At 51.6% G+C, this 71106-nt stretch overlaps 2 protein-coding genes across 2 annotated transcripts in view; both read right to left on the reverse strand.

Annotated features, from left to right (window-relative positions):
• Positions 1–523: 523 nt before the first annotated feature.
• GLP1R (glucagon like peptide 1 receptor) lies at positions 524–34584 on the reverse strand. The gene is made up of 13 exons (XM_036118914.2): positions 34507–34584; positions 26707–26803; positions 25840–25947; positions 16409–16527; positions 15929–16035; positions 12308–12461; positions 11624–11783; positions 7158–7218; positions 6627–6696; positions 6416–6504; positions 5945–6083; positions 5041–5082; positions 524–795 (listed from the first exon to the last, which is right to left on the reverse strand). The coding sequence occupies exons 1-13, from the start codon at positions 34582–34584 to the stop codon at positions 628–630; spliced, it is 1392 nt and encodes a 463-aa protein (XP_035974807.1). The 3' UTR covers positions 524–627.
• A 19422-nt stretch (positions 34585–54006) lies between these two features.
• The window catches only part of DNAH8 (dynein axonemal heavy chain 8), a 431463-nt gene continuing 414363 nt past the window's right edge, over positions 54007–71106 (reverse strand). The window contains exons 92-93 of the mRNA XM_078055380.1: positions 57118–57239; positions 54007–54317 (exon numbers count right to left, since the gene is read on the reverse strand). Of these exons, the coding sequence (XP_077911506.1) occupies positions 54030–54317; positions 57118–57239 (410 nt within the window). The 3' untranslated portion in view covers positions 54007–54029. The remainder of the gene's footprint in view (positions 54318–57117; positions 57240–71106) is intronic.

Here is a 71106-nt window from a genome sequence, read left to right on the forward strand (position 1 = left end):
CAGCGTTCATGCTCAACACCACCCACAGCCATTTCTAGAAATAGCTGCCACTGGTGGCCCAAACAAAGCCCCCACAGAGAAGCGGGGTGGTGAGATGAGGGGGCAAGATGAACAAGCATTGCAGACATGGGAAGAGCGTCCCTTCATGAGGAGGCGGTGGGGGTGGTGACCCAACCGGAGGCAAACAGAGTTGGCTCGCATTCCCTCAGCTCTGTTTGGCTGAGGTTATATGAGCCTCTTTCAGAAGCACCTCCTCTTGCACGCCCCGATCTCGCTAATAAGCCATTGACCTTGAGTGTGAGTCTGGGGCTGATTTGCTGCTCTGTCTTGGGGTACCCCAGGGGCCTGGTGGCTTCACGGGAAGAAACCCTGCTCAGTTTAGCAGCAATCGGTTTTTCTCTCCTCCTGCCACAGTGATCAAATTAGCAAGCTGTTTCTCCTCAGAGGAAATGTGGCCACGGGTCCCAGGAGGCACTGCCCGTTTGCCTGTCTGATGGGTTTGGGAAAGGAAAGCAGGGATGGATGCGAGTGTGCGTCCCTCCCTCCCCCAGCCCCGGCAGGGGCTCTCTGACCTGGGCCGGCCGGCCAGCCAGCAGCGAGACCACAGGGAGGGCAGGTGCTGGGCGCTTAGCTGCAGGAAGCCTGGCAGGTGGCTGCGTAGACGCTGCTGCCCACCGTGCCCCCGCTGTTCAGGCTGCTGGTGGGGCACTTGAGGGGTTTCATGCTGCTGTCCCTCTGGATGTGCAAGTGCTTGAGCCGCCAGCGTTCCCAGCTCCTCCGAAATTCCATCTGGACCTTCCATGGGAAAAGGAGGGAAACAAAAGCCGTCATGCAAACCAACTGCCCACAAAATGGCCCCGTTATTACATTAGTAGGGAAGGAGGGGGGGAAATCCACTGCATTATATTAAGAGACACAAGTCAAGGCCTTCGGGCGCCTAAATTAATATCCCAATAAAATTGTTTATCGTTGTCTCCTATTTTCCGCCTCTCCTCAGGAGAGAGATGATGTTGATGACCTAATTGGTCTCTTCCATCTCTAAACTCCGTGACTCAGCTAAGGCCCCTCCGCAATCCATCACGCTATTATTTAACGGAAGAGAATGAGAGCAAGAGCAATGCGGGAGACAGGAACCAGGACGGAGGAGACGAGGAGGAGGGAGAGCCTAACTTTGAGCAGCGTGGAGCCAAGGTGGCCCGAGTCTGCCTGCCAGGACGGCCCTAGTCTCCCGGGCAGCGGCACCAGGGGCACCCAGGCGTGGGTGCGGGAGGGACACGGAGCAGACCGGCCCATGGCCGCCGACAGGGGGGCACCGGGACACCAGAGGCTGACGGGGGCCTCTGCTTGTACAGCAGCATGGAGACCAATCTCATCTCACAGCCCTTAACTGCGGAGGCTGGGGAGAAAGATGGTAAACTGAGGCACATCTGTGGGAAGCCACCTCAGGGACTGAGGTGGTTTCCTGGACACCAGCAGGAAGAGGGACGGGACCGGGACTTCTCAGAGCGCTGACACATGCGGCCCTTTCGGCCTCCATCACCCTCAGAACTTTTCCTGAACCTCTGCGATGGTCCCCGTCAAGACAACTGTCCTGAAAAGCCACCATTTATTGGGCACTTGCTACATGCCCAGCGCTTCCCACAGATTATTTTAGTTAACTTTCGCAGCAACCCTGTGAAGTAGCTCCCGTTGTTCTTGCGCACTGCGAGGTGGAGAAACTGAGGTGCAGAGTATTTCCGTATTTCCCTCCATCTCAGCCGGGATCCAAACCTAGATCGGGGCTGACCTCAAAGCTGGTCTCCTAAGCCCTGGCCTCCTGGCTCCCAGGACTCTTTAGGTCATGCTGGTTCAGGCGCGTCTCCTCCCCACTCAGCCCGGTGAGGGCCAGGACCACCTCGTCCTCATCTGGGATCCCCGGACCTAGCACAGTGTCCCGCAGAGAGCAGGCCCTCCACATGTGCTTTGTAAATGGGCTGAGGGAAGGAGCGAGTGACAAAACGAGCATCTGACACGGGGCTCCTTCTGCTACTGAGTTATTACAGTGAAACAGCGGAGATGACACCATGGTCCCAGACACCTGTCCCAGCACTTAGGGCGGTGCGCTTCCTCACACGCTAGGTTTACCCGACTCCCTGCCTCTGAGGGCCTGTCTGGCCAGGCCCCTGGCTCTGGGATTTGTGAGGAATGGGTAAAGCTCACTCACTTCTGTTTACACTCGGGGGGAGAAGCAAAGTGACTGCCCCACGTCGCACGACTGGGTAGCGGCAGATCTGGGACCGGCACTCAGGCTCCTGGGTCAGAGCCATGGTGAGAGGACGCGAGCCACAGCAGAACCACCCCCAGGCCTCCCCTCCCCTAGGCCCGCTCTCTGGGCAGCTGAGGCAGGACCCATGTCCAGGCCATCTTTTCTCTTCGGGTCACAAGTACCTGGCATTGCCATGGCAACCTTGGGTCTGGAGAACAGCTTTTGCGGACAGGGATCTCAGCCCAGGAGCCACGTGTGTTTTTGTGGCCCAGTGAAGGTGACACGTCTGTCCTGGTGCCTGGAGGAGCCAGGCCCTGAGGTGTCTCTGGGGAACTGGGCGGTACACTGGCCTCCTGGACCCCACAGCATGAGCCTGGGAGAGCCCAAGGGGAGAGGCCAGTTGGGGATCTGGTGACTCAGGGGTCATTAGTTGCCCAGGGGCATGTGTGCCCGCCCCTCCCTACTGACAAAGCTGGGCTAGCCTTGGGGGGTGGGTGAAGTGGGGAGGTGATGGGTGACGGGCTTTGAGGAAGACAGTCGGAAGGAGACTCTCCACAAAAGTGGTGGGGAAGCCTCGCACGCATGTGTGTTGGGGGCAACATATGCTGCGGGCGTGGTTTTGGGGAAGAGGAGGGAGAAGTGGGAAACGGGAACCGCGAGGGACCGAGAAGGTGAGAAGGGGCAGAAGTGCACAGAGGGGAGCCTCACTCTCTCCAGCCCACACAGGAACACCTGCCACCCTGCCCCTGGGAAATAAAGCAGCAGAGCTTAGGGCCAGGTAGCACCTCACCCCTCCAGCTGAGAACCATTCCTGAGGGGAATGCCCCCCCTGCAGAGCTCGTTTCTCAACATTTTCTTCAGGTTTTTAGGAAGTTCTTTGTGAAGGCTCGGATGTGGGGAAGAAGTAGGCTGGCACATCGTGCTGCCTCCCGTGGATCAAGGGTTTGTAGGACAAGGCCCTGTGAGTGTGCTCTACACCGGCCTCCTCTCTTTCCCCGGCCCACCCCACACGGAGCCTGGTTGGGCCTCTGAGACTGGCACATAGGAAGGGCCAGAACGCATCTATGGGCCACTCACTGCCTCCCTTTCCCAGCCCCTGCAGCCCTGAGTCATCACTGGAGACCCCTCCCCGTCCACCAGCTTCACCACCTTCTAGCTGCTGAACTGGGGCTATTCATTTCATTTCGCCAAGGCTTAATTTTCTCACCTGTAGAATGATGACAACACCTGCTACATAGATTGCATTTAATAAAACATGTGAGCCCCTCATACATAGTAAACACTCAGGAAGTGTTTCCCGCCCTTTTAGAGCTCCATGTGCTCTGAGCATCATTAACTCCACTTTGCAGAAGAGGAAATAGGTATCAGACTGTGGGCATGTGACTTGCCCAAAGCCACACAGCTCATTAAGCGATGGGGCCTGGATGGGAGCAGAGGCCTGACGCCAAAGCCCACGTCCCACATCTTTCCCACGGCATCGCATTGCTCTTTGAGCCATGTCATGGCTCCCTGAAATACCAAGGTCCCCACCCACTGCTGCCCTCACGTCCCCCACACCCAGAGCACAAGTAAAACTAGTGTATGAATGCAGACTCTTGAGATCTCTGAACTCTGGGATACCAGACTCGTGACAGAAGCCACACCAAGAGCACCAGCCCTTCGGGGAACCGTGTCCACGGGTCATCTGAGCCCCAGCCTCACGGATATAAACTCTCACCTGGGCCTGAATAGAGTTAAGAGAGTCATCAGTTTGCCCTGCAGACTCTGGAATGGGAGATTTCCCGCCCTCTCTTCCCTGCCGGGGTTAACCCTCTTGTGGCTACTTCCCCAGATGACCCCAGCGCCTCATCTAGTACTATTATGTTTCCCCTCTGGAAGGAGGGGGCGGTGGCACTGTGGTATTTGTGGCATCCAGTTTGACGGAGTGGGGCTGCTCCTGACCTGCGCCAGATCAAGCTGGGTACCCAGGCGGAAGGGGCTTTCCCCAGGCACCATAGACCCAAGGTACCCCCTCCTGCTGGGGGCTGATGGTCTCAGGGAAGGGAGGGCTGTGGTCCAGGAGGGTCTGCAGGAGAGGGTGTGGGGGTCAGCAACAGCCCCCTTCTTCCACCCCAGCGAGCAGAAAGCCCCCGGAGGAACACACGCTTTGCCCCGGTGCGCGGGGCTCTCCCCTGCACACAGAGAGTGGGTACTTTCCTCTCTCTGTTAGAATGCATTCCAGTCCCAGCTCTGCCACTTCCAGGCCGAACCTGGGGCAAGCTTCCTATTCTCTCTGATCTCCAGTGATCTCATGTGTGAAAAATGGGAATAATAAAACCATAATTTTAGCAGGGATTTTTTTTTTTTTTTTTTTTTTGTGGGAGAGGGAGGAAGTAGTGACAATTAAATAAGATAGTGATTATTAAAGCCCCAGTACGTGACTTGGGTACGTCTGCTGCTGAATCATCTTTTAACCACCACCTGTTCACTCGGGACCCCCTTCACACAAGGCTGGGTCTTCCCCAAGTTCACATCCATTAGGGTATGCCTGTGTGTGTGTGTGTGTGTGTGTGTGTGTGTGTGTGTGTGTGTGTGTGAGAGAGAGACAGAGAGAGAGAGAGAGAGCCATGAGAGAGAGAGAGCCATGCACAGAATACAACTCATGGACAAGATGTCTCCTCAGCTTTAGTGCCTAGTGGGATGGGTATGGGGTTTCAGCTGAAAAGATGGATGGGAGTCCCCATTGACAACTCTAGAACAGCCCATAAGCATAGTAGCAGCCCATAAGTGTCCCCACTGTCCCCCTTAGGCCTTACCTCATTGTTGACAAAGCAGTACAAGATGGCGACCATCAGCCCCTGGAAACAAGAGTCATGTCAGCAGGGAGGAAGCGGGAGGGAGGTGCCCTGCAGGGAGACCCTGAACTCCTTGGGCTCCAGCCCCAACATCCACCTCCTCAGACTGGGCAGCCCAGGCAGGCCCAGAGCCGGAGTGGTGGGTTCCTTCTCCTTTTCTTTCTGGAGAAAGAAGACCCCTTGCTTAGATACTGAAGAAGCTCTTCTACCGCCCTCTCCTTGAGGAGGTCTGACCCTAGAAAGTCCTCTGATCATGGGCCATCTTCCCCATCATGGCTCCGTCTGCTCACTCAGCACACTCAGTGCTCCAGAACTGTGATCTATGTGTGTATGTGTGCGCACATACGTGAAGTGCACATGCATGGGCCTCTGTGCGTGTGGCCCTCCCACAGGCCTCCTGAGGGGCTGGGACCAGGCTCTCATACATCTACACCCTCGGCATCATCTAATACTAGTGGAGAGGATGAATTCTTGGCTTTGGAAACCATGTGACCCGGCACATCTTGTTTTCACATCTCTGAGCTTCAGTTTCTTCCTCTGTAAAATCGGGTGATCCCACACAGCTCCTGGGATGCTGTGAGGATAAATGCACAATGTGTGCAAAGCCCCTGGCAGGGTGTCTGCCACCGAGCAGCAGCCCAGTAGATGGCTGCTGTGAAGCCAGGCTACCTCTGGGAAGGCTTTCTGTCCCACGCGGGGGGTGCTGGACGCTGATTCTAGCCCTAGCTGTGCTCCAGCCATGGAACCCTGGGCACAGCCCTCTTTCTCCCCAGGCCCCAGGGTGCCCATCTGCATGGTACAGGCTGGTCTCTGCCCACTCCCACTCTGCGACTTGGCAAGTGAGGACCCCCGACCATGAGGTCACCTGGAAGGAGGTGAAGGAGAGCTCTGTGAACAGCTTGATTAAGCGCAGCGTCCCCCGGGCATGTTCATCCATCACAAAGGCAAAGACAACCTCGTGGGTCCCCAGCAGGGGGATGAGCGTCAGTGTGGACTTGGCAAGCCTGAGGGTGAGGTGAAGACATTGTTCTGGATCTCTCCCAATGGACTCTTTCCCCTTTCTGTGCCCCAACCCCACATCTAGGGGTGACAGACACTCTCCCACCCCAAATACGCTGGGCTGGGCTGCCTGGCAAGGGGGAAGTAGAGGTCAAGACCCCCACAAGCCCAGGAGCTGCCCCAGGTCCAGGGCTAAGGACAAGGCTTGGGGTCCCAGGGTGGGCCAGGTGGGAGAAGAAGGTCATGCAGGGCTCCAAGCTCAGCACCCCAGGATCTCTCTGTCTCTTCCGGAAGCAAGGGCTGAGGGTGTCCAACAGAGCCAGCTCAGGCACATCACCTGCACTTGATGTCCGTCTTGCACATGAGATTGGCTTTGAGTTTGGACACCACAATGCAGATGACCCGGATAAAGATGAGGAAGTTCACCTGTGGGGCAGAGGGGAGAGGGTGGCTAGAGGCCCTCTCGAAACACCCACAGTCTCCAGGCCTTCCCGCAGCAACTCTGGGCCCACCAGAACAGCCAGCCCTGCCCCCACACTATCACTCACCCCAATGGCAAAGAGAATGGGCAGCCGGATAATGAGCCAGTAATTCATGTTGGAGTTCCTGGTCCAGCAGCTGAAGAGGAAGGGAGACACACAAAGCCCCCAGCTCACGGTGCAGGCCCAGGGGCACACAAACACGGCCACCATGAGCTATCCAACAACCAGTCCCACAGACTCATGCAGAGTCCTTCAAGCCACACACACACACCCAGAGTCCTAAATACATGGTCACACAGAGAGATACACACGGCCCCTTCAGGAACCTACGAACAGTCATGTGTGTGCCTAGCATCACACACAAAATAGCAGAAACATTTCACGGTTATTACAGAAAAACCACTACAGACCCCATGGACCCAGCACTGTCATCACACAGTCCTGGGGAGGAGTAGGGAAGGGGGACTAGAGAACTAAATTGGTAAATTAAGCTCCTGGTCCCTTGGTTTATCCTCCCAATGGGTAGTAGCGACGCACCCCAGGCGTCAAGGAATCCCATGAGGTCTGAGGATGGGGACCCAGGAGCAGGACACTCACCCCTCATCCTCATAGAGGTACTTGACAATGCCCCAGGGGATAACAAACAGCAGGGGAACACCTGAGAGGAGAGAGGGAAAGAGAGAGAGGGGCGAGGGCTGGCAGGCCCGAGCGTGCACCAGGCACACCCAGGGGCCTCTCCTTCCCCAGGCCCCTCCCCTTGCCTTGACCACAAACCACTTCCTGGCACATGTGGAGCTAGGCTGGTCTGGGAGCGGGAGAGCGCGGCAGCACCAACACCGACCCCCCGCTCCGCTCCCGGGCTCTTCCTCCGAGAGAGGATCCTACCACGTTCCGGCTGTATCTGTCCTCCCCAGTCCCCCCCTCCCAGGCACACTGTCGGAGCTCACCCCCAAGTCCTGGCTGAGGCATGAGGACGAGGACACCCAGGTAACAGAGGGACCAGGCCATGGAGTGGGGAGAACATGCTGGAGGAGGTGGGGACAGGCCAACCCTCTGCTGCCCTTCTCCCCCTGCCACGGCCCACATGCCCATCTCAATCAACTCCTTCAGGCACCAGAAGCCCCTCCAGCCACCTGTGCCCAACCCGCACACACTGCAGGTGGCTGGGCAGAAGCCTGGAGGGGAGGTAGGGGCCCTGACTTTGATGCCAACAGCCCAGCTAACTGCACAGCGGCCCACGGTCCCAACAGCTCCAACGTTAACACTCGACACTCGGCTGAGACTCAACAGGTGTGGCGGGCGGCCTCTAGGAAGGCCCCCAGCGGCCCCCACCTCCCGGCTTTCACACCGTGCTGTAGCCTATGCTGTGTCAGGATCGGTCTGCGTCCTGACAACGTACACAGAAGTGACGGCATGTCACTTCTGAGATTAGGTTATCAAAGACTGTCTTAAAAGGTTATACAAGGCTTGCCTTGGGCTCTCTCTCTCAACCTGATCGCTTGCTCTGGGGGACACCATTTGTCAGGTCATGAGGGCACTCAGACAGCCCGTGGAGGCCCCTGTGGTGAGGAAGGGAGGCCTCCAGCCAACAGGCAGCAAGACCCGCGCTTCCTAACAGCCTTGCGAGTGAGTCTGCGAGGGATTCTCCAACCCCAGGGAAGACTTGTGTTGACAACAACCCGGGGCGAAGGCTTGACTACATCCCTGTTAGAGACTTTGAGCCAGAGGCATGCAGCTCAATGGAACCCAGATTCACGCCCACAGAAACTATGATAAGAATGGCTGCTTTCAGCAGCTAAGTTGTGGGGTCTTCTGTTCCGCAGCAGTAGAGAACTCATTCTACTGGTTTCCAGCTCCTTCAGGGGAGAGCCTCATTCATCTTCAGAGCTTCAGTGCTTGGCTCGCCCCGAGGGCTCAATACGTTTGCCGACTTCAAATGAACTGCCCATCCTCACGACAGATGGAGATGAACCAGGAGCTCAGGAGGGCACAGGTAGGACTAGAAGGCAGGGCTGCCCTCCCGCGCCCATGCCAACCATCTTCAGTGGCTTTCTGCACCAACTCCCCACACCTGTCCCTACGGGTGCCTCTCCCAGGGTGGGAGATAGGTAAGAGTGTGCGTATTAAGATGTATGGACACAGATGTGAGTGTGTGGTAGGGGGGTCCGTGCATATGCATGTGTGGCTTTAGGGGGGTCTCCCCCCAGAGCACGTTTCCAGGGTGGAGCCCACTTCATAGCCTTTCCTGTCACCATGCTCCATGTCCTCAAGAGCAGCTCCTGAGTAGCTGGTATGCCTAGAACTACGGTGCAGACAGGGCACAGAGGAAGAAGAGCAGCTGACCAGCATTCTTGATCAGATGTCTTTCTCCTTGGCCACTTATTTTCACACAAGCCAGACCTCTGAGCATCCATGATGCTTTAGTAACAGGCCTTCATGAGACTGCACAAGGGACGGGTGGTTTCCAAAGTCCTCAGGACATAGCACAGAGCTTGCCACATAGAAGATACTCCAAGAGGATGGAAGGAAGGAATGAGTGGATCAATATATCAATGAGAGAAGGGAAACTCTCAGGCAAGAACCTGCCAATTCCCTGAGCCATGCACACCCATGGAAACCTCCTTCTTGGGCATCCCCAGCCACCTGCTGTCCTTTCTCCCTGAGACTCCACTCCAGGACTGGGGAGCTCACTCATGTTATCAATAAGACCCTGCGAACTTCATTCATTCATCAGCCTCTCCTTAACAAAGCCCTTTTAAAAATGCAGGCCCTAGGGCTCTGCCACATGCAAACGTGACATACTCCCTGCTGGCTGCTTAGAAAGTCAACAAGACAGGCTGGAGAAAAAAAAAAAAGCCCAAATTAAGTCACACAGAACTGGCCCTGAGAAGTAATGATTCCCTTGTCCATCACTTGCCCCCCTGCCCCCCGCTGGGCAGCCTCTTTGTGGTGGGTTATGGGGGCACCCTGCTGCTGGCAGATGGCTGCGGAAGCTGACGTGTCTTTTGGGGACTCCCCAACTGTGTCAGAGTTTTAATTTTGATTCTTCTGCTCGCATGTGAAGCTAAAAGTTGTTTCCAAGTATCCCAGCGTGGGCTAGGTCTCCTTGCCCCACAGCTAAGCTCTTTGCGGATCTGGCTCTCTGTCCTCTGTCCTTGCCCCTCTGTCTCTCTCTGTATCTCCCCATCCCAATTCCTCAAGATAAGGGTGTTCTCAGGGGAAGGAAGGTCCCCCAGGTCCTACGCCTGTGCCCCCTCCGACCCTGAGCCCTGAGCCACGGCATGGGGTGGTGGGAAAGGATGAGCACCCCTCCCCCATTTCACATTCAGAAACCTCTCGGATGCCATGTGTCCCCACCAACCCTCCACCAACCACCCCCGCTCCTCTGCACACATCACACTGTCCCTCTGATTGTTCCTGCCCTCGGGTAGCCATGGAGACAGGCACTAACAGTGCTGATGCTGTTTCCCAGAATGGACAGACACGGTCCCCCACCCTAAGGACAGGCTTCCCAGAGCTCCTCTCAAAGAGCTAACCCCACCCACCCTCAGTTAGCGGCAGGGCTCTCCAGCTGCCCCCTGCCTGGGTGACTGCCCTAGCCTGGGAGGGGAGGAAGGCAGAGCAGGGAGGGGTGGGGCCTGTGGGAGGAGGAGGGAAGGGTGGAAGCAGGGAGTGGGACACAGAGGCCAGGCCACCTGCCCACCTGCGCAGAGGCCTGAGCTTGCTCAGCTGGGCCTTCAGGGGACTCCAGAGGCAGCACAGGACAGAGAACTTTCCATGAGGGGCAGCAGGGGCCCAGGGCCTGGGAGTCAGGAGGCCTGTTTCCAGTGCTTGCTCTGCCTATCAGGGCCTGCCCTCTCTGGGCCTTGGTGCCTTCAAGATAGTGATGGCCCCCTTTAGAGGCCCCCTTCTACAGTGGGGCCGTAGAGAGCCAAGTGAACGAGGGATAGCAGCAGAAAGGAATGCAGGGGAAGAACAGGGGCAGGGAGGCTGAGAGGGCCAGACAACCTGTGCAGGCTTCCTGAGGAGGTGGGCTGGATGGAGGACAGCCTTGCAAAGGCTCAGGGGCAGGAACCAGTATGGGAGGGGGACGTCATGTGGCCTTGACTGAGGCGGTAAGTCCCCAGAGGTCGGGGCGGTCGTGGTCAGAGCCTGAGGCTGGCGAGGGAAGGAACGACAGTAGGGAATGAAGGAATGAATGGCAAGCCCGATGTGGAGGGCAGGGTCCTGTGGTGGGGACAGGGACACGGGCAGTTTAGGAAGGGCCAGAGGGCAGGGTTCTCTGGCTCTGTCCCAGGGGGGCTCCGGTGGGCCCCTCCAGAGTAAGCACCGTTGCATCTGTTTTCCCTGTCGTGGGGTGGGGGCTGGGGGACTGCCGGTGGTGGGGGTCTCAGCCCCTGTTCTCATCAGAATCCCACGCGGCGAGAGGCAGAAGCACAACCAGAAATGTTCCAGCAAAAAAAAAGACACAATGGATCTCCACAAACTTTTTTGGCTAGAACATTTCCAGCTGGGCTCCAGGCACATCCGCAGTCCACCCTCTCCTCAGCGGGCTTCTGGCTGACCAGCCCTGCCCTGCCAGGCTCCTCTGAACCTCCTCTTCATCATTGGGTGACAGAGCCACAGCCCCTCAGCGCTCACCTCCCGACCCCCTACCCTGAGGCCCAGGACTCTCCATTTCCCTCAGGGCCTGGGTATCAAGGACTGGGTGCGGGGTTCCCTCCCTAGAGGTCTCAGAAGTAGAGGTGCTTGAGGACAGTTCCGTGGCCGCCAATGGTGCGTGTGGTGTATCTGGCCAGACAGGGTGGAGGCCTCTGCTTCCATTAAGTGGTTAGGGCTGTGCAGGGAGGGGAGTGTAACCACAGCCCCCTGCAGACAGTCCTGTGCCCAGGAGAGAGTTAGCCAGTGGGCCGGGCCCGTTGGCCCAGCAGCGTGTTCTGAGTCCCAAGCTGGCTTCCTGGGGTAGCCTGAAGGCAGTAGTTCTGAGAGAGGTCAGGGTCTCCCACCTCCCATGCCACAGGTTGGGGCGGAGGGGCGCGTGAGCCGAACGCAGTGGGCCTTACCCCAGCCTATGCTCAGATAGAGCCTGAAGATGCGCTGCTCGGAGAAGACAGAGAAGGCCAACAGCGTGCACAGGTACACGCCCTCCACCAGGAGCCAGTAGTAATTGGCTGCCACGCAGTACTGCATGAGCAGGAACACCAGGCGGCAGCCCAGAGAATCCTGGGGGCAGAGGAAGGGTCCCCAGGGGACAACAGCTCTGCCCCTGCCTCTCTTGACCCCCCTCCCCATCCTACCCCAGCTGCTACCCTACCACCTTGAATGAAGGAGGAGAGAGCTAACGCCTTCTTGCCAGGGCCCGTGCCAAGACCTTGGCCTGCTCTAGCTCACTGAATCACTCTCGTGGGTGGGAGAAGCTAACATGATCCCCATTACAGGTGAGAAAACTGAGGCCCAGAGAACTTAAGTGACTTGCCCCAAACTCTACAGCTAGTAAGTAGCAGAGCTGGGAGTCAAGCCTGGCTCTGTTTCCAAAGTCCACTCCTTAGGGGCAGGGAGAGCATCCACCTCCTTAGCCTGGGGGCTCCCCAGGGTGGACTGCTTCTCCCATCGGACTGGGGGCTCCCTGAGGACCAGGCGGAGCCCCTCTTGCCTTTTCTTTGTGCCAGGCCTGGGTGGGTGGGGGGAGGCTGGCCTTCACTGACTACGCATCCCTCTCCAGGCCCCTTCCTGAACACGTCACACACCTGGTAGGAGAGGAGCCCGTCCCACTGGTGCTGCTGGGGGGCCGTGCTGTACATCCACTTGAGGACCGCGTCCCTGATGAAGACGGACAATGCTCGCAGGATGAAGGACGCAAACAGGTTCAGGTGGATGTAGTTCCGGGTACAGTACAGGTGTCTGTGGGAGAAAGCAAGGCTCCTTCCTGGCAAGATGGCCAACGGGTCTGCTCCACAAGCCTCAGTTCTCAAGCTGATGGACCCCTCAGGCATGTTTCTGCCTCTGGGACTGTGTCTTTTCTTCCTCTGAAAATGCCCTTCTTCCTCGCAACCCCCCAAATTCCCTGGGTCCAGTGTGTAAGTCCTTTCAGGTATGTGGTCACAGACACCGTCCGTCCACACTATCCTTCCCTCTAGGGCATCGGCTTTTCTGCAGAGTCATGTGTAAGCCAAGTGATTTATGTGTGAAGACCACTTTCCCCAGTGGAGACTTAGCTTTACTTCCTGAGGGAAGGACCTGCCTCTCACACGCCTTGAGGATGCCTTATGGAGGCAGACGAGCGCGAAGCACATGGGAGGAATTCAGAAAGTATTAGACACAATTTCAATGTCCTTTCAGGTAAAAATGCATGGCTAACTGCAAAGACAAGGGCATTTCCAATAAGGCTATCTACCCACACCGGGAGCAAACATCATTCTTAACTGAGGAATTTTATAAGCATTGCCTTCAAAATCAGGAAAATAAGGATTGCCTAGCCTTACAAAGCTATTCATCTATTCAACATCGTAGTATAGATCCTGGCCGCTGGAAGAGTGCAAGGGAAAAAATGCATAAGAATTGGAAATAAAGGGGGCGCCTGGGTGGCTCAGTTGGTTAGGCAACTGCCTTCGGCTCAGGTCATGATCCTGGAGTCCCTGGATCGAGTCCCACATCAGGCTCCCTGCTCGGCAGGGAGTCTGCTTCTCCCTCTGACCCTCCCCCCTCTCATGTGCTCTCTCTCTCTCATTCTCTCTGTCTCAAATGAATAAATAAAATCTTTAAAAAAAAAAGAATTGGAAATAAAGGAACAAAATTGTCATTATTCGTAGAGGGGAGAGTATCTTCATAGAGAATCCAAGATAATCTACACACAAATTATTAGAATTGACAGGAGAGTTCATCTAGCAAGATTACTGATGTGCCCTTATATACAGCAGCAATAAACAATTAAAAAGTAAATTCTAAAAATTCACTTATAATTTTTTAATCGGCTACATAGAAAAAAGTCTAACAGAAGATGGGCAAGATCTCTATGGAGAATATAATGAAACTCACTTAAAATTGCTAGAGAAGACTTAAAATCCCACATTCATGGATAGAAAGACTCACTATTTTGAAAGTGGCAATTCTTGCCACCGTAATTGATAAATTCAATATAGCTATACTAAAAATTCCAACAGGGTTGATTTTTGTTTTCCTGGAACTCTCAAAACATGTAAAGAACCAAGGGCTAAGAATACTCCAGACACTCCTAAAGAACCACAAATAAGGGCCTTTACTATAAGAGAACTGAGGTTTTCAATGAATTTACAGTAGTTAAGGCCCCATGGTATTGACAATCGGACAGATAAATAGACCAACGGGCAAGAATACAGATGACAGAAACCAACCCAGGCAAAGACAACTCTTGCTGCATGGCAGATTAAGCACCCTAAACCCAAGGGGGAAAGGATGAGCTATCATAAATGGTACTGAAGCAATTAACTCGACGTATATATGGAAACAATAAAATTAAATCTCTTAATTTCACCATCGACAAAAATTAATTTCAGGTGGATTAAAGAACCAGAAGGAATGCGCAAAACTTATGACCCCAGCATAAATTAAGATTTCTTAAACAAGACCATAAAGGAATTTGGTCTTTGGGGAAAAAAAAATTGATAGTTCTTTTTAATCAATTGGCAAAATCAATCTTTATCAATTAATAACATTTACTGATAAATTTTAGCAGTAAAAATGAATACACTGATATGTTTTCTTTCATTAAAATTAAGGACTTCCATGTATAAAAGGCACCATTAAGTGAGTGAAAAAATAAATCACAGATTAAGAGAGGATATACCCTGGATTAGGACCAAGAATAGGTAATCAAAGGCCAAAATAATAAAGAAGAAGCCAAATAAGCCAATAAAAAAGTAAGCAAAGGATGGGAATAAGTGATTCACAAAATGAAACATACACAAATGCTTAATCTCTCTAGGAATCCGGGCTATGCAAATTAAAATCACGAGATACTTCACACACTTCAGATTAGCAACAATTAGGTGAAAATAGTAAATATTGGTGAGGATGTTAAGCAAAGGGAACTCTCATCTATTACTGGTAAGAGGGCAAACTGGTATGACCACTTTGGAGAGCAACTCCACCTAATAAATTAACAAAAGCACGTGGTGTTCAGAGCAGGCAATTCTACTCAGAGGTATGTGCCCCTGGAGAAATGCACAAGGGGTCATAAGTAAGAATGTTACTCGTAGTCAGGTTTGTAATTCAGAGAAGAAAAAAAAAGGGAAACCTCAAGTACCCATTGAAGTGACAACAAATAAATTGTAACATGTTATACGACAGAGTCTGGAGTGACAGTTAAAATAAATGAAACAGAACTACCTGTATCAACATAAATGAATCTCACAAAAACATGCCACGCCAAAAATAACATTGCGAAAGGAGATGTATAACATGCCATTAAAAATATGCAAAACCCGCAGCTACATATTTTTATAGATACTGCAAATGTGGCAGAAGTATAGAGATGCATGGGGATTATAAGTAGCCCCTTTGGGGGTTCCCTCTGGTTGGAGGGTGGCGGGCAGTGGCAGGGAGGGCCCCCCAGGGCAGCGTGACCGTGCTGGGTAATGATGCATGAGTGCTCAGTATCAGCCACTGTATTTTCAGGTCTCTGAAATACTTCATAATACAAGGGGGGAATATTCACTGAGTGAATGCATTTATTAAGCACTGACTGTGTGCCCAGCACTCATTGTGCCAGGTGCCATGGGGGCAGCAGGAGGAATGAAGCCTGTCCTGTTTCTGCTGGCTGGTAGCCTGAGGTCCCTGCGCTCAGAATCCCTCCTGACCTTGAACCCAGCTGTCCCTCCCACACCCCCTCCCCACACCCACACCCACCAAGTGTGGAGGGAGTGGAAAGAACATGGGCCTCTGGAAGGAATGTCTCGAGGTTAGATGTAGGAAGACCTTTTCCGTGGGGCTGATAAGCTCCAAAGAGGGCAGCATCTTTAAATCCTTGAGATCTTATCTAAAATCATAAGGAATTCCTACTTAAGCTTCGCATGCTCGCTAGAGAGGACGTCCCCTAATCCTACACCCACTACTGCGGTTTGGGGATGTGTGCCTTGGGTATTTCTTGTGTGGTGTTTGTCTTTCTTTTCTGCAGTATTCTAGGCATGCTTTTACAGAGTAGAGACTAGACCAAGTATACAGTGTCTCATCCTGTGTTTTCAGCCTTGTATGTGGGGAGGGAACAGGCTCTTCAGAGATCTCTTAAGAGAAGAACCTGTTGCACCGTCACTTTAGTTTGGTGCTCCCTCATCTACTGGGGACAGAGCGGGGAGCTGGGATGAAGCAGCCCCTCCAGGACCCCCACTTCTTACCTGAAGCTCAGGAGGATGGCCGAGGCGATGACCAGAGCGGAGAAGGACAGTGTGTAGCCCACCGTGTAGATGATGGAAAAGGACAGGAGCTGTTCCTCTGGGGAGCTCTGTGTGCACACGAGGGATACCGTGCACGTGAGGCAGCCCACGCCCTCCTCTCCCACATCCTTCCTTCCCCCTTCCCAGGGGACGGGGACAGGGACAGAGGCGGGGCCCCGAGTCAGGCTGCACCGGGGACCCCAGAACTAAGAAAGAAAATTACCTAGGGCCATGGTCCTTGGATGTCTAGGGCCTTGTCCCGAGGCCAGTGGGGCGAACACACATCACCTCTACCCGGCAAGCATGGTGTGCAAAGCTCCCAGGGGCAGGGGCGTAGACAAGATGGCCACAGACCAGCCCACCAGATGCCCAGGGTCCCTGTGCCACTGATGCTGGGACCCTGCTACCCCTCGCCGCCTCAGAGCCCCATCTCCAACTCACTCTCTCCCCTCGCTTGGACTCCTCGCACTCTGACAGGTTCCTCCAGGGCGAGCTGGAGTTGTCCTGGCGCCGCCACAGGCCCTCAGCCGTGCAGAATCGATACGCGCGGCCCTGCAGCACTGGGCGGAGAGACGCGGGGGCTGCGCCTGGGCCGACGCCACAGGCCCCGCATTCCTCCCCGTCCCTGCTCCCCCAGGACTGACCTTCAGGAGTTAGCAACACCTCTTACACACACACACACACTCACACACTCAGGCCCTCCTCTCCTGCCATGTGCCCATGTGGCCCAGGACGGGAAAGGCAGTCACTAAGGGCCGCCCAGCCCCACCTTCAGCCTTTCCTCTTGGCCACCCTGGGATGCAGTCTGATGAAGCCATGTTTTTGAGATGAGACAACTCTAGCCCATTTCCATGGCCTGCTTCTAGCCTCAAATCACACTGCTGACAGGTCTGGCGCTCACCACCTGACAATTCCACAGACACCCACTGTGACTTCTGATTTTCAGGACTCAGGCCCTGCCTCCCTCCAACACGCCACAGATAGGACAGACCCTGGAACAGGTGGGTACAGAGCTCCTGAGAGGAAGGAAGAGACAGCCCTGCCCTCAGGGACACCAGTCTGAGGGGGGAGACACAGCCCTGCCCTCAGGGAGCCCCAGTCTGAGTTGGGGGAGACACAGCCCTGCCCTCAGGGAGCCCCAGTCTGAAGGGAGACACAGCCCTGCCTCAGGGAGCCCCAGTCTGAGGGGGAGACACAGCCCTGCCCTCAGGGAGCCCCAGTCTGAGGGGGAGACCCAGCCCTGCCCTCAGGGAGCCCCAGTCTGAGGGGGACACAGCCCTGTCCTCAGGGAGCCCCAGTCTGAAGGGAGACACAGCCCTGCCTCAGGGAGCCCCAGTCTGAGGCGGAGACACAGCCCTGCCCTCAGGGAGCCCCAGTCTGAGGGGGAGACCCAGCCCTGCCCTCAGGGAGCCCCAGTCTGAGGGGGAGACACAGCCCTGTCCTCAGGGAGCCCCAGTCTGAGGGGAGACACAGCCCTGTCCTCAGGGAGCCCCAGTCTGAGGGGAGACACAGCCCTGTCCTCAGGGAGCCCCAGTCTGAGGGGGAGACACAGCCCTGCCCTCAGGGAGCCCCAGTCTGAGGGGGAGACACGGCCCTACCCTCAGGGACCCCAGTCTGAGGGGGAGACACAGCCCTGCCCTCAGGGAGCCCCAGTCTGAGGGGAGACACAGCCCTGCCCTCAGGGAGCCCCAGTCTGAGGGGAGACACAGTCCTGCCTCAGGGAGCCCCAGTCTGAGGGGGAGACACAGCCCTGCCCTCAGGGAGCCCCAGTCTGAGGGGGAGACACGGCCCTGTCCTCAGGGAGCCCCAGTCTGAGGGGGGACACGGCCCTGCCCTCAGGGAACCCCAGTCTGAGGGGGGACACAGCCCTGTACTCAGGGAGCCCCAGTCTGAGGGGGAGACACGGTCCTGCCCTCAGGGAGCTCCAGTCTGAGAGGGAGACACAGCCCTGCCCTCAGGGAGCCCCAGTCTGAGGGGGAGACACAGCCCTGCCCTCAGGGAGCCCCAGTCTGAGGGGAGACACAGCCCTGCCCTCAGGGAGCCCCAGTCTGAGGGAAGAGACATAGCCCTGCCCTCAGGGAGCCCCAGTCTGAGGGAGGAGACATAGCCCTGCCTTTAGGAAGTCCTAATCTGATGGAAATGACATAGTCTTATCCGCAAAGACGGCCTAATCTAAAGAGAATACAATGTCGATGATAGAGGCACAGCCCTTGGAGACCCTCCATTCAAAGGGGGAAGACCCAGCTCCTCCCTTCAATGGGGATGTTGGGGATAGGCTGCCCTTGGAGACCTCCTGGTCTGAGAGGAGCGAGAGATCCAGCCCCTGTCCTCAGAGAGCTCCCAGTCTGAAGGAGGAAGTACAGTTCCAGGCTTCAGGGAATGAAGAGTCTCAGAAAAAACAGCCCTCAGAAAGTAATAGCATAAATGCAAACTAAGAGAGATCAAACACAGGCCTAACAGAGCTGGGGGTAGGACGTTCTCTATGCCCATTTACATCAAGTCTGCCACGCCCCACTATCCCCCTACCCAGGGAGGTGGGTGGCCTGGGCCCCCGGTTCACTGTGAGGTCATGAGAGGGAATGAGGGGCTTACTTGTGTCTGGGAGGAAATGCCTCATTACCTCTCTGGAGGAGAATGTAAGTCTGACCCCAGGACCAGGAAACCAGGGTCAAAACAGGGTTAGGTTAGCCCAGGGAGATCAAACAGGGAAACGAGCCAGGATGAAATTTAAAAGATTTAAAAATTCTAAAGGACTAAAAGATTTTAAGGACCAGCTCTGGGATGAAGGTGCAGTGGGAGGGAGGGAGAGAGAATGGAGAAGCGTCGGAGGCCCTCGTCAGAAGTTTCCAGGTGGAGGGGTAGCAGTAAGAACTGTGTGTGGGAAGAGACTCATTCGAATGTGTGCATGATGGGAGCATGATGGGAGCATGATGGGAGCCCGGCAACCCCGAAAGGGCCCAGCAGGGACGCAAGCATCTAGACCGGAGGTCTGCCTTACAGTTCACAAACCACAGGTCTGCGCACTGTGGGCATGTATCAGACACCTGCAGGGCCCGTCAGTCAGACCCTCGTCCTTCCTTATCGCTGACGCCCCGTCACCCAGTGCAGCCTCCCTGTCCACTCTTCTCCTTTCTCCCACTCTTTCATAAACAAGCCCTGAACCAAGGCCCTCTTCGAGAGACAGAGGTATCTGGCAATACGGGAGGGTAAATCACCTTGCAGCATCATTGCTTCTAGAAAAACCTGCATTCTAAGAGACTTTACCTGGAAGAGAAACAAAAACCTGAAAATCTAATGGCGGGACTTCCAGCAGTGAGAAGAGCCGAGTCCCAATGCCCCTCAAGTGTGTTTCTGAACAAAATCAGGCCAAAACAAAGGCAGAGAAGGGGAGGCATGTGTTCTGGTTTCAGCAACTGGAAGGGCTCCTCTCAGGCCCCCAATGCCATTCTCATCTGCTGCATGGATGCCTGGAATTCTTCACCAGGGGCTGAGTCTTCTGAAATGAGGCCAAGCCAGTCTTCAGTGGCGGGATAACCTCAGAGCAGTGATGGGGATCTGAGCTGACCCCATAGGGAGTGAGACTGATGTCAGAGCCCTCACTGACAGCCCATTCTGATGACAGCAAGGGCGGAGAGAGGAGGCCGAGGGTCCAGGGGAAGGGAGAGGACATGGCAATGGGGCACAAACCACCTAATTGTCCATTTACCTAGGCCTTAGCCCACAGCAGGGTGACCCTGATAATACCCTAATAATAGCACAGCTAACACAGGTGTACCCACAATTGCTGTTCCCTCCCCACGTGCACCTTATACAACCTCTCCGCAAGCTACACATCGACAATATCAGTTTCTTAACACCTGCCGCGTGCCTGACACCTTTGAACATCACAACCACGTTACAAGGAAGGCACAGTTAATCCCATTTTATGGATGAAGAAACTGAGCCTCTGAGTGGCCAGGTGACTTGCCCAAGTTCATCCAGCCAGGAAGTAGCAGAATCAGGGTCCGGACCCCCAGCTCTTTGCCTTCAGAGGTCAAAAGTTAGCAGCCAGACTCACTGCTAACTGTCAACAGTGGCCATGCGCCATTTCTCCTCTGCCCTTCTTCTGGGCTTGGGTTTGCTAACACTCCCAGCGTCCTCCCAGCAGACCCTCTGGTCAGTGTGGATTCCCGGCAGCGTGACCCCATAGGGGCCATTCTTGGGCCCTCCGTGCAGGGCCAGCTGGGAAGATGGGGAGGGGTACATGCCCAGATGTGTTACCGGCACCGTGTCAAGGGATCACCGCGTCCCTGAGAAGCTCAGGGAGCCCATGAGAGTGTCTGTCAATTATCCTTCATTAGCGGCCAGTATTAAAAGCCAGGGCTCATTCTTGGCTAGGCCTATGGTCCCCAGATGCCCATCGTGGCTAGAGGTGGGGTGGGTCCGGGCCCAGCCCTGCTTATCAGCTCAGCTTTATCTGGCCCAGGAGCCACTGGTAAATCACAGCCAGGGGCTTGGCTCTGGTCTTGTCAACACCAGGAGGCCGCCGGCCGCATGCCAGGAGGCCCAGGGATATTTCATTAAGTCAGACCCTGGTGCTGGAAATAAAACCCCCAATTAAACACTTCCCCTCCCGGAAACTGCAGCGGCGTCTGTAATCAAGCTAACAGCCGCCCTTCCACGTGGATGCAGGCTCTCAGGGCTGCGGAGAGCTGCTCATGAATCCATTAGCTCCTGCACCCTGGCAACAGCAGCAGGCCAGCGAGGACTACTGGGCCGCAGCTGGAAGGCCGGGAAGCTAAGATTTGGGGAGGGGCGTCCCAGGCCCTCCGCGCCGTGATGGTATGAGGGTCAAAGGCAGGGCTGGAACTGAAGGCATCGGCTTGGGGTGGGGGGCAGGGGTAGGGCGTCAATCATGGTGCAGGAGAAGGGCTCAGGTTCTGAACTACCCAGACCCGAGTTCAAATCCTGGTTCTGCCCTCCACCAGCCATGGGACCTCGGGAAGACCGCACTGGGTCTCAGTTTCCTCATCTGTAAAATGGGAACCATAATGGCGTCCCAGGTCTGTGGTGTGAGGATTAGGAGGTAAAGCATGGGAAGTGCCTGGTGCGTAGGAGGCCTTCAAGACATGGTCACATTGAAAGCCCTGCTGCCCCAATCCCAATTTCTCCAGAAGGCACTCCCTCAGTGAGGCTGGGGCTGGAGGAGGGCACCACCTCAGCCACAACTCCTCTGGGGCCAAACTCCGCGCCGGTCTCCCTGGGGCAACGCCGGCCTGCCCGCCTACCGAGAAAACTCCTGGGCTTGACAAGACTCAAGGGAGGCACCTGTCAGAGTTTCTGAGAATTGTGAGTTATAGGCCATTTTAAAAGCATTTTATGACTTTCCTGTAATGAGAACTAAACTAACAGGTACAGATCAGGAGGAGGTGCAGCTAATGAGACTGGAATGATTTGTAACGAGCAGATCAGCTGTTTGTGGGTAAACGAGGCTGCTGGATGGCCCTCAGGTGGCAACGGGCTCTCAGCAGCCACTCAAGCCTTCTGGTTCACAAAGTCTTATTAACGTCAAGCATCTCCTTTGAACACGTTCCTTCCTTGACTCATCTGCTTCTGCCCTCTGGGGTCCCAAATTCTGAGTTAGAGGGCTCAGAAGTCAAGGGTTTGGCTGGTGTCCCATCCCTGGGATGTCGTGAGGCTCTGAGGCCCGAGGCCCGGCCCCATCTCCAGGGTGATGCCTGGCTGTCCTCCCCTCATGGAGGCCCTCTTCCCCCTCTTCTCCATCTCCCTGTTCTTTCAGACCTGGCGCTGATGTCCCCTCCCTCTGGAAGACTTCCTGATGCCACACCCCAGGCAAAAGAGGGGGCTCTGACCTCCCTCAGCACCACTTCCTGGGCCGCTGAGCTGACCTCTTCAGCCCCGTGGTGAGGGGTCACCCCCTTCTCCTCAACGCACACACAAGCACACTCCTGAGGTCTCACTGGCACCCCTATCTCCTGACACAGACCTAACCCGAGTGTCTGGTCATTGTTTTAAATTTAATTCTTTCTCTGGTCACACATTCCTCTGCCTTGCCCTGCAGCCCAGAAGACTGAACCCTGTGGACAGCATCATTTGGGCTCCCTGCCCTCTATGGGTTTGGCCAGTGGGAGGAGCAAGTAAAAGGTAGGAGGGCCCCTCTGTGGCCACAGCCCTGCTGCGTAGCCTCTCTATCACCATGACCTCTAGCTGTCATGGGGGCCCCAGAGCGCCATGCCTGCTCCACTCAGGTCTAGGAATGCTAAAGCCTCCCCCTTTTACAGTCCTTGGTTGTTTTACACACCTTAGTGGCCCCTTAACCCTGCCCCGCCTCAGTAAGTGGCCCCTCCATTAAATTCTCTTCAGATTCCCAGCTGAGTGTGTTTCCCGCCAGGACCCTGCCTACGACACCCCGTTCCTTCTCCCCACCCCTAACTCACACTGTGAAGTTTCTCCATAGGCCATTCCCTTGATCAGCCCAAGAAAGCTCCAGCACTGCCCTCTTCCTGCTTCCACATGCCCTGGTGGGGGTCAGGGAAGCCCCTGGGGCCAGCCGCTGCTAAGGGGACCAGCAGGACAAGCAAGAGACAGCAATTACGCTGTGAGAGCCCATGGTGGGTGGCTCTGCAGGGCCCTAACTCAGGGAGAGGAGAGAGAAAGGCAGAGTCAGTGATCCTGAGTGTCAGAAAGGAGAGTGAATTAGCTTGGTGGGTCGGGTTGGGGGCGGGGGGGAGGGAAGTGGAGCCCAGCAGGGGGCCTGTGCGCTGGCCAGTATCCTCATGGAGAAAGCAATAAAACTGTGTTCACTCATAGACGGGCACCACCAGGACCTATTTCCTGCTCAAATAAAATTAAAGGTGATGGATGGAGCCGCAAGGGGCAGGCAGAGCTGGGGGCAGCTTAGTGCTGAGTGATTGGCCCTGTCCGGGGCCTGGCTCCCTGGGGTCTAGAGGCCCAGCCCAGGCTGGCCAAGCAGCCAGTCCCAAAACTCCGGGAGGCAGGGAAAGCCTGTGGATTTGGGGTGGGGCAGATAAGTAGGGTGGCTGGAAAAAATCAAAAGCAACCATTTTTCAAGAACCTGCGATCCTCCTAATACCCTTATCACCTGGCTTTATCCCATTGCCTAGGTAAGCAAGCTGAAGCACAGAGACCCTGGCATCTGCTGAGGCTCACAAAGCTGCTCAGAGCACCGCAAGCAGAACCATTAGATTGTGGGACTCAACTTTTTCATTTGTGGGGAGAGAGCAGGCAGCTCCCTGCCCTCCCCTGGAGTGTGCCCAGCCAGCAGACCCAGGCCACTCCCCTGTCTTCATGCCCAGAGCCACACAACACAGGAACATACACGTATGCATGCCCACGTGCATGCATGCACACTCAAGGGAGCCTCGTGTAGCAACTTCACACACTCCGAACCAGACTCCGGAACGGATTCCTGGGTCTCCTACTCCCTAGCTTATGAGCTTGGAAAAGACACTTGGCATCTCTGTGCCTCAGTTTGCCCCTCTGTAAAATGAGAGCATAATCAGAGTCCTTGCTCATGGGGTTATTGTGAGGAGTAAATGAATGTAGGGATGTAAAGTGCTTACAACAGGCCACAGAAGTGCTGTGGGAGGGGCCACCGATCCGCTCTGCATCTCACTAGGTGGGTGCCTCTCTCCAAGCCCAGGCTCTCCCTGAGCACCTTGGGGGGAGGTGGGTATACTGGGAAGACTGAGAAGGAAAGAGCCTCCTTAGCACCCCTGCTTGGGCTTCATCTGACCTCAGTCCTTCGTTTTGAGGGGAAGTCCACATCAGACCTTGCCAGGGGCCCTGATGTTCCACTAAAGGACCACCTCTTCCAGGAAGACTGTTTCCCACATTGTGACCTCGTTCTCCCACTTGCGTCTGGGCCGGCTTCTCCTTGAAGGCCCCTTCAAGGCACAGGGGTTAAAAGCACAGTCCGGGTTCAAATGCTGGCTCTACCATTCACCACATCATCTGAAGCACGTGGTTCACTCTTCCTGGGGCCTCAGGTGCCTCATCTGTACGAGCATAACCATGGGTAGTTTTACAGAGTCAACGAATCCCCTGCTTTTAGGGTAAGACTTGGCACATAGTAGGTAGTCGGTAAATATTAGCTATTATTATGATGATGATGAGGGTGTCTTTTCTCCTTTACTGAGACTATGAGCTCCTTGAGGCAAGGATGTTTGTCTCGTGTTAAACTCTCTGGTGCCCGGGACAGATGGGTAGCAGTGGGGGTACATCGACTACCCCTCCGGTCAGAGCCCCGCCTACAGCCTCCTTAGGTCCCTGCGTTCCAATGACATACCTTTCCCAGTGCAGGGTGTCCTTTGCAGGCAGGAGTGAGCTAGGGAGGGAAGCCCACTGTGGAGAGACAACCCCACCAAGGCCCTGATCTCTCATCCCATCTGTATTCATCTGAGCAGTGAACCTCTGAGGAGTCAGGAGGCGGCTGGGTACCACGATGAGGTAGGGGGCACCTACAAACACACATACACACACACACACATACATACATACACACACATACGCACATACATACACACACACCCACATACATACACACACATACACACACATACATACATACACACACACACATACACACACACACCCACATACATACACACACACATACCCACATACATACACACACACATACACACACACATACACACATACATACACACACATACCCACATACATACACACACATATACCCACATACATACACACACACATACACACACATACCCACATACATACACACACACCCACATACACACACCCACCCACAGACATACATACATACACACATACCCACATACATACACACACATACACACACACATACCCACATACATACACACACACCCACATACATACACACACACATACCCACATACACACACATACCCACAGACATACACACACACCCACATACATACACACACACCCACATACATACACACACACATACCCACAGACATACACACACACATACACACACACCCACATACATACATACACACACACATACCCACATACACACACACCCACATACATACACATACATACATACACACACATACCCACATGCATACACACACACCCACATACATACACACGCACACATACCCACATACATACACACCCACACCCACATACATACACACACCCATACACACACACACCCACATACATACACACACACATACCCACATACACACACACACACACATACACACGCATACCCACATACATACACACACACATACATACACACACACCCACATACACACACACACATACACACACACACTCATACCCACATACATACACTCATACCCACATACATACACACACACATACACACACACACACACATACACACATACATACACACACACACCCACATACATACACACACACATACACACACACACTCATACCCACATACATACACTCATACCCACATACATACACACACACATACACACACACACATACCCACATACATACACACACACACATACCCAGAGACATCATTGCTCTGGGTAACCCCCCAACCCTAGGATCTGTTCCCACTTGGCTCCTTTCCTGACCACTGGATGGAGGGGGCTTACATGTCTCTCTTAAGCCAAACCCCATGCTCTAGCCCTCCCCTCCCATGCCAGCACAGGCCCTAGCCTAGGTTATACCTGATGTTCCCCACAGCCCCCTCCCGTGGAAAGACCGGCGGACAGACACCCATTAGGAGGCCTAAAGACCTTCTGGGGCGGGGAGGGCTGAGTCTGGGCAGAAGGGCAGCCGCGCTCCCACGCTACCCCCCCCCAGCCTCCTGGACACAGGGGGAAGGAGAGAGGACTCACCACTGCTGGCCCAGGGCAGGTACCAGGGGCAGCTGACATTCACGAAGGAGCCCGGCAGCCCGTCTGGCCAGCAGGCGTACTCATCGAAGGTCCGATTGCAAAACAGGCCTGGGTGCGGGAGGAGGAGTCTCTGAGTCCCCGCCTGGCCTGGTAGCGGCACTTCCCCTCCACTCCCACCATGGAGGCTGGCAGGGCCAAAACCTGTGCCCTGCTAAGCTCGGCTGAGCACTTACCATATGCCAAGCACTCTTCCCACCCAGCAGGTACCATGCGAGGGGACTCAGGCCCTTAGCAGCAGTGGAACTTTGAGCAAGTTACTTAATGTCTATTTTCTCATCTGTAAAAACAGGGCCTTTTGGGGACAAACAGTGTATGTTACGTGGATACCTGTGCATGGTATGTAAGTGCTCAATAAACAATCCCTATAGGCCTATTCTTAAAGTATCCGTCTCAGATGAGGGGGAAACGGAGCTCATGAGGCTGGAATAACCTCCCTGTGGTCACTGCGCTATGATCGCAGGGTCAGGATTTGAACCTAGGCCTATCTGGATCCAGTCCTCTGCCCTTTAGCGCACCCCATAAAGACCTCTGAAACAATTATTCCTATAAATATGTTGGTTGGGCCTCCAGCCCTCCCTCCCCACCCCTGCACAGGCCAGGAAGTGGGAAGGAAGGCAAAGAATGGAAAGGCCAGGTCCCCACTCCTGAGAGGCTCAAGGAGGAATAAGACGGCTCCCCAAGGCCTAGGGCAGATGTGGCATCCCAGAGAGGCAAACGATGCCCAACCATGCCTTGCGGGGTAGGGGGGTGAGGAGGGGCTTCAAAGTCTCCTGGGAACCGGTTGGTTGAGGGCCCACCTGGCCTCACCTGTGGCTGGGGGTGGAGCCTCGGTCAGGAAGCGCTGACACTGGTGTCGGTATTCTCGCCATTTCTGCACTGTCTCCGACAGGGACACAGGGGCACCCTGTGGGGGGAGGGGAGAAACGGAAGCCCCTTGGGTCCAGCCAACCTCTCTTTTACCCCCTGCCCCCACACACTTGGTTTCTTCATCTCCAGGGGACCTTAGAACCCCAAACCCCCCAGGCATTGGCTATGTCTGAGAGGGGGGCAGGGCAAGTCACTACCACAGGGGGGCTCCAGGTGGGTGTTTTTACATCTTTATCGCTCCCGATAGACAGGTGCATAGCTTGACGTGTAGGAAGTGGCCAGCAAATGTCTACTGAAATGATGCTTTTGGGAAGTGAGTGGGTGAAGGGGGAGAGGAGGGTGTCTCATTCATGGTCTCCTCTGACCTCACCTAGAAGGCAGAGTTCCTGAGGGCCCAAGACTTCATGATTGCCACGGACCCCTTTCCCAGTGCTCAGTCAACCTGCCCGCAAGGTTCCTGCACTTTCAACCATTCTAGAAGAGGACATGCAGGCCCAGAGTGGGAGAGGGACTCAGTTGAAGTCACATAGCACCCCAAGGAGCAGAGCCAAGGCTAGGACTCTGAGTCCCCCAGATCAAGGACCGTGATGAAGTATTGGAGGGCATGTGGTGTGGTGGGATTTAATGCTATGGAGACTGGTAATGCTACATCATTAGCATCTCTCCTGAAACACGCAATGGTTATCTGGGAGCCCAGTGGGAGCCCAGTAGGACCCCCCCCCCACATTGTCCCTTTCTAATGTAACAAGAGAGATCAAATATTCAGCTCAGCTTCTACCAAATGAAGAAGTCCTGAGGACATGGGATCAGGAAAGTTCCAGAACAGGGAGATCAGGCTTGGACCTGGATGGGCCCCTTTCTGTGAGTAAGGAGATATGAACCTCAATTTTTAGATAGGGTAGACACAACAGGCTTTTTAGCACAGAGACCCAAGCAGACCCATCCATGTGAGAAATGACCCTTCTGAACATTTTTGTTCACTTCTTTTAGATATGTCTTGGCATGGTGTTTCTTTTTTCTTTGTATTTTTTCCTGCACAGGCTTAAGATTATAAATACTCCTCATTTGGAGGCTGCAGATGCTGAAATGACCAGGGAGCCCCTTGTATGAAATTTAGGGCTTATACATAATTTAAGACAAAATTTCACTTTTTGAAATCACAAAAATATACACGGGTGTCGAAATCAAAATAGCTTCTTTTTAGAAGCTTGCACCCTTGACTTGGTGGTGGTGCCCTAAACATATGCTGGATCTGGTTTTGGGTAATCCTGCCCCGGTTTAAGCTGAGTCACAGTTTATAGGGCACCTCCCATAAAGACACAGGTTGTCCTGTGCTCATCCCTGTCCACATAGGAAGCGTCTGGAAGGGGACCAAGCTTGGTAGAGCCCCAGCCATGTTCTCAGAGTTAGGGTTCTGAGGCCAGAGGTGGTGCCGCCTGAAGGAGCTCTTCTGAGGGCAAAGGTCAAGTGATTTGTTTTAAAAAACAAACAAATAAAAGAACAAGGAATAAAGCACAACAGTAGTGAAGGCAGTGTCCTGATTTTAGCTGCAACTGAAGGGTCAGCAGAATTTTCACTAGAGCCAGTGGATCAACCCCACTCCCCACCCCTTTTCTGTCTACCCCCAATCCTGTTCCCCAGTGCAGCACCTGGTGGTAAAGGGGAAGAAAGACTAGAGAGAAATCCTCCTCGATCTCCCTTTCTAGAAGGAAAGGAGGAAGGAAGCAAGGTCATGGTCACAGCTGGGAAATAGGGCAGGTGTGTCTAGGGCAGGGAGTGGGGAAAAGGAAGCCGATGGAAACTGGAAATCTCAGGGTGTGGATAGGAATGAGATTAAAGGCTAAGGACAGCACCATGATGGCCAACATGGCCACAAACACTCTAGGGAGGTTCAAGACAGAGGCAGCCCTGTCACCTGCTCTGAGCAGAGCTTCTAATATAAAACTATCTTCAGACTAGGACTCCCTGAGGGTAAGGCTGTGTCTCCCCCCTCAGACTGGGGCTCTCTGAGGCAGGGCTGTCCCTCTCCTCAGACTGGGGCGCCCTGAGCTCAGGACTGTGTCCTCCCCCTCAGAATGGGGCTCCCTGAAGGCAGGGCTGTGTCTTCCCCCTCAGACTAGGGCTCTCTGAGGGCAGGGCTGTGTCTCCCCCTCAGACTGGGGCTCCCTGAGGGCAGGGAACATTTCTATCCTGAGATAGAGAGCTTCCTGACAATCTGGGTCCTCTGTCTTCTTCCCACACCAGCTCAGGGTCTCCACAAACTCCTCACTGCAACCCCCCCCCCCCCACTGGTACCTACAGCACAAACTACCAGGACCTCTGGCCTCTCCCCTATCTGGTGCTTATGGAAGTCATATTGTGCCAGGCTCTGGGAGGTGGTGAGGATGAGGGAGGTGGGGAACACATAGAGGAAAGACAGAGCCCTGGCCTGGAAGAGTCCCCAGGCTACTTGGGGGTGGGTGGGCTCAAGGGCTTAGCAGGACTAACAGAGAAAGCAGGAGTGAAAGCGCTGGGGTGGTTGGGGCCAGGCTCAGTATAGACTCGGCCCTGGGGGACTCTGGGGACCTGTGAGCTGGGGGAGAGACTGGGCTAGCAAGAGTGGAGGGTGGGCATTTCAACAAGATGTCCCAGCAGGTATGAAGATGCAGAGGTGGGGACGTTGATGCTCCTGCCAGCAGAGAAGGCTTCGGACTGGTGTTCCGGAGGGATTTCTGGGCCGGGGAGGAATTTCTGGGCCAGGGAGAGAGCATTGGCCAGGACTGGGATAGATATGAGGCTCTGGTCGGGGACAAGGCTGGTGACTACCAGTAAGGAGGGCCCAAGTGCTCAGGTAAACACAGTAACACAGTGGAGAGTGAGCAGCCCTGGCTTTGGGCTCAGATCGAGGCCCAACCCTAACTCCCCTACAAATTAAGTTTGTTACCTTGTGTAAGAGTTTTAACTTCTAGCCTCAGCTTACACATGTGCAAAATGGGAATAATAATAGTCTCTACCTATCCCGTCCCCCAGGATTGTTGTGAGAATTTAGTGAGTTAATGCTTAGAAGGGCCCCTGGCACATGGAAAATGTGCAGCCAATGCAGCCCTTCTCAGGACTTCTACTGTTTACAGGAGAAGGGGGAGGGCAGAGTGGACAGGGCAGCCTGGCCTCCTGGGGGGTCTGGGCGCTACTCCTCCCTCACTTCCAGGATCAACAAACTCCCAGGAGGAGACGAACATATTTTCATGCCAAGGACAAATCATTCTGTTCCATGTGTGGCAACTTCCAGCAGCAAACCCACGTGGGGATGCTCAGGACTCCATGCCCGTGCGCAGGGAACTGTGAGGAGGGGCAGGCCCCGTCCACCAGCCCCCAGCCCTATTTCACCCTCCTATGGCATGAGTCCCTGCTCCAAGACTGATGAGGTGGAGCTGCCAGTGCTGGTGATGGGAAGGACACAGTGGTGGGGACAGCAGGGTTGGCCCAGGGAAGAGGGCAGCTGTGGGGACTACGGGGCTGGGTGAGGGCAGGTTGGAAGGTTTTAGAATCGGGACTTGCCAGGCTTTGTGAGATCTCTCTGAAGGGGATGAGGGGATAAAATGGAGACAATGCCCAGGTGGAGGTTATAATAAGGAGGTGCATCTCTCAGATTCAGGAGTTTCGGGAGGAAGCATGGGGTGAGAAAGAGGATGCCAGGAGGGAGTGGTGTGCTGGAGAGAGCCCTGGACAGAGAGCCACAAGTCCTGGGTTTAAAATCCCAGTTCTGGCAGTTAATGTGGGATTGATAGGATGCACTTTAATCCTTTGGGGCCTCGGTTTCCTCATCTGTAAAATGGGCATATGACTCTTCCCAAAGAGTTACTGTACAGATCCAGCAACATAAAGCAGGTGAACATCTTTAAGAATCATCCAGCCCTGTACCAGTGGGCAGTGTTAGAAGGAAGAGCAGACAGGGAAGGATGCCGATGGAGTGGCTGCTCTCGAGGTGACGGGCTTTCCAATACCCCGGGAAGGCACTCCGTCTCCAAAGACTGGCTACCAACCTGAAAAACTCCTCCTCCAGTTTTATTTCTCAGTGTGAATAAGTTCTTTCCTTTTCTGGGAACCTTTTTGATTGAGGGAAGGAGGAACAAGACCTTGGCCTCTCTGGGCCACTGAGGTGGGAAAAATGGGAGAGGACCCCAAAGGAGAAAGAGAGCTCCAGAGACAACTCTGGGCCCTCCCAACTGATGTGGCCCCTATTTTCCCCAGCAGCTCCTCCCCAGACCCCCGGCCTCCTTCCTCTCTGCCCCTCTCCCAGAGCCCAAACCATCACCCTGGCCCCTGTGCCCAGGAAGGGCCAGGCTGCCAGACCCCTGGCTCTTTGACCTCATTATTTTTTTCTTAAGGGCTCCAGATATGTGAGCAGAGGGCAGGGAAAGGAAAACTGACGCACAGTGCCATATGTTCGGGGACCCTCACACGGATATGCTGTCATACACAGTACCCCACACACCGCTGAGCACATGCTTACACGCTGAGACATGACACTCTCTCCCACCCCCCACACAGTCAGGTACACACTCGTGCTGAGACATTGCCCCCAACACGCGCGCGCGCACACACACACTCCTCGACGGACATACACTCAGCTCACACTGTCACACACACATGTACACAGAGAAACACACATTCTGTCACACGCACGCTCTCTCTCACCTACATGCCGGCACATACTGGCAGACACCCATTCACGCAAAAATCTCTCTCTCTCTCACACACACACAGACTTTCACACATGTCGTTGCAAACACGTATACACTGTCGGACACACAATTGCATGCTGAGATGTTTCACACACAGTGACTTGCACACCAGCAGACCGCCACACACAGGATCACACACAAACACACAGAGAAACAGCGGCTCGTAAAACCCACATCCTCCTCCCCCTGGTCCCTCTCTTTCTGTGTCTCTCTACCTGTCTCTATCTCTGTAGCCCTTTGTCTCTCTATCACACACACACACACACACACACACACACAGGACTCTGCCTAGGGCCAGGCTGCAGCTAAGGAAGGGCCTGTTTTTCCTCAGAGCAAGGAATTGGAGGGTAGGATGTGGTTTCTTGGTGGCTCCTGTCCCGGCCCCCACCTGGGATCCGTGTCCGGGAGGGAGCCCAGCTCAGAACAAAGTCCACGCTGACCGCTGTGCACCCCGGACTCCCTCCACCCTTCACTAGCATGCAGAGGCTCAGGCCTCCCACAGCCTCTCTCCAAGCCCTATTCTGCCCTGAAGAAGGCTTCCAGATTCTGGAGGACAAATGGGTTAGTTAGTTCCCCCACATGCCTAAAGCTGCCATTTCAGGGTTCCAGTGTCTCAATCCTCTCCATAACCTGCTGTGGTAGAACTTGTGATTCCTGTTTACAGACGAGGACACTGAGGTTCGGGATGGTCATTGTCCTACCCAAGATCACCAGCTAATAGTAGACCTGAGATTTGAACCCAGGTTTGGCTGGTTCTAATTTTGGGTGTCAGACGCTTGCCTGTCTCCTCATACATAGACCAGCGCCCTCACAGGGCTCCTGGGAAGGTAAGGAATAGGCGAGGGGGGTGGTCCTTCCAGCAATAGCGAAGGAGTGGCCTTGGCCCCCTTCTTTAGAGGTCAATTCAGCCATCCCCCTGCCTGCAAGGAAGCCACTTCCAGCCTAGCTAGACCTGACGGTGGACAGCTTATTCTTTTGTTCTTCCTTCTGGGAATCAGGTATCAGGCACTAGCCCAGCCCCTCACCTCTTTCTTTCTGTTCCTGAATGACAGGGTCATCTTGCACAGGAATGCTCCTTTTCTGAGCTTTTGTCCCCCATCGGTGACATGGAGGGAGTAACTCTAGTCTTGACCTCATGAACAGAAAATAGAATGCAAAATTCACCCGTTTTTGAGTCTTCTACATGGGCATGAGGTCGTGTCACAAGGCCTGCAGTCTAACCTCGAAGCCCCAAAGCCCCTTTGCTCATATCTCTGTGGTGGAGGGATGCTCACCCCGCCCCCCCCCCCCCAGAGCATCCCCTGAAGGTTCCACCCGCTCACTCAGAGCCTGGCTCCTCCAGCCCTGCTCGGACCTCCCAGGCCTGATAAGATAGTCGGGTTTTGCACGGGCCCAGGGCTGAGCAGTGAGGGGATCAGAAGTAAGGGCAGGTTCAAGGAGCCCCATTCCTCTGGGAAAAGGAACTTTGGGGAGAAGACAGGCAGCCTCCAGAACCTCTCCTCTTCCCTTAATCCAAACCAAGTCTGTAAACCCAGCCTGGAGCAGGATGGTACGAGGCCGCAGGGCCTTTCACCTCCACCCAGTCCCAGCCCTGAGGCAGTAAAGGTGAACCAGAGGGGCGGTCATGCTAATGCGTCTGCAGTCCTGGCTCCTGAAAGATGCCAAGTACACCAGGGAAGTCAAGGCCTGGTGAGGGATTGGGGGAAGGTGCTGGGGAAGCGGGCGTGTCTCCTGTGGCCAGGGTCAGTAGCTGAGCTGGGGGACAGGGAGAGGGAGGGAATGAGTCCGGAAAAGAATTTGGGGGGGGCTGGCCCATGTGTCCACATCTGGATTCTCAGCCAGCTGGAGTCAGCCTTCACCAAGGCAATGGCCCCTCATCATGCCCCCCTCCCCCACCTGTGCTGGGACAAATTCCAAGGCCTGTACGGGTCCACTCCCCACAGCTGTCAGTTGTTCAGGTCTGGGGGTAGGAACGGGAGGCAGTAGGGAGAGATAGTTCCCTTGACACGGGGCAGGCCCCCCAAGCCTGCGCCTCCTCTCTGCTCTAGCGTCTCACAACATCTCTGGACAACCCCCCACTCCACTGGCAGGCTGGCTACAGCCCCCAGCCCGGGAGCCTGCACCCCGGAAAGGCAGGGAGGGCAATGAGAGCAGCAGAGAGCAGCTGCAGGGGTCTATCTGTGGTCCCTGGCCAGTGGCATCCAGGGGACCAAGGTGTCTCTGAGTGTTCCAGTATGTGTTCTGGTATATGTTGTCAACCAGGTTAATCAGAATGGGGGGGGGGGGTCAGACAAGTGTGTGAGGGGACCTGGCTGCTTCCAGAGGAGCAGGGAGCCTCCTACGTGTTTGCCGCAGGGGCTGGGAGGAGGGGGGGCACTCAAGTTCCGCCCGGAGGTCAGAAAGAAGGACAACAAGCTGCCACCGCAGGGTCCCTGGGGCTATGAGTCAAAGGCTGTGCTGGGGGGCTGGTGAGGGGGGAATGGAGCTGGGTGTCCACACCCTGGCCCTCTCCGTCTTCCCGGAGCCTTCTCCGGGTCTTTGACGAGCGAGCAGGGTGGGCTGGGGGCAGGCACCGCGGGGAGGGCTCAGGGGCGTCGTGGGAGAGGTGAGGTCAGGGCAGGGGCCGTGCCAGGGCCGTGGGCACCACGAGTCTGCGAGGAGCAGGAGTTGGCAAAGTGGTCCGGGGCGATGCGGCGCAGAAGTCAGCGCAGGGCGGCCGCGGGGCAGCGGGTGACCTGGGCGGGGACGGGGACGGCCAGGCAGGGAGCGCCTCGCGGGGCTGGGACGGCTGGCCGCCGTCCGAGCACCCACCTCGGGCCGCCGTCCAAGCACCCGGCTCAGGGCGCCCAACTCTCCAGTCCCTACTCCCCCCACCCCCGGGGCTTCGGTTCCGTCCGCCTGCGGTCGCGGAGTTTCGCTCAAGTCCCGAGCCGCCCCTGCCGGGACCCGGCGCCCGCAGCCCGCAGGGCGCCCCCATGCCTCCTCCCCGCCTTCCCCCGGGGGCCGCGGGTCTCACCTGGGGGCGGGGGCCGGCCCTGCCCACCGCCCCGAGCAGCAGCAGCGCCAGGCAGAGCGGGCTGGGGGCGCGGGCCATGGCGGGGCGCTCAGGACCGGGCCATCGCTGCCACCTGCGGAACCGCGCGCGGCGACTGATCCCCGGCGGCCGGCGGCGCCGGGGGAGGAGCCGGCGCGGGGCCGCCCCGCCCGCGGGAGGGGCCGGCGGGGTCCCGCGTCTTCCGCCCCGGCAGCCCCGGGGCCTCCCCCCCACAAACTCCCCTCTAGCTTGTCGGTCCCGGGCCGGGGGCACCGGGCGCTGCGCTCCGGGCGAGGACCGCTCGGGCTGAGGAAACGCAGGAGCCTGCCACCAGCACCCAGCGCCGCGGGTGCCCTTGCTCGCCCCCCACCTCCACCCCCGCCCCCCCGGCCTCCCCCAGGTTCCCCCAGGTTCCCCCGGGCTAAGGAGAGCCAGACCACCCCCCACCTATGCAGGCTACCCCAGAGGAAACTGAGGCCGGACGAGCGCGTGGGACTTGTCCAAGGTCACCCTGCCCGTCAGACCCTTCCGGGAAAGTGTAACTCCAAGAGCTGCGAGTGACTAGTATAAGAAAGAGCCACCCAGCGGGGTTAGCCCTCCCCAAGTCCTCTCCTCATTCCCGAGCTCAGTCAGGAAGGCCGCCCCGGGAGGGCTAAGGTTGGGGGAGAAGCGGGGAGACGAGGACAAATGGATCAATGGAGCCCTGAGTGGAGGGTCTAGAGTTTCCCCCCCAACTCCTGCAGCCCCCACGGCCCTTGTTCTGAATCACTAGGCTCTTAGAACCGTGTGTCCCTGTGCCAACGTGGGCCCATGGCTGTTCCCTGTGCCTCCTGCGTCTTTGTCACCCGCTTTGTAGGAACTCTGTATTTTACCTGCCTTTGGATCCACCCTCCACCCCCAAACACAGTGCGGGCAGGGGTTGGGGGGCGGGTGGTGCACGGGCTACCGTCAGTTTCCCTTCTTACAGCCAGGCTGTGGAAGAGAATGAGAAAATGCATTGACTTTACTTCCCTGATGCCCTTAAGGAGTAGGGGTGGGAAGAGCGGATTACCCCAGCCCCAAAAGAACTTTGATGTCACTGTTGGGCAGAGGGGTGACAGCAGCACGCAGTCCTGGACCCGCCATAGGGGGGCATGTCTAGATCATCCCAAAGAGAAAGAGAGTCTGTGAGAGTAACTGCTCCTCAGGGGGAGAACAAAACTTCTGGAAGCCCTGAGGGAAGGTGGAATGGGTGGGGATGGGAATGGCGGGCGGGGAGGAGACAGCCAGTGGCAGGAGCCAGGGGCTCCCTTTCAGCCAGAGGGATCCTCCACTCCAGCAAGCTCTACCTCCACTCCCTGGGAGTCTTGTCTTCCCTCCCCTGCCCAGAAGGCAGATCTACAGTCACCTTCCGCTTGTTCAGCTACACCTGACAGAAAAGCCCAAAGAGCAATGGTGTAACCAAGGGCTCTCATATAAAACAAGACCAGAGGTTCAGCCCAGGGTTGGAGCAGTGGCTCTCTGATCATTAGGGTTCCCCCTGGTCTTCTAGTTTCCACCATTCTCATGGCCCAAGCCTTCCACTAAATGATCCAAGGTGACTGCTCCAGCTCCCACCATGATGTCCAAATGCCAGCCAGCAGGAAGGAGGAAAGGGAAGAGGAGGAGTGCTCCTCCCTGGGTAAGGACACATCCTGAAAGTGGCAACTGTTCCTCAACTGTCCTCACCCATTGGTCAGAATTTATTTTTTTTAATTTTATTTATTTCTTAGAGATAGAGAGAGAGAGCACAAGGGGGGACAGAGGGAGAAGCAGACTCCCTGCTGAGCAAGGAGTCCAATGGGGGGCTCGATCCCAGGACCCTGGAATCATGACCTGAGCTGAAGGCCGCCGCTTAACCAACTGAGCCACCCAGGCGCCCCCATGGGTCGGAATAGATGCATGGGCACTCCTAGCTGTGAAGGGGGCTGGGAAAATCTCCCTTTGTCCCTGGCGGTCCCTGGTAAGGCTAAATATTTGGGTTTATATTACCCTAGAAGAAGGCAAAGCTAGATACAGACACACAGATGATCTAGATATCAATACAGACACAGGGGAACAACTTGCCGGCTCTGCTGTACCAGGGTTGGGAGCTGCGGAGAAGGTATGCAGACAGAACTGGGCGTTTGCCATGAATTTCTCAGCCTCCAAATTACATTTATTCAATAAATATCTATCGAATACCTTGCTGTGTGCCAGACACTGAACTAGGTCCCAGGGAGAACGTGGCGATCCTGCCTCTACCCTCAGGAAGATTCTATTCTATGCAGGAGAGAGACATTAAACAATGATTGGAGCCATTTCTCTTACAGTTACAGTCGTGCCCAGCACTGCTGTGATAAGCGGGTGCCTTTGAAGTCCTGTCCTCAGGACTAAGAAGACCACTTTCTTTCTGCCAGCAGGCTTTCTCTGATGGGGAGGAGATGTTTGTGTTCAGCTGGTTGAGGCTAGGCAGCCCTAGGAGCAGCTCCCCAGCAGCTCTGGGGGGGCAGAGGTGGGTGCATAACTACCCCAGCTCCTCCCCCTGCCATGCAGCACCTCAGGGCTGTGTACCAGTCTCTCAGAGTCCCTCGTGTGATGGAGCCCAGCCATCCGCAGCTGCCTTCCCCGGCCTGTCCTGCGTTCCCACAGTAGGGGACTAGTGCTGCCTGGGGGCACCTCCCAAATACAAATAAACTACCTGTCCTTAAATCTCCACCTCAGGGTCTGCTTCTGGGAGAGCCCAGCTGAAGTCGTTGGGCATAGGGAAGCATCCAGGGATGGAGGTGGCCCCCTGAGCCCAGAGGCATTTAGGTGGCAGATTACTGGACTTCTCCTGGAGGTCCAAAGCCTCTGAGGTTTCCCTGAGGCTACTTCTCATCGTCACACGTCGTACTGTCTCACCCTGGGTTATAGTGGCCTCCTTCTTACTAGACTGGGGATCCGAGAGCCAGCCTTCTATTGCAGCACAGCCCGCCGAGTGAATGCTCAGTGTTCACAGACCCTTCCTGGTTCTCTCTCTGGGTATGATGGATGCTACTGGGCACCATGCCCTGGTTCTTCTGTGGAAGTGCCCTGCAGCTGCTGGGAGGCGGTATGTTGGACATTTGGGAAGATTTGTCTCCCCAACTTGTAAGTAAGTAAGTGTCAAGGTGGGTCCAAGGTCTGATTCATTCATTCCTTTCTTTTTTTCCCCTCTTTCTTGCTTTCCCTCTTTCTTTCTTTCTTCCCCCTTTCTTTTTCTTTCTTTCTTTCTTTTCTTTCTTTCTTTTTTTTCTGCCTTTCCTCCTTCCTTCCTTTTTCCCTTTCTTTCTTTCTTTCTTTCAACAAGTTGACATCTTTCCCTCCCTCCTTATCCCATCTCCAGAGGATTAGCTTTCTCATAACCCTTATCTGACCTCGTCCCTGAGCCCATCGTTTGTTCCCTATCACCTAGGACCAGGTTCTTAAAACTCTTAGTATCTAAGAAGTCTACTTGGGACTGCCCCAACTTACCTCCCAACTGGATTTCTTGCAAGTGCCTCCTTGTACCTCTCTACCTTCGCACACACAGTCCCCTCTGTCTGAAGTGTCCTCACTTACCTCGCCTGCCTGCTCTCCTACTCATGCTTCAGGACACAGCTCAGGCAGCCCCCTCTCTAAGAAACGTCTCCTCAGCCCTGCCCCTTAATGTCTCTTCAAGACAGCATAGTGCTCTTGTCAGCAGTAAGAATCCTGGAAGGCCCCCAGAAATCTCTGGAAGGATTCCCCCACTTCTGCCCACTCTCAGAGCCTCAGTGAAGGAGTCACCCCAACCTGGAAGCTTTCCATAATCCCCCACACCCAATTCCCCGGGGCCCCAGTGCCTTGTGCTTATGGCCATCTGGGTACATTGGAACCCTCTTGAATGTTTGCTGGTTAATTTCTCAGTTTTCTCATGGACTCAGAGTCCCTTAAGGGCAGAGGCCTTGTTTTGCTCATCATAATACCCCACAGCACCCAGCACGGTGTTTGGCATATACTGGGTGCTCAGTGACTCTTATTCAAAATAAGAAATGGAATGAATTGAAGCACTTACCATGTTCTATCATGGTCCTTATGACTTTCCCTCATTAGACTGTGGGCTCCTTGAGGGAAGGGATGTCTCCTTGCTCATCTCTGGACATCCAGCATTGGCATAGGCCCTGGCACATAGTAGGTGCTCAATAATGTTTGTTGCAATAGAAATATGTTGATCCAAGCGTCCAGTGAGATGTCTGGCACATAGTAGGTACTCAAAAATTTATCAGAAGAAAGATGGGCTGGCAGAGAGGACAGATTAGGTCCCGGGGAGAACAGTCCTCTCCTCTCCCCACACTGTTATCAGGGCCCCTCACTCAGGCCCTGCTATGGTCTGAATGTTTGTGTCCTCCCCCCCGCCAAAATTCACATGTTGAAATCCTAAGCCCCAAGTTGGTGATTGTGGCGGTAGGGCCTTTGGGAGGTGATGAGGTCATGATAGCAGATCTCTCATGATGGATTGGTGCCCTTATAAAAGAGACCCCAGAGGAGTCCCTCCCCCACTGCCACCATGCAAGGATGCAGAGAGAAACTGGCCATCAATGAACCGAGAAGCAGGCTCTCACCACACACCAAATCTACCAGTGCCATGATCTTGGACTTCCAGCCTTCAGAACTGTGATAAGTAAATGCTTGTTTGTTTATAAGCATCAGGTCTATGATATCTTGTTATAGCAGCCCAAATGGACTAAGGCTCCCTAGAAAGAGCAGAGGGCAGGATGAGCTACCTAAGAACAGAGATTTCAACAGGTGGGCTAGTCTGCTAAGCTAATGATACCCATGAACAAGAACAATAGCTACCACTTATCGAGTCCCCGATGGCTCCGAGCCAGGTGCTGCTGGAAGGCTTAGTGCCCCGATCTCCTCAAGTATTAAGAGCAAGTACTATTGGACCCATTTATGGACAAGGAGACTGAGGCTCGGGGATGAAAACTGAGTTGCTCATAGAGCGGCGCGGGCATTCATCCTCAGGGCCACCAGTGCGGCAGCTCCGATGAGCAGCTAGAGCAGCGCAGGGGGTGCGGGCCCTAGCTCTGCCAGCCTGTCATGGGAGCACCTCCCCTGTGGCTCCTTTCTCCGCAGCCCCGAGCTCCGGGTCCCGCTCTTTACCCCCATGTCCAAAGCTTCTCCTGTGGCCCAAAGGAGGGCCCCCTTAACCTTTACCAAGAAACCTTGGTTTTCAGATCCCCTTCAGAATGGGACTGGGAGCAACTGATGTGTGTCCCTGAGGAAAAGATGCTGCAAGGTTCTTCCCTATGGAAACAGACCCGGGAGGAGGCCACCCCACCCTTTGTGCTCGGCTGAGGAAAAGCCTCTCCTTAGTAGGAAGACCTGGCCAGTGGGCAGGGCAGAATCTTGCAGCTGGCAGGGAAGCGGGCAGAGGAAAAACTGCTAACAAGACGGTGTCTCTTGCCCATATAGTTCAGTTCCTTTCTGAGCTCCCAGTTCCTAAGAGATGTGCTTATTTTCCAAAGCTCAAGACTACCCCTCCTCTGGGGGTCCAGATGAGGAAAGAGCCAACATCTTTTAGCCTAATAGAAACACACACACCTCCACACTGATCTTAGAGCCTGTCAGTGTCAGGTTCAAATCCAGCTCAACTGCTCCTTGAACACATCCTGGAGCCTTGGTCTCACAATCTGTAAAATCTCACAATATTATCCTCAGATATTATTATCTGAGGATAATAATGCAGACTCCTATTTCCTGAGCCCTTGCCTTGAGCCAGGCACTGATCCAGGAGCCATGTGAGTGTTACTCCATTTTCATGCTCACCACTGCCCTCAGCCTGCCCATTGCCAGAGGAGTCTCAAGATCCTCTGGCCATAGGGAGAAAGTGAAGACTGAAGGAGCAGACCCACGGATCCTCCTTCTGCAGGAGCCAGGAGAACCTGGCTGCCGGCCGCAGCGGAGGCCAAGAGTGGAGGAGTGTGTCTGTCCCCAGAGGGTGGCCCTGCCAGCAAGGGCTCCATGCCTCCACCTCCTGCTTCTCTTCTGCCCCTGTCCCAGTGCAGGGAGCAGCCCTGCGTTGTGAAGTAGGATCATTTTTATCTCCCATTTGACCCATGTGGACCCTGAAGCAAAAAGCCGTGGAGTAACTGGCCCAAGATGGTTCAAGATAGCCAAGGTAGCATGGATGCGACCCCCCCAGACCTCACGCCCTGCCCGCACAGCCCACATGCACTGCCTTGGAGAATTGTTGGACGATCCCCCTTGAATGACCCTCTTGCCCAGAACCTGGCATAAACAAATTCTCCGTAAATGGCAGCATTAACACCACTCTTATTCCCCACGACCCTCCATCTCCCCAGCTGTCACATCAGCTGCCAAGTCTCAGCACGGCAGCAGGTACAGCTGCTAATGTCCAGGGTCTCCAGCTTAGGGACATCCCTACCTGGTCCAAATGGCTCCAGCCCAATCCCCCAGGTCTGGGGGAGGGAGGAGGCTGGCTGAACAAAAGAGGCCCTTCCCCCCATACCATGCCACTCCCTCTGCCCTTGCCACCCCTACCACCACTCACCAATCCAACCCAGTTTCCCAGGTGCTGGGTCCTGTCCAGCTCTGGGCAGTCAGCTGGGGAGGATTTACAGCCTCTCGAGCTACAGTGATTATTGCCCTCTTGGGTGAATGCAGCACACTCTATTTCCAAAGGGCCAGAGCATTGTTTTCATAACTGACTCCTCTGTCGAGAGAGAAGTCAGTGGGATTGCTCCTACTTTTCAGAGAGGGAAATTGAATCGCACAAGAGTCAGGGGATTTGCTTGAGGTCATTTAACCAGGTGTTGGCAGGGGCCGTGCACCTCTGGACCAAGGAATAGAACAAAATGAGGGAGAACAGCAAAGTCCCCCTCTCTTCTCCAAATGGAAATTCTGGCCAGAAAAGACGGGGGCTCCCTCCATCTTCTCTGGGAAGAATTTGGGTCGGCAGTGGGGAGAGGTGAGAGAAAACCCAGGGAGGGAGTCATGGGGGTGGGCATGGGAAGAGCAGTAGAATCAGCGAGGGTGGCAGGTGTTGCCCAAAGAGCCTTCTATTCTCTTCCCTTGGACAAGAAGATTATGTAGCAGAGCTGGTTGAATGCTCCCCAAATCTGGGCACATAGCTTGTGTTGGTTTCCTGAGGCTGCTGTATAATAAAGTGCCCAAAAACTAAGGGGCTCACACAATAGAAATTTATTGCCTCACAGTTCTGGGGGCTTGAAGTCCAAAATCAAGGTGTTGGCCGAGGGCTGAGGGGAAGAATCTCTTCCAGGCCTCTCTCCTAGCTTCTGGTAGCCTCAGGTAGTCCTTGGCTTATAGATGGCATTCTCCCTTTGTCTTCACATTGTCTTCCCTCTGTGCCTGTCTGTCCCCAAATTTCCCTTTTGTGTACAACACCAGTCATATTGCATTAGGGTCCTAATGACCTCATTTTAACTTGATTACCTCTGTAAAGACCTTATTTCCAAACAAGGTCACATTCTAAGGACTGAGAGTCAAGACTCCAAGATCCCTTTCTTCGGGGGAGGGGGGCGTGATTCAACCCATAACACACCAAGACCACATTTCCCGTGTCCCTTGATTGGCTGCCATTAGTACGGCTGGTGGAATGTGGAGGAAGGTGGTATAGGCCACTTCCTGGCTTGGGCTGTACAACTTCCCACAAGATCCTTCACACCCTCTCCCTCTCCCCCTTCCAGCTGGTACTGGTGATCCAGTGGAGAGCTCTTAGGCTCCAGGGGACGGTAGAACCAGAAAACAGGAGCTTGGGTCCCTAAATGACTGTCTAGAGCAATTTCCTGCTGACCTGCTTTGTACTGTATCGTGTTACGCTGCTGAGATTCGGGAGCTGTTTATCTCTGCAGTTAGCCCATCCTGACACCCATGGGTGGCACATGTCATGAGTCTGTGTGGGACAGGGCTAGTTAGTCCAAGCAGAGGGCTCGGTGGTTGCAGTTAGGTGAATGGGACTCCCCACTCCAGGCCCATCTCCTGCTCCTCTTTTCCCCTCACCGTTGTCAGTGGGTGGCCGCATCGGGATGGGGATTCTGGGTCTGTGTGGTTGTGGCTCCTGGGCCTGGGAACAGGCCCATTTGTTCTTATCCACCTGGCTCCTCTCTACCCCTCATCCCTGCTGTCCCCACCTGTCTGCCTTCTTCTCTGGAAAGAAGGTGAGGGACCCGGGAGGGGGTAGTTGTGACAGAGCCCACACTGTCCATTCACAGAATTAAAGCTCTGCAGGAAAAGAGGTATCATGCTAAATTTCACACGTTTGGAAATCAAATAAAAAAGAAGCATCATGCGGGCCATCTTACTGTCACCTTTCAGCACCTCTGTCACTGTGACCAAGATGAGAAATGAAACCAACATCAGCCTGAGTCTAAAATAAGAGGTGTCGTCAGACCAACATGCTAACCGGCCTGCCAGCAAACAGCCTCCTTCTTTCTAAGAAGCTATTCCCCCTGTGGCATCCTTCAGACCAGCCCATCACAGGCCGCATCGGCCTGAGGAGGAAACGCTCAGCATGGAGACCTGGAGCTGGGGTCAGGAAGATGTCCTTGCTCGTCAGGAGCCAGGATCACCTCCAGTGCTGAGTCAAGGTCAATGTAAAGCTTCGTCAGAGTCCCCCAAGCATGGAAATACAAGCATGCGGGACAGGTGGGACCCCTGGGAACAGCCTGACTCTCGTCCTGGAGCCTTCTGGATCTCACTCTTACTGAGGCACTCAGGCTGGAAAACATCTCCCTTGGTTCTGCATAAAAACAATGTGATAAATCCATTCACTCCTTTCTCCTAAACAAAAGAAAACAAACACAAAACAAAATCTGACTCTTCCTAGCAACCTGCACCTTCCATGTCTTGACTCTCTGAATGTTGACTAGGTGGTCATCTCTGGCCACCTAGGACCTCACAGGCCACACCTGGGATCCAGCTTGAGGCATCAGTAGCCATCTGGGACTGACCTTGCAAGTGTCTCCTAGACCTCCACGGCCCAGAAGTTTCAGCTCCCATTTCTGGTCAAGTCTTAGCTGACTTGTGACATGGTAACGCTTCAGAATTCCAGACTGGCAAATGGTTAGGGAAAGCTCAGAGTCTCCCTGTTGTCATGGTCTGATCCCTAGACCTGAACTCTAGTGGACCTGTGGCTTTGTCCAGCAATTGACATTTTCCGAGGACCCAATCTTTCCCCTCTCAAAGCCAGCTCAAGAGTCACTTCCTTCCCTGTTCTGAAAGCCCTCATCCCCAATGCACTCAGTGATGCTCTGGTTTCTGGCTCATTTGCCAAACGAGATGGCAAACAAAGCTGATGGAGCTACCCAGCACTTAATGGCTCAGATGTCCGATCCCCTACCATCCAGGTGCTCTCAGGGACAGCTCCTTGGGGGAGAGGGCTCCCAGAATTAACTCCAAGCATGGTAGTTTGGCCAGAGGAGAACACACAAACACTCCTCTGAGACAAAATCTGATGATACTAGCACTGTGGTTGGGGGTGGTTGGGGGGTGTGTGGCTGGGGGAAGCCTGGGAGCCCTGGAATGGGAAGCCATGGAGGCCTTGGCAGCAGTGGGCAGGGCTGGTGTCTCAGCTGTGGTCAGTACCAGGGCTGAGGCCTGGAACTGATGGAGGCAAATGGAGGACGAGAAGTGGGTCCCCAATATCAAGCCAGGTGGCCAGGTCTGAGACATGAAGATCGAGTCCCTGGAGATCTATCTCTTCTCTGCCCATCAAAGAGTTTGAGATCACTGACTTTTTTCTGAGGATACCCCTCAAGGACAAGGTAATAGAGATCATGTGCAAAGCACAGGCAGGCCTAGGCTGGCCAGCAGACCAGGTTCAACGTGACTGTTGTCATCAGGGACTATAGTAGTCATGTCAGTCTGGATCCAAGTAGCCCAAGGAGGTACCTGCTGCCATCCTCAGGGCCTTCATCCTGGGCATGCTCTCCATCATCCTGGTGCAGTAGGATTCTGGGGGCAGCAAGCCCCATGAGGTGACACAAAACTGAAGCTCTGTGCTAATGGGCCTGTCCTCCTGGCATTGTCTCAGCCCTGGTGCCCAGGAAGCTGCTGGGCTTTGCCAAGGCCACTCCAATTGCACATCCAAGACCCACAGCTCCAACCTCTGGGAAGAGACTGCTCCCCAAGTGTCTCTGTCAGGAATTCACTGACCCATGTCAGAGTATCTGGCGGTGGTCACCACGTGGTGCTTTTTTTTTTCAGGAAAACTCTGTGAATGGAACCTTAAAGCAAACCAACACACAGAAGTTCTCCAAATATGGAGAATGGGCAGGTTCTAAGGAGCCAGTTCTCCCGCAGGCTCCCTACGACCACCACTGGTTTAGGGGAAAGACTCTGGTCGGGGAGTGGGAAGACCTGGGCTTTATCCCCTAAAGCTGATCACCTCAACTTTCCAAGTTTCCTCGTCTGTATAATAGCTCCTGCCCGTGTGTTCACAGGATTGCTGTGAAAATCCAATGAGATAATGCATGAGGAAGAGCTTTTTTGCAAACTGCAGACCACCACCTAAGTAGGAGGAACCACGATGGTCATACCCACAAAATTCTTGACCCTCCACGGTCACGTGTCCACAGAGACTCCTTGCAGCCCTCCCCCTCAGGTGTCCTGTGCTGCAGCTGACACAAGTTCCTCCAAGCTTGGCCTGCCTTTGCCACATTGGGACTTTGCTCCTGCCATGCTTCCTCCTAGAATGTTCTCCCTTATTTCCTTTGGTCAAATCCCATCCATCCTTATGGCTCAGCCTGAAGTCCCCTTCCTCCAAGGACCTTGCATTATCCTCCCAAAGCAAAGTCAAGTATGTCCTCTGTGCCACCACGCCTCTTCATCTTTGGTCCAACAACCGCTCTCTGACTTACATTGTGGCTGCTCATGTGCAGTTTGTGTTCTCTGCTCCAGCTCGTGCGTGATGGCAGGGCCACTGTTGCAACACACCTGAGGGTCAGTCTGGAGCCCGTGCACCGAAGGTGCCCAGCAGCATCATATTGAGTTGGAATAAATTGGAAGGGACCTCAAGATGTAATCAATGTCTTTGGGGCCTGGAGGCAGATGAATGGCCAGGCTCCAGGGAGCAGGTCTATAAACATCTTCTGACAGAAAAGCCCAAATTCAAAGCCTAGCAATTTTAGATTATATTTGCATTGGAGGCTTTTAAAGTAGCAAAACTTTGGATTTATGTCTTCGTGAACTGATGTGGAAAGGAAAATCAATGCCTCATAGGATTGGCTTGTTTGTTTTTATCGCAGTACTAAATATTATGCATCAAATGACAAATTAATACATAAATTGACCTAGAAACATACGCACACACTCCTGGTGGCAAGGGTGGAGTGAGGAGGTATCTGAGCTTCTCATGGCTGTATGACGTGGCAGGGGCTTGCACGTTATGTGTCAGTCAAATCGAGTTTCCCACAAAGATGCTGCATTAATTGAGACAACTCTGAAAGAGCCCAGACTTTTCCCCATAAGAGGGGAAATGTACACCTACTTCATTTGGAGGGACACAAGGTGGGAAAGGCTGAGGCTATCTTGTCACTGGCTCTGGAGACTTTCCAGGGCCGTTAAAAGGATGTCAGGAGAAAAGCCACACCTTCCTCCAAGATGAGAGGAAAGAATAGAGAGAAACCACAGACTGGCCCTGAGTGTGGTGCCCTCTGGGGCTTCCAGCCTGCCCCATGAGCCCCCCTGCTCTCCCTGGTGCAGCTCCTGGAGTGAGGCATGTGAGCAAATGAAGTGTGAGCATAACCTCCCTCCAGCAGGCGTCAGCCTGGAGGGCAGAGCGGGCGGGTAGGCATAAGAGGACAAGAGCAGGACCAAAGAAATTCACCTGCTCCTCCCCTGGGCCAGCTGTCCCAAAGTCCAGGGTTCCATGGGCAGGGGTCTGGGATGCACCAAGGAACACCGCAGCTGACAGCTGGCAGCCAAGGACTGGCTTGGGCTTCTGGAGAAAGCTGACCAGGCAGAAAGATCAAGTCTATTCTCAAAAAAATTTCCATAAACATGGAAAAAAACTAAAAGTGACTGCTTTCCCCAAGAGAGGGGATGACACATAATAGACAAAGCTTCTGACGTGGTCGAGCTAAACGCCAAAGAGTTGCTTCTTAGCTCTAGAGGGAGCAAGGCAGGGAGGGAGAGAGAGAGGGAGAGAGAGACTAAACAGTGTTTTCTATTTGTCTGGCAACCTCTCACACAGGTTCTTATCATGATAGACACTGGAGGCCTTTTGAGAGGACAATAGAAGAGGATTTGCATAATCAGGAAGGAATAGATGGAATCTGCAAATGACAGACGGGCATCCTTATCCCCTCAAACACAGGTTGAAGTTCCCAGTCACATGTCTGAGGAGGCTGGACTTCCAGTGACAGAAATACCCATGAATTTGTCAATCAGGAGATTGGAAAAGAGCCCCCCCCCCCCCCCATTCATAAGCACCATCTTCAAGCAGCTGTGAAGGTGCCAGGAAATTAGAGGCTCAAGCATCGACTATCTGCACCAGGTCAAATGAGGATTTGCCTGGAAATTGAGAGGAGGTGCTTTAATTAATCAGCCACACAGCCTGAGTAAGGACGAGTGGAGAGGCAGCTTCTGTGAGGAAAGGCAGGGAGCTGCCAACCTAACACATGTGTGAAGCGATGAGGAATTTCCCTGCTCCCCGAGGACACCTGTTCAATTAAAACTGTTTATAAAGAAACAACTGTAATGTTGTCACCCTGCCACATCCCACATTCCCAAGGAGGGTGACTTTGCAAGTCCCCCAGGAGGGATGCAACTGTGAGCCCCCTCCCTCCCTGACTCCTTCTGGGGAGATGGAGCAGTTAAGACAATCTACTCTGAACCACAGCTTCCCAGGAATTGTTATCAGTGCAGGGTAGACAAAGAACATTTTCATTTCTGGAGCAGTACTCCGAGGTATTTATATTGATCTCAGAAGATTGTATGTAAATCAAGACTGGTTCCTTTTTGAAGTAAAAACCAGATGCTGGAAGAGAAGAGCAATGGCGTTGACTACTTTTTCCCCCATGGGCTCAAGTTACAAAAGTCATTTATTTTTTCTAAGGCAAAACACAGCTCTGTCCTTCAAAAATTATCAGGGAATTTACGGCTCTGAGAAAAATAGCAGTGAAGAGTGGATGCTTTCAGATTTCAGTTGTCTTTATGTTTGGGGGTCTTTTCAAAATCTGTCCTGTCACTCTACTCAGTCTGGGGACTCCCTCAGGCAGGGACCCCCCTCTTTCCCAGCTTCTCAGAGGGACAGGAATCGCACGCCTCCCTCAAGTTCTTTCCCACCTACTTCAGCCGGTCTGGAAAGCTCTCTGCATTTCAGGGGTGTGGCTTCTGTGTGCAGATGTCAGAAATACTCTCTCTCAAGTTGTTAGGGTCCTCTGAGGAGACCCTAAGAAGGAAGCAAGGGAAAACATGTTCGTGATTTTATCTTTAAATCAAAGGAGGTAGAGAAAGAGAGTAAGAGGAGATGCACTGGATGCACTGTCCAGTTGCCCCCCTCAGGTCCCAGGCTCCCCAGATGCCAGGAGTGTTGTTGCAAGTGGTTCACGGCTGCCCGGCCGGCGTGGCCCCCTCATGCCATGTGGGGCCACCTGCAGGGCCGTCCTTGCTCAGTAGCTCCCAGCGGGTGGCTGAGGCCTTTGCTGGGACTGCATCCAAGCCCAGCTTCTCCCTCTGCTCAGTCCTGTTGCCTTCACTCCTGCACAGGTGCTATTCCCAGGAATCCTGTGCACAAATCTCCAGCTCAGAGTCTGTTTCCAGAAAACCCAACATAAGACAAGGAGAGGGGTAAAATTTTTAGTGTTTTTAATGGGTGGACAATTTTTACCAAATATGGAATAGGCTCACAAGCCAACGTCCATTCAGCTCTGGGTAACGTTTGGTGGATTCAGTATTTATTCAGTATCTTTCTATTTATTCAGCATGTTTTTGAATATATGCTATATGTCCTAACTGTTCCTGGAGTGTTGTCATGTGACATCTTTTTATATCTAAAATAGGATCATTTTTTAAAACCTTAAACAAAAAACACTAGACACCTAGGACTAAGTCACTGGGTTACTTTCACTGTGAGTGGCTTTTTGGTTTTTTAAATGGAAAGAATCCCCATAGTTCCTTGATTTTTTTTTTCCATTTAGGACAGTGAATTACTTTTCACACTTTTGCTTTCTTTTACCCTTGGCTGAATTGTGTTCTTTAGAATAACATCTTACTTTTTCTTCTTTTGTATGTGGACAAGGAAGCTGCCCAGCAGGGAGCCCGCATCCCCATCTAGACCTCTTGTCTTCTCACATGGGAGTCCAGAGCAAATTTCTCCAGCTCCTTCCAGTTAACAATGCACCTGCTGGTCTGGAATGTTCAAGAAAACCCAGAAAGAGCATGTTAAACGAACCTACTAATTCCCTTCGAAATTCCTGAATTTTAAATGTACATTTGTTTGCACACCATATAAATGCTGATATTTGCCTGATACCTCTCCTCTATGCACATTATCCTTTCCATCCAGATAATGAAAGCTGCTCAAATTAACAAGTCACAGAAACATAGATGTACTATTTTATGTGCACAATTATGAAATTTAGAGGTTTATGCCATTAGTCTCTGGCTTTTAAAAAAAAATCCAATACTGTTTGCACAGTTCATCAGAGCATACGCTGGAACCATTCAACCTGGGTTCAAATCCCAGCTTTGTCGCTTACTAGCTGCAAGAAACGAGGCAGGGTTTTTAGCTTCTCTGTGCCTCCATTTCCTCAACAGTGAAATGGAGATAATGTCAATACTGACCTCATGGGGTTGGAATGAGGATTACTTCAGTGTAATTCAAGTCAAGTGCTTAGACCAGTGCTTGGGACATGGTAACACTATGTTATGACCTCACCATGAGCAATGGTGAGCACACAGAGCTTGAGTCTTTCTTCAGAGACCCTGGCAGTTATTTATAAGCATGTGGCTAAGAAAATAGCTCCTGGGGCACCTGGGTGGTTAAGCGTCTGACTTTGGCTCAGGTCATGATCTCAGGATCCTGGGATCGAATCTCACATTGGGATCCTCGCTCAATGGGGAGTCTGCTTCTCCCTCTCCCTGCTGCCCCAACCCCTGCTCATGCTCTCTCTCTCATATAAATAAACAAAATCTTTAAAAAAAAAAAAAAAAAAAAACCAGCCACAGCTCTTTTCCCCCAAACTGCAGTGGCAGAAGAAACACCCAACTAGACTCTCCAGACTATAAGCAGTTTTATCTATTAATCCTTTTGCTTATTATTCCTCTCATCAACTTGGGTTTCTGAATCCCCAAATTTTGCCTCCACACTGTCTTTCAAATGACTTGCTTTACTTCTGTTCGAATTAGCCTCTCTCTAGTTCCCTCATTTCACGTTGGTTGGTCTAGAGCAATAGGCTCCCCTCTGACCTTCTCATTCCATTCCTTCAGCAGCCCCCGGAACCATCGGTGGTCCCACAATCCTTCCACGGCATTCCCTGCATGGCCCCCACCCAACATTTCCTCCTTCCCCATCCTTTGCCTACGTTTACCAGTCAAACTGGGTTACTTATTGTCCACTCATTCTTTCACTTAGTCAACCCTTAATGGGGTGCCAAAAAGCCAGACTCTGCTTTGCAGAAGCTTGGTAGAGAGTGGGGAGACAGGCACACATTATTAATTTCTAAAATTAAAATTGCCAAATTCAGTTGCCACCAAACTGCTGCAGAAGGTGCAACAGATCCCACCTGGTGGAGGGATGAGGGGGTTGAGGGGTCATGAAAGTCCTCACAGAGGGCACAGAAAGGATTAAGCCATGTAGGGAGAACTTTTCATCACAGCTTTATTCAGGTATGACTGAAATACAATAAACACATGTTTAAAGTGTACGATTTGGTACATTTTGACACTTGTGAAACCATCACAACAACCAAGAGAGTGATCACATCTGTCCCCAGAGTTGCGATCTCCTTTCCCTGCCCCCTTCTCCTTGCCCTGCCAGGCAACCACTGATCTGCTCCCTGTCATGACAGATTCATTTGCACTTTCTGGAGTTTTACATATATGTGCATATACGTACACATACGTGCAACCGTACATCATGCACTCTTCTCTTCACCTGGATCCTTTAACTCAGCAAAATAATTTAGAGATTCACCCATGTTGTAGTATGTGTCAGTACTGTGTTCCTTTTTGTTGCTGAATAGTAGTCTATAGAACGAGTATGCCCTAGTTTGTTTATCCATTCAGGCATGGATGGGACACTTGAGTTGTTTCTAGTTGCTGGCATTACAAATAAAGCTCCTAGGAACATTCATGTGTACATCTTTGTATGCATGATGCTTTTATTTCCTTGGGTGAATATCCAAGAGTGAAGTACCTGGGTCATATGGTAGCTGGTCCAGTCCATACTTATTGAGGTGCAAGAAGTTTAACTTTTAGGAAACTGTCTAGCTGTTTTCCAAAAATGGTTGTCCCATTTTACATTGCCTCCAGTAGTGTGGGAAGGTTCCAGTTCCACATGGAAGAGGTTTCCCTGATAAGGAAACAATAGAAGGATGGAAGTATGTGTAATGCTCAGGGAACATCAAATAGTCCTAATTGAGCAAGTTGAGTGATAGTGGGCCAAAAGGCAGAAATTTTATTTTAGGCCAGCTCATTGAGGGCTTTGGTATTTGGAGTGTACATTCCAGGTGATGGAAACTCACTGAAAGCTCTTGAGGAAGGGATACTTTGTCTGGCCTCTGGCTCTGAACATTGTCTGTGGCTTCCCACCTGCACACTATTCTCTCGCTCATGCTGTTTCCTTCCTTAGAATACAATCATCTGCTGTTTTTTTTTTTTCTTAAGATTTTATTTATTTATTTGACAGAGAGAGACACAGCAAGAGAGGGAACACAAGCAGGGGGAGTGGCAGAGGGAGAAGCAGGCTTCCCGCGGAGCAGGGAGCCCGATGCGGGGCTCGATCCCGGGACCCTGAGGTCATGACCTGAACCGAAGGCAGACGCTTAACAACTGAGCCACTCAGGTGCCCCAATCATCTGCTGTCTTGGTACCATGTTGGTACCATCTATGGAAAGACCAAGACCCAACTGAAATGTTCACTTGTCTTCAATTTCATCCCTCACCCCTGAATTTCTTTAATCATTCTTTTATATGTCACGGCCCCAAGTCACACTCACATTGCCGGGGAGTTCCCTATTTATGTGAGGTCTCTGAAAAGAGTGAGGCTCGTTCATGCAACATCACCCACAAGACCAATCCCTTTTGGAAGATATATCTTTAGACACTTCTTTTTTGGTCTTATTTTTATGCAAAGTGCAAACTAAAATAACATTTTAAAACAACAAAGGTATAAATCTCATTGCTCATTTTGCCGAGACCAACATGAGAATATGTGGACTGGATCCAAGGAGGAAAAAAAAAATCACTTTGCCTCCCTCCCAGCTTCGGTTGGTTTAACCATCTTGTCCCCCATCCTTTGCTCTTTTATGCTCACCAGGCCTTCTTCACTCAAGTGTGGCAAATTATGTAATTAGTGAAAGAGCAACAATTTTGCCAAGAAAATGGTTATGTGTTTATGGAAGTTCAATGGCTCAAAATGTCTAGTGAAACCATTTAATGGGCCCAGAGAAAGAAAGCAGAACTGGGCCCCAGCAAGCTCTGCAAAACCGGGGATAGCTGAGAAGCACCCCCCGGAAAGGAGGCCATTTTGAGACACTGCTTGGGTAGCAAGGACTCATCCCTGGGGTGGCCTCAGCACCCATTGCTCTCTCCTCTGCACTGACACAGAACGAAATAACCAGTGAAAAAGTTCCCAGGAAATGGTCTGTGGCTTTATACAGTCCGACCTATACCCTTGCTAGATTGACATCTTTTCTGTTCTTCCAATTCTCCGTAAAGATATTCAAGTCATTAGAGAACACTGAACCTAATTGTTATTCTCTGAAAGCCTACCATGATATCCAGGGGTTTAGACTATGCAGTTCGCCTTCAACGGTGTTAGCAGCTGGACGGGAATATGAATAACATGCGTGTGTTTTATTCTGGGGCCTGCAGTTTGGTGTGCTAGAATGTGCCTCACTTCCTCTGGGCTCCCCCAGAGCAGCAGGGGCTTCCAAATCCTAGCCTCAGGTCAGGACAGCCTTTCCAGAGAATGCCATCCTTTAGTGTGCCTTTTGACCAAGGGAAATACCAAAACACATGTGGGCTGGGGGCTTGGTTACTTTAGTTTCCTAAACTGCCCTGGAGATTTCGATGGCTTTGACATTGAACCAGTCTCGGAGCATAATGGAGTTCACTACTACAAGGTACATTTCATAATATATTTTCTACTATTTGGAAGTACCCTAGACTACGGGGGAATTTTTTTCTGGGGTCTTCCCGGGACACCTCACCCGGGCTATTGCTTGGCCATCTTGTTTGGTTTCCCGTTGGCATCCCTGATCCGAGCAATAGAAGGATGGGAGGGGGAAGCATGAATGCACCCTTCCTTCAGAATAGACAGGGGGAATGAAGTTGGTGAATGTAGCTGAGGGTGAGCAAGAGCATTCCATGGGAAGGCCAGTAGAGACACTTCACTACCCTGAAGCTGCATGAACATTCAATGTGGGACCCCATCTGTTTTGTTAAATTGACAATTTCCTTTAGCAGGAAATAAAGGTTCATACTGAGTTTCAGACCAGCTACAGGGTAAGAAATAGCTTCACTTTTTAAAGACTTTTCTTTTTAAGGCATTCGGCCTGTAACCTAATTTCATTTGATGGAGTTTGTTTTTCCTTCCCCATTTGCTGCCTAGAAATGTGCGCTTCATTATCTCCTGCAGAATTGGGGTTGGAGCGGGGAGCCGGTAGGAGCTGGAGACTCAGAGTTCTCTGGACCTCAAAAGGACGTAAAAAAATAAAATAAAATAATATTAAATAAAATTAAAATAAATGATAAGAGCAGCCACCCCCGTGGATTTGCTGTCTCAAACACGTCACACCACGTGGCTGTAACTGCTAAGGGGGACTGTCTGGACCCTCCAGTTTCCATTTCATAAGCACAGAGACAAGGCCAGACCCAAATAAGCAAAGGACAGCACCTTAGCACAAACACACACAGTGGCAGATTTTCTTCCAGGGAAATGAGGTTTTCATTTGAGAGAAAAGCTCGCATCTATTAGGCCTCTTTTGGAATACAAGAAATTAATACTTTGTTTTAGATTTTTAAAAAATTCAAACCTTCCAATGTTCTAACATGAAGATGGGACTTTATCTAAACAAATAATTATAATGGAATATGATTTCCTACATTACTTTAGAACTGGTTTTTTTTTTTTAATATTGACATGAGGGAAAACACACACACACACACACACACAAGTGATTGTAGAATATCAACTTTTTAATTTAAAAAGAGTAATCCAGCAGTTACCCGGGAGAAAAGACACACATCACCACGGCTCTCATTAGCACTGGCTGGCTACGTGGCTACAGCGCCCTCAGCAAGTGGAAATGAATTCACTTGATGTCACACAGAAGAGCCACTCCTCTCAGGATCCAGTGATCTGGGGACAAAACCGTTCTCAAATACACCACAGTGATGAAGGTCAAGTCGGTACGCCTGGGCTTCTTGTAAACAGGACACACATAGAGCTTGGGGTCCTTGGGCGCAGCGGGATTAATGGCGAAGATGTGCAGCACAGGCAGCTGCGTGAAGAGCACCTTGGGGGTGGATTCTGTAAGCTTCCCATTCCGTCTGTCCCAGGCGGCTCCATCCATATACAGCCCATAAATATACACACCCTCCTGGAAGAGTCAGGCATAAGGAAATAGGATTTTTGAAAAAAATTAGATGCTGTGAGATGGACATCCATTACTCTAATAAGGGTCGTCAGTTTAGAAAGAAGATATACACCAGTCTTAAAACGCCACTGAAAGAACAAAACAACCACTGGGCACATTGTATTAGTGAAATACTGAGCCCAATTTTCCCCTGTGGCCTATCTTGGGGCCATAAGGGCTGCAGAACTGTTCCCGTTATTGCTTATTTGAGCTTAGGGGTAGCCCGCTGGGGACAACAGACTTAGGCAGCAGAACCAAATCACCTCTACAAGGAGCTAAGTATCATAGAGATCTGGTCTGAGTCAATGTAGGGTCAGAACGAGGAATGGGTTTGGAGCTGGGAGCCACATGGGATCTCAGCCTGTGCCAGCCAAGCCAACCTGCAGCTCTAACCATCTCAGCCGTAGGAGGGAGTGAGAGGTGTGCAGCCGGGCCTGGCGAGCGGGCGAGTCAGAGCGCCCCCAGAGGCCAGGTGTGGTAGAGCTAGCGTAGGCATAAGAGGGACTGGGTGCGTTGGTTCAACAGGGGTGGCAGTCATTCCCTGTTTCTCTTTCACACAAAGGAACCCTGCCCTTGAGCTCTTCACCATTAAATCTGGGGGAAAGACATGAGTTGAATACCAGCACACCCTTGTCATAGGGGCTGCCTGGTGACCAGCACTGAGACTGCGTGAAAGGCCACCCTGGGCTGGGGGGCTTAAGGGTCTTTGTGGAGGAGACGGCTTTGAAGGATGGGCTCCTTGGGGGAAGACAGAGGACAGAGGGCAGACATCCAGGCAGCAGCAATAGTACAAAGATAGGTAGGATAGGTAGGAAAGCCCACGCATTTTATTTAGCAGAGGGTTCAGTGGTTATAAAATAAGTTAGGGCTTGACTGTGGAAGTCTTGATGCCAAAGTGAAGAGTTTGAACTTTACCTTGTAGACCATGGGGAGCCATAGAACATATATTCAGTAAGAAAGAAAGGCTAGAGGGAATCACGGGGAGACTCTGATAATCACGTAAGCCCATAAGATATATCTATGTAGAAGATGGTGACCATTTTTCCTTTCCAATGAGGAGTAGGTAAGGGGAAGCAAATGTAGATTATAATAAAAGAGAGTGAGATTAATTGCAAAGTGTTTTCTAGAATCCTCTCATGTGAGCTAAGAGTATGAGGACCATATTTTTTGAACCCAAACCTAAAGTACATGGTTTGACAGTAAGACCAGGAGCAATCCCAGAAAATCAGGACATATGATTACTATCATTGCCAATGGGTGACAATTACTGTATGAACGACACAACCATTCAGGTAGCATCCAACAGTAAACTGTACTCCTTTTAGGTTCCTTTTCATCTCAGAACTCTACAAAGTCATAGTTAGAAGGTGTAGCGGGCTGAAAAGTATCCCCCCTGAAAAGTCATGTCCACTTAGAACCTCTGAACGTGACCATGTGGAAATAGGGCCTTTGCAGATGGAATTAGCTAAGGTCATATTGGATTAAAGTGGGCTCTAAACCCTATATGACTGGTGTTCTTGTGAGAAGAGGAGGGGTCACACAGAGACACGCAGAGAGAAGAAGGTCAGGTGACAATGGAGGCGGAGGCTATAAGCCAAGGAACACCAAGGACTACCTGCAACCATCAGAAGCTGAGAGAGACACACGGAACAGATTCCTTCTCCCCACCCCTCCCACCCCACCCTGAGCCTTCAGAAGAAACCAACTCTGCCAATACCTTGATCTCAGACTTCCGGCCTCCTGACCTCTGAGGAAAGAAATTTCTGTTTTAAGCCCCCCAGTTTGTGGTACTTGGTGGCAGCTGCCTTAGGAAACGAGTACATAGCTTGGTGCCAGGAAATAGGGTGCTGCCCTGACAAATACCTCAGACGTGGAAGTGACTTTGGAATTGCATAATTCTAAAGGGAAAATGCTGGAAGAATTTTGAGGGGCATGATTGAAATAGCCTAGGGTTGCCTTGAATGGAGAGGTTGCTGGTGGAAATGTGGAGGTTAAGTGTGTTTCTGGTGGGCTGGCAGACAGAAATGAGGACCAGGATATTGGACACTGGAAGTGGCCTTGCTGTAAGTGACCCTTGCTTCAAGTGGCAGAAAGGGCCAGAACTTGGAATTCATCTGGCCCAGTCCTCTTCCTTGACAACTGAGGGAATGAAAATCAGAGAAAGGAAAAATGAGGCTGATGTATTGAATAGGGAGTCCTAAATGATTCCAGTTGATCCTCAAAACCGTCTTTCACGAGGTTGAATCATCATCCTTATTTCACAGATGAGGAAGTTGAGGCTCAAAAAGTTAAAGAACTTTCCCAAGTTCACAGAGCAGGTCAGTGTCCAAGCAGTGGCTCCCAACGGCATCTGCTTACCTTGGGGCCCCCCACTCTGCCCCCTTCCGGGTGTCCCTCCACCCAGGGTCCCGCAGCTAGCAGGGGGCACTGCTGGAACTGGCCCCAGAGCTCAGGACTGCAGGTACTGTTGGTTTCCACCGCGCCCGACCCTTGTCCAGTCTGTAAGCAGCCCACAGCAGGAGCCGGAGATGTGTGGAAAACCCATTTTTAGCAAACACAAGTGTAACTTGAAATTATAAAGACATGCTCTCTGGGGAGTTCCAGTGCTTGTCATTAAATCCCACTCCGGCATTGAGGTCTCTTGGTGAGGACCAAGGAAACCCCAGCTACAAAGCCAATGGACTTAACTGAAGCACTCATGGGTCAGTGTCAAGCAGAATTTGAGCTTTTAACCCAGGTTCCAGAACTGCCCAGTGGCGCCTACCACAGGTGGCGATGTGATCTCCTCCTTGGTCTGCCGCAGAACTTCATTGTGGATGGTCACGGAGTCCAGGGCCCAGCCTTTGTGGGCACGAGTCACTTCTTGCCTCATTGCTGTGAGGAAGCCTGAAAAAAAGAAAAGAGGATCCCTATGTCTTGGTGCAGTCCACTCGAGAAACAGGAAGGGAGCAGTGCCACGTGCAAGTTGCTTACCAATCTCCAAATGCATGCCCTCCCAAGAGGAGTTGAGATTGAACCTCAGGGGCATATTTCTTCTTGTGTTTTGTTTCTATGGGGACCTGCAATGAGCTGGGTATTCCTTGCTGGCTGACAGCAGGAAAGCAGCACCCTTTCTGCCTCAGACAGACCCTTGGTTTGAAATTCTCTCCTGGGGTTTCAACCATTCAAGTGTCTAAAGATTGTAACCCAGGCCGAGCTCAGAGTCTCTATTTGAAAACACGCTATTTAGGAACAAGACTGGAATGGTAAATATCCTGAGATCAGCATTCCAATGAAAACTCGAATCGAGCCATTATCAAGCTTCTATTTACTATAATGGAACAATTTCATTTTGTCTAAGGAAACGAGGCATAATGCCAAAATGGAAAACCCAACTTTCAATTTGATCAAACAGAGCAATCACACTGGAAAGGAAAGCTATGTGTTTTAATGTGCATAATGCAGTTATTTTAAGGCAATACGTGGCTCCAGATATTGGGGTCTTTCTTTACACTTAATATGCTGTTCAGTTCCATAAGAGAAGTCTTTGAAGAGTAGCAATTATGTTAGAAACTAGGCCCTAAACTTCAAATGGACTTCAAAACCTTAGGAAGATTTATCTGTGACCTCTATATTACATTTGGCTACCATGTTAATAGTGAAAATTATGAGACTCTTGACTCACGATCATGAGTAAATTTTGGAATATGTATGTCCCCGCTCCTCCCAGTGAGATCTGAGAACGATTATGCACAAACCAGCACATCAGTGAGAATATTTTATCAAGTTTGACTGGGATTAGAAGGAAGAGAAAAAGTTGCAAGGCACTGAGTTACTATCCCTCAAAGCTGGAAAGAAAGAACAGGCCCCTAGCCTGGCTGAACGAGAGAGTCAAGTTCTTCTGGTTCCCAAGTCCCTTCCTAGATATTAGACAGCTGGGGAGGCATTCATTTATTCATTCATTTATTCATTCGTTAAACTTATCAGGCGTGGCCACCGTGTACCAGGCAGTGCTCTGGATGGGATGACCACAAAGATGAAAAGGCCATCCATCGACCCCGCATTCCAGGAGCTCAGTCTAGAAGGAATGTGGAGGAAGACACAATGTTGTTATGAGCAGAGGTGTGAACAAAATAAACCACTCGGGAAGACAGCTCAAGGAAGGCTGAGTCGAGAAGATGAAGTTGAAGGTGACTCTTGCAAGATACGTAGGAGTTTGCCGGATGGGACAATTCCAGTTAGATGAAAAGCGTGTGCAAAAAACACGGAGGTCTAGGCGAAACGTGAGGCAACGTTGGCAGATAAGGTTAGCACGAAGGTAGAGGCGGGACTTTTCAGGGTTAGAGTTTGGACTTGATTTTGTGGCTAGTGGGAAGCCACTGAATATTTAGAGTAGGCAAATGATTTGGTTATATTTGCATCCTATAAGGTGTACTCAGAGTGCTCTCTAAAACAGGATTTGCGTGCTAAAGAAGAATGCTTGCATTAATCCAAAAGGTCAATCAACCAGAGTAGCTGATTGTAGGGCTTTTATATGTGATTCTTTTTTTTTTTTTGTCTTTTAAAGATTTTATTTATTTATTTGAGAGAGAGAAAGAGAGAGGGAGAGAGAGAGCACGCACACAGAGAGAGAAGGAGAAGCCGGCTCCCCGCTGAGCAGGCAGCATGATGCGGGACTTGATCCCAGGACCCTGAGATCATTACCTGAGCCCAGGACTCTGGGATCATGACCTGAGCCAAAGGCAGATGCTTAACCGACTGAGCCACCCAGGCGCCCCTGTAGGTGATTCTTATAAAGCTATAGTTTCACAAAACTGAGAGGGCCTTGTAGTAAAGGAAGATTTTATGACACCAAAAGTTCACTACAGGGGCCAGGAAACGGTGCAAGTTTGCCTGAGAGCAATTGCTGGTCAGGGCCTCTCCGTACTCCATCCTTGGAGTCACTTGTAGTGATTTGATCAGCATGTGATTATGTTGACCTCAGTGTTCAATACTGGGGATCCCACACTCTAGTAGTAAAACAAACATTTGTGCATTTGCCAGTCGGTGGTGTATGACTGTTAGGGGAGGGAGGTCATCGAGAGGATGTGACCACCTATGAGCTGCACCCAGGCAATCAGAGACTCCACTTCCTTCCCTGTTTTTGGAACCTGCAGCCCTCTGCCTTCCTGCCTCCCAGAAGCTGCTCAAGAACATAGCCTGGAGATGATGTGGTATTGAGACCCTCTGGATGGTGTTTGTGCCTGAACCCAGTGAAGGCCTCTAGATAAACCTTTATATTTGGTGGGTGGGTGTGACGATCTACTCCTCTCGTGGAGGCCCGAGACAAGCCTCATGTATAAATCCCCTTGCTTATTAAACCTGCCACCTACCATCCTGGAGTGGCCTACCTCTTTCTTGGGTCTCTCTCTGCCCTCCAAGGAAGGGGGCCAGTTTCAGATTTCACCAGGGAAACTTCCAAGAAGGTTGCAAACCAATAACTGGCGAGCCTGCCAGGAGACCAAAGAAACCGGCCTTGGGAAAGGCATCCAAGGGAAAAATCCTGCGTTGACCACCAACCTCTACGTGGGGAGGGGTGGCCTGTATGTCAGAGGCTTGTGAACCACCGCATGCATACAGGGGCACCCCAGAAACGCTGGCCCATTTAATGCGCTTCTTTGAGAAACTGTGCCTAATGCACTGTGGGAAAGAGAATGCCTGGCAAAGTGATGAGAGGGAAGGAGGGGTGTTGTGGGGATTGAGTGTGAAATGGACAAAACACCCTGCCATCCCAGTACAAAGGAATGCAAAAGCACAGCAATCGCAACCCCAGCCAGTGGGGCAGCCCCAGTTCAGGAAACGTTCATGATGAGAGAGTATACTCCCATTGAGCTTATTTTTTTTTTTTTTTTTAAGATTTTATTTATTTATTTGACAGAGAGAGACATAGCGAGAGAGGGAACACAAGCAGGGGGAGTAGGAGAGGGAGAAGCAGGCTTCCCCGCCGTGCAGGGAGCCCGATGTGGGGCTCGATCCCAGGACCCTGGGATCACGACCTGAGCCGAAGGCAGACGCTTAACGACTGAGCCACCCAGGCGCCCCCTCCCATTGAGCTTATTGATACAGCTGCCAAGTTCCAGCAAAAGGCCAAGAAAAGTACCCAAGCATGGTTAGTGCAGCTATGGGATACAGGGGGCCATGGCATTCCTCTGCCTGGTCAGGTGGCAGAAAATATGAGCAACATCTCCACACACCCTGCCCTCCAGCAGTGCCGGCATGGTGCTCGGTGGGGAGGGCTGGTTTGAGGTACGCATTCCCTTACAGATTGGACTGTTCTAGCCTGCAGGGAGGCTTGCCCAAGGAAGGTGACCTCCCTGGGAAGATGGGACCCTGGAAATCTGTAGACGAGGTACAACAAATTCTTAGGGAGTTGGGAATGACATAGGCCATCTACACCCCCATCTTTGCAGGGCCTGATCGGGCCACATTCACTGCAGGAAAGAAAGCCAAGATACTCTAGCCTGTCCCCAGCATCTGGTGCGGGACGCTGATCCACACTAAACCCAGTTGTGGGGCAAGATATTATGGTGTTGGGAAATCCATTGCTGATCTGGGGGAAACTGACAGATCCTGGGATCTGGTATGGGCTGTGGGATAGACCCAAGACAGAGAGGGAGCTCAGAAAGTCAAAAGGCTATCCCAGTCAGCTATAAAGGGTAGAGTAAAATTAGCCCAGATGCAAATGTGGTTTAGCCTCATTGCTGCAGGGACCAAACCTGAACAGATAGACCAATAACCTGTGGAAACTATGGGGAAGTCTTGAAACTTGAACAACAATTTGGACCCACCCAATCTTCCCCTACCAGCAGAGGCCTCAGGGGTACAGTCTTATTCGGGGTGGGTGCCTCCTACGCCCAGGGTATTGTTGGATGCAGTCCAAGAGTGCTTCTGGGTGAGGACCACTGCAGGTGATCAGAGGACTCATGTTGAGTTCACGACTCACCTGTCCCCCAGGAATAAACAAAAGTGGCGGCTCTGGTGGATATTGGAGTTAAAGGTACTCTACGACGTGGTAAACCTCAGAAGTTTCCTGGACCCTCAGTGTCATCAATGATTATGGAGGGCAAACAATTATGATCAGGATGGTCCTACTGACCCTGCAAATTGGGTGTTCTACCCCCAAGAATGTGAGGTTTTTTTTTTTTTTCTCTCCAATACCAGAAAACATGGTGGACACTAATATCCTACAAGGTCAAACTGCAGAACTCTATTGGTGACTTCTGCTCCAGCTTACAGTAATCAAAGCAGTGCTGAGGGAAAATGCCAACTGGGAACCCCTAAGCCTGCCATTCACCCTGAAAAGAGGTAGCTGTCAAACAGTATCAATTGCCTGAGGATGCAGAAGGAGATAGGAGAAACTATCCAAGAACTGCCCTGAGTGGGTGTTGTATGCTGTGCCCACAGTACTCTCAAGAGCTTGCTCTGGTGGGTAAAAAAGCCAGGTGGCTTGTGGCAGATGATGGTGGACCTGCCAAAAATCACACGAGGTAGTGCCTCCCTATTCAATATGCAGCTGTGCCCCACATTGCCACCATCTTAGATATCTTGGTCATGGTCTTAGGCATTTACTATGCTGTGCTGGATGTAACAAATGTTTTTCTCAGTAGACCGCTGGCCACTGGGTCACAGGATCAAATTGGCCTCCACGTGGGAGGGGCAGCAATGGACCTTTCAAGTGCTTCCCCGAGGTGACCTTCACAGCCCCACTATATGGCATGGCATGGTAGTCCAAGACCTGTCCCTGTCCTCCTTCCCCACATCAGTAAAATGGGCCCATTACACTGAAAATAGAATGTTGACATGTGAAGATTTGTTTCTGCGGCAGGACACTCTGCAGGCTTTGCTGGAACATTTGGGGGAGAAGATGAGCAGTGAACCCACAGAAAATTAAAGGCCCAGGCACTGCTCTAAGGTTTTGACAGTCGTTGGGTGGGGTAAGCAGCATCTTGCCCCAGTAGTTGTGATTGATAAGGGCAAGCTCATCCAACCCTCTTGAACGTGAAAGAGGTATAAGACTTTGTGGAGATTTGGGGGTTTGGAGGACTTTTATTCCCCACCCAGCATGGTGCCTCTGTCCCTTATACTTCCTGACAAGGAAGGGGCATATGTGGGACGGGGGTCAGAGCAGCAAGCCACTTTTGAGAAGATAAAAATACTAGTGAAGCAGACAAAAGCTCTGGGCATCTCCTAACCAGTACTACCACTTGCGTTAGATATGTCTGTGACTCCAGGAGGTCTGGGTACAGAGCTCCTCCAGCTAGAGCTTCTCATGCAGGAGAGGCGGAACTCAAAGTGGTCTGGCTGGTCATTACTCATGAGCCCTGACCTTTAACCCTTTGCATTGACACTTGGGTTTTTCTTCTCTCTCTCTCTCTTTTAAAGATTTTATTTATTTATTTTAGAGAGAGAGAGAGAGCATGTGAGTAAGGGGAGAAACAGAGGAAGGAGCAGAGTGGGGAGCAGAAGGGGAGGGAGAGGGAGATAACCTCCAGAAAACTCTGTGCTGAGCACAGAGCCCAATGCGGGGCTCAATCCCATGACCCTGAGATAATGATGACCTGAGTGAAAACCAAGAGTTGGAGGCTTAATCAGCTGGGCCACCCAGGTGCTTCAACACTTGGGCTGTTCTAAAGGGATTAACTCTATCGCTTGGACAACGGGAAGCCGAGGGGTGAATGATAATGAGTAGGCCATTGTGGGGTCAAGATGTATGGGGGGCACCATTTTGGTTCATCTGCCAGAGCCTGAGGCCATCCTCACTGTCTTCCACATCCTGGCTCATAAGGCACTGACAAGCCCTGTCAATCAAGAAACTGATGTTCTAGCTCAGACATAAGCCCTAGCAACTGGCCCTTCAGTAGATATAGCAGATTGGGTGCATAGGAAGAGCATCCACCATTGCATTGAGGTGGGATGGCATATTGACAAAGATGCCAACCAGATCGCTCTTGAAATACAGTGGCTTGGTTAATGGAGTAACAGCATGTCCTGTGTGTTCTAAACAATGCCCAAGGTAACTTTTAAAGGAGTCTGGGACCATCCACCAGAGTTCCCAACCAGCAAGGGATTGGAAAATTCATTATATTGGCCCCTCACTCTGAGTGAAAATTCTAAATATGCCTTCGTTTGTGTAGATATCACATCTGGCCTAACCCAAGCAGGCTACCACAATTAGGGGACTAGAGAAGCTAAGTAGTATGTATGGATACCCTCATTGACTAAGACAGTGATCAGGGGTCACATTCCAAAGGTCATGATGTGCAGGACTGGGCAAAAGCACACGACATTGCATGGCAGCTCCATCTCCCCTAGAACCCACAAGCAGCATGTTGGGGAGGTGGGTGAAAGGACACCTGGAATATTAAAGCAGCAGATTAAATTAGTAATAGGTAAAACTACCTTGGCCCATGAGCTACAGTACACTCCGGCTTTAATACACTTGAATGACCCATGAGTAGGGCCTGTTGCCCTCTATGCCAGACTGGGGACCCCTGCCAAGGTCCTCAATCCCATAAAGGTATGGAAGTTGCAGGAAACAGCCACTGCCCCAGCTCTCACTGTGGATCAACATGCTATGCTGCTGAGAACACCAAGCCCCACCATGCCTGGAAAAGGAGTTACATACTGGAAATTGCAATGGGATGTCCTGCTGGGATAGGTGTTACTTTGCACCCATGGATGAGGGGGATCTACCCAATCTTCACTGGGATCCCACTGTCCTGCTGCAAGCCAGGCCTGTTCAAATGCACTATGCCTGAAATGGAACATGCATCACTGAAAGAGGGGAGAAAGTGGGTGTCCTGGTCTGGCATATCCCACCCCCAGTCCATCTGCTCATGCCTGACGGGGCTGTCTCCCTCAACCAACATGGATGGTATGCGCAACCAGGTCAAGTTCCTAAATCTGCCAGTTTCCTTCTCCTCAAGGCCAGGTGGATAAGTAGTTTTCCACTGGTACAATCGTTTGGCCACAGTCTTTGTCTCTCCATTGGCCTGAAGGACATTCTAGCACACACAGAAGCCCTTACTAAATCCATTCAGCAAGCCTTGAATGATAGCCAACAGAACCTGTCCTTACCAAACACTGAAACGTCTCTGCTGAGAAAAATTGTCTTCCAAAACAGGATGGGGCCTTGGACATTATTACTGCCTCACAAGGAGGCACCTCTGCCATTATCCAAATAGAAAGTCTTGTGTTCATTCCTGATGAGTCTGCTAATGTATCATCTTTATTAAAGCACACGAGGACACCAGTGAATGGCCCGGGTAATCCAAATCCCAGCCCAGGGGACTTAATAAATCAGTAGTTTGAGCCATGGAGCTCTTGGTGGAGAAAGTTGTGACTAATTTTGGGATCATTGTCTTAATCTGTGTTTTCTCTTGCATGTGTCCATACTGTTGCTGTGGCATCTGCCTGCCGTGTAGCCGATGGCTGCCCAAAGAACCTCCTCTATGCTAGTGAAACCCCTTGCTGACGTCTCAGGTCTGTTGCAGAAGAGGGGGGCCCAGGAGATTATAAGAGCTGGTCACAGAGTGTTGGGGGAGGTTATCAAGAGGACATGGCCACCAGCTGACCCATGAGCTTCACCCAGGCAATGGAAGAATCCTCCCTACCTCTCCTGTCCTTGAAATGTATGTTCCACTTGCCTTTCCTGTTCCCAGAGTCTGCCCTATGGACATAGCCTGTAGTCTACCCTACGCACAATGGTGATGTGTTGTTGAGGCCATCTGGATGGTATACGGGCCTGGACTCAGTTAAGTCCTCTACGTAAACTTTTAACATTTGGCAGGTGGGTACAGAGATCTATTCAGCTTGTGGCCACCCAAGATAAGCCTCTTATAAGTAAGTACCCTTACTTATAAAACCTGCCACATACCAATCTGGAGTGGTCTGCCTCTTCCTATAGTCTCTCCCTGCCTTCCGCATATGGGGGTTGGTTTCAGATACACCTGGGAAGCTCCCCAGAAAGTTGTAAACCAACAATGACCAAACAAATATATACAATTCTTTCTTGTAAGTCCCTCCATGAATGTCATTTTCATCATTCAACACTAAGTGTGCCTCCACGTGGCATATTAGACACTGTGATTCCAAGTAGAGTAGTTGGAATTCAATTGACCCTATTTTGTGATATTTTAAAATTCATCCCTGATCTATGAATCTACAAGGTCATAATGCCCAAGACATGAATCTTGGTCTTAACTGTCCATCTGCACAAATTGAATAATTGAATTTTTTTCTAACATTTTAAATTCCAACTAAATTGTAAATTTAACCTCTTTCCATATGGCATTGACATAGGTGCCAGATGATGAATGCCAGGACAATGACATAGGTGCCAGATGATGAATGAGCGGGATTGTCTCTCATGTAACATGCAACATGTAACATGTAACATGCCGGCTTTGAAGACTTAGCCATTGTCAGAAAGCTCTGAAAACCTCGAGAGCAATTAGGGAGAGAGCATCTCCTATCTTCTCCCTGCTGGGGGATATGCATGATGTTGTCTAGTTTACGTGAGCAGTACACCTCCTAATTTAGGTAACACTCTTAGTATGCTGGTAGATGGAATCTAGAACAGAGATCACCTTGAGCTGTCAAGAAAGGAAAAGGTTAAATAAATATATTTGAGGCCTGAGAGTGGAGGGTAGGGAACTGTTCCATGGGCCATTCTCACCCAGAGAACATGGAGAAGATACATAGTTTCTCAAGTCTTGATAGTTTTGCTTTGGCTTCCTGAAAAGAAAAACATGATCTTGTGGAATTCAAACTACAGTAAATCCACTGAATTGTTCATTATTGAATTTAAAAAAATGAATGACCATCTTTCTTGTAGACTAATATCAAGGCTAATAGAATCAAAATCTGTGTTTTCTGAAGCCTGTATAATTTAAAAGACTATTGATACATTTTTCTTTATAAAAACTTGAAAAGCAGTACTTTTGTCCTGGCACCAATTTAGTTTTAATAATTCTTAAACAAAATTTCAATCATCAGTGCTGGAAAAGTGATTCATGCATTCATATGTTTGACTCTGAAGTGAGAAACAAAAAGTTGGGGAGTTGGGGAAAGTCTTCACCAATAATCTTCTGTTCATGAGATTTAACCACCCATATGGAAATGGGTGATTTGACTATTCAAACATCTGAGTTGCATGTGGTCCAAATGAGATGTTTTGAAAAAAATTTTTTCCCTTCAAACTCATACAGCACAATGAAATCTTAAAACACTTGTCAAGTCTGTTCTTTAAAAAATTCACTATTAGGCTGGGGTTATACTTTGGAAATTCAGGTCTAAAGTAACACTTGTTATGTCTTCATTCCTATAATAGTAGTAACCCAAATTTCAGCAAACTAATTACTGTTGTTTGACTTGTGTAGTCAGTTGGCTTAAAGAAAGCTGTAGAGTTCAAGTATCACTTCAAACAAGGCCTAAGAAAAGCCGAAAGAAATAACTAATCAGGAAGGTTTCTTGTCTCAATTTGATCAGGAGGAGGTTGGCATTCTGTAGTAATAGTCCTGTCGGCCATTTTTTTCCTTTAAAAAATGAACCAGTCCTTATGTAATGGGCCTTAGGTTGGACAGTATTTCCTGTCTTATTAGTTACCAAGCCTCCCAGTAGCATCTCCAAAGATGAGGAGAAATGATGTTCCTGCCACAAGTGTATGACAGGCAGTTTTCCCCCCAAATGAGAAGCAAATGGAGTTCATTAGTAAGTTAAATAAAGGTCAGAAATCATTAAACAAAGATGGGGTTGATCCACCCAGTTGAATAAAAAGGCACCAGGCACCTCTCCTGATGCTTTGCTAGATGCTGTAAGGTGGGGGAATCTTAAGCTTGGCTGAAAATTAAAAATATCTGGGAAGCCTTTAAAACTCCCGATTCCCAGGCCACAACCCAGATCAATAAAATCAGAGGTGGGACCCCAGAATCAGCATTGTTTCAAGGCAGGGCTTCTTCAACTTTCATGTTCATAGGTATCAGCTGGGGAAAGAGCTCGTATTAAAACACACATTATGGGGCCCCTGAGTGGCTCAGTCATTAAGCGTCTGCCTTCGGCTCAGGTCATGGTCCCAGGGTCCTGGGATCGAGCCCCGCATCGGGTTCCCTGCTCGGCAGGAAGCCTGCTTCTCCCTCTCCCACTCCCCCTGCTTGTGTTCCTTCTCTCACCGTGTCTCTCTCTGTCAAATGAATAAATAAATAAAATCTTTAATAAATAAATAAATAAATAAAACACACGTTATGATTCAGTAGGTAGGTCAAGGGTGGGGGCCTGAGATTCTTCATTTATATCAAGCTCCCAGGTAATAACAACGCTATTGGCTGGTGGACCACATACTGGGTAGCAAGTCTAAGGCCTAGCTTCTTTACACATTAGAATGACCAAGGGAGCTTTTAAGAAAACTAATTGTACAGACTCTACAGGCCTCATCACCAGAGGTTCTGATATAATTGGTCTGGAGCCCCAGGCATTACTATATATTAAAAGTTTCCCAGGTGATTCAATTGTAGAGGCAGGGCTGAGAACCACTGCTCTGTAAAAAGATCTGCACAGCGGGCTACTGACAGTTCACTGACCCACATTTGTTTTAAGAACAAATTTGACAAGTAGGAACAGAAATGCCTCACACTACAAGCAAAATATTAGGAAGGCTGTCAGTAGTACGAGCAGACTCCTTCCACAGCCCCCTGAGGCACACCTGTTCTCTGTGATGTTGGTAATCCAGGACATGGTTGGCTCCAACAGAACCTGAGTACAAGTGAGAAACCTGGGGCTAATTCTGGCGTCTGCTTAATCCACCACATCTCATGTGCCAAAATGTTAATTCCCTGAACTGCGCTATCTTCTCTATGTGCTACTTTAGGCTTCCTTTCCCTTGCCCCAACCAAACCTTTCCATTGTTCCCTCTGGAGTGGTTTGATGGTTAACCAACTCTCCCATTTTTCCACCTCTTCACAGAACAATCTCTCCATCTTCTTCCTCTTAAGAGGAGCCTTGCTCAACTCTAAAGACACAGTCCTTCCCAGTTGTCCCTTCATTCTTTCTGAGAATCTCTGGTGCTCTGACAAGCACATCCTCTGGCCACATGCCCCCAATACTATCTGCCCCCATTCATGGAGCATCCTCCATCATCTGGGCTTCTTCAGCCTCCATTCAGGATCTTGACCTGAATTCCCTGACCTCATCATTTCTGAAGACCTCTTGAACTTCACCTTTTCTTCACTTCTTTCCTATGTAGTCTAGATCCATTCTTTTTATCATTTTCCCAGCAAAACACCAACCCGAGATGAATCCAAATGTCCCCCTTCCTACACCTATTCCAGGCTGCCAAACAATAGTCAGACCATTACACAGTTGCCACTAGACTTGATGGGATTCTCAAAACCATTCAGCAATCTTTCCTTGTCCCCCTCAGTAGCCCACTTTCTCAAACATCTGCCATTCTCCTTAAATCTCTCCTCCGACACTTTCTTGCTCCTGAGATCACTTTGCCTCCTTCTTCAAGGAGAAAATAGAAGGTGTCAGATGGGGACCCCCTTAACTTCTTGCCATCAAACTGACAAACTCACTTGACCTACACATTTTCCTCCCTTATTACTCTTACTACAATGGGTATGGTGTCCCTCCACCTGTTTGGAGTACATCCCTCCACTTGGGAGCCAGCCCCTCTTTGCCTCTTTTACCCCTCTCTGTTATCTTTGCACTCTCACTCTATCTCTCTCTCTCTCCTGGCTTCTTCCCACGTGTATTTGAATAGATTCAAGCCTCTCCTATCATTACAAGAAGAAAAAAAAGAATCCTTTCTTCTTACAACCACTCCTCCAACTTGCTTCTCCTCTTCAAAGCCAAATTTCTTGAGACAATTATCCTTCTTGTCTATACTCTCTGTCTCTCCATTTCCTGTTTCACTCACTCACCTTGAAGTCTGACTCCTCCACTTTCCCATCCACTCCACTGACACACTTCCTTTGACAACAGTCCCCTTATTGATAAAGCCATCTGGGGGTGCCTGGGTGGCTCAGTCGTTAAGTGTCTGCCTTCGGCTCAGGTCATGATCCCAGGGTCCTGGGATCAAGCCCCGCATCGGGCTCCCTGCTCGCGGGAAGCCTGCTTCTCCCTCTCCCCCTCCCCCTGCTTGTGTTCCCTCTCTCGCTGTGTATCTCTCTGTCAAATAAATAAATAAAATCTTTAAAGAAAAAAAGCCATCTGACCACTTTTGGTCCCATCTTACTTGACCTCTGGTAACATCTGTCACTACTTTCTACTTTCCCCTCTTGTCTGCCACCACAGTAGGCTTTCCAAGTTTCCCTCTTCCAAGCTGTTTGGATGTGAGAGGACCATTCACAAGAGTTGGGTGATCTGGAGCATGGTGATACACAAGCAAATGTAGCAGAATCTTGATAAGGATGGTTTAGGAGGAAGATGACCAGATAGTAGTACTGGTGAGGTTCCAGGAGGATGGAATATTCTATACTGGCAGTTGGAAGTGAAGAGCCAGAATCTTAAACCAGGACTTTGGATGAGTTAGTCATAAGTAGACATAAATAGTTTCATCTGTGAGAATAGCTGATGTCATCCATGTTGGTACCAGGCCAAGGGCAGAACTTGCTTGAGAAGAGCCTACAATGTAGACCGAGAAGCAGTCCTAGGAGAGGTAGGAGGAGAACCAAGGAAGGTAATGGATGAAAGCCAAGGTGTGAAAGAATTTCCAGAATTGGCATTCTAGCATAGTTAAGGGGAATGAAGTTGGCAAGGAGGTCACTAGATTTGGTAGCCTTGCAGAAAGCAATGATGAGTCTGGCCAGATTACCAGGGATTTGACAGTTGGTAAGGAAGATAACCATGTGCAGAAACTAGAATTATAAAGGATGTAGTTGTGACTAAAGCCAGGTGCACCTAAGCCCCTCCCACATGAAGGCAAGGAAGACAGGTTGTTACTCAATCTGAAGGCATTTCTAGGATGTCCACAGTCCTCCTATCATTCTGTTTGAGGACAGAGCAGGTAAGTGCTATCACTCAGATAGAGGTTTAGAACCCTGAGGTTCACCTGGCTTCCCTCAGATGTTCCACAAACAGTAGCTATGGGGCATGCTTAGGATTGTTGTGGGATTAGAAGAAATCATCCAGTCCCTTTTAATCCCAAAGTTCTATTAACTCTTGGTATATTTCCCATCCAACAAACATAAGGCTTTTATAAGACAAGCATTCAGAGAGTGCTGCTAGTTGATGACGTTGCCGTGAAAACAAGTACATAAGCAAGAGATTGTAGATGATTTTTACTGTAACAAAAGATAACAGGACAAAAACTAACCATCCCCTTGCTTCAGCAAAATCCTCTCTGAAAATCCTGATTTGCACTAGTATATAAGTTGTCACTGATATCTGCTATGACAGACTGACATGGTTGTTGAGACACTGAAGAGAAAACAGAAAACTAATGCAAATTGGCATCCAATTGGCATCAAGCTCCAGATTGAGTTACGCATTTGGAGAATAATGATACTGCATGGTTCAATCTCCTATAGAGGTGTGAGGCCTGGAGAGCACATTCAGCCCCTGCATTAGCAGCATGTGAATCATACCTAACGTCAAATGGTAAAGCATGGCTATCAAGAGGTTTTGCGAGGTGGTCAAGACCCACTTGAAGTCAGGCTCATAATTCATAGTCCACACTTACACCACAGACACACACACACAAATTAGAATCAATCATGTGTGCATGATGCTCTGAAAA

The sequence above is a fragment of the Halichoerus grypus genome, chromosome 9 (assembly GCF_964656455.1).
Source record: "Halichoerus grypus chromosome 9, mHalGry1.hap1.1, whole genome shotgun sequence".
NCBI lineage: Eukaryota > Metazoa > Chordata > Mammalia > Carnivora > Phocidae > Halichoerus > Halichoerus grypus.

Bases quoted from the DNA above. Each gene is read 5' to 3' on its own strand.
- GLP1R (XM_036118914.2), bottom strand. From the start codon at position 34,584: ATGGCCCGCGCCCCCAGCCCGCTCTGCCTGGCGCTGCTGCTGCTCGGG. The intron at 12,462-15,928 runs GTAAGAAGTGGG...TTTCTCCCACAG, and splicing joins GCCATCCTCCTGAGCTTCAG to ACACCTGTACTGTACCCGGA. The intron at 6,505-6,626 runs GTGAGTGATAGT...TCTGCCCCACAG, and splicing joins CCATTCTCTTTGCCATTGGG to GTGAACTTCCTCATCTTTAT.